The sequence below is a fragment of the Panthera leo genome, chromosome D1 (assembly GCF_018350215.1).
Source record: "Panthera leo isolate Ple1 chromosome D1, P.leo_Ple1_pat1.1, whole genome shotgun sequence".
NCBI classification, from domain to species: domain Eukaryota; kingdom Metazoa; phylum Chordata; class Mammalia; order Carnivora; family Felidae; genus Panthera; species Panthera leo.
In genome coordinates, this window is record NC_056688.1 from 91465686 (window position 1) to 91537774 (window position 72089).

The 72089-nt window shown below is 35.2% G+C and overlaps 1 pseudogene; it reads left to right on the forward strand.

Moving 5' to 3' along the window:
• The first annotated feature begins 23547 nt into the window (after window positions 1-23547).
• On the forward strand, window positions 23548-45222 carry LOC122201278 (annotated as a pseudogene).
• The last annotated feature ends 26867 nt before the right edge of the window (window positions 45223-72089 follow it).

A 72089-nucleotide genomic window follows, 5' to 3' on the forward strand; every position in this document is an offset into this window, starting at 1 on the left:
GAATTCTTCCAAACACTGTGGCCTGAGACTGAGCATCCTAACATGGGAGATGATCACCCATAATCCTGCAGCAAAGGAGAGAGAGAGAGAGAAAGAGAGAAGAACCATTGGCTCACTTGTGATCATGTGACATTCGGCATCACCTACTACTAGTATTGCAAGGCATCACTCATTTATCATGTTAAAATTTATTAGAAATGTTTGCTCCTCTTGTGGAACACTCTCAGAACAAGTTACTCTCAATCCAAGGTTTTACTGTATAATAAAGTCCAACTTATTTTTTTTTTTCTCTCATGGGTCATGGCTTTGATATTGTGCCTAAAAGTTAATTACCAAACCCAAGGTCACCTAAATTTCCTCTTACATTATATTCTGCAATTTTATAGTTTTACATTCAGAGTTAATTTTGTGAAGAGTGTAAGGTCAACGTCTAGCTTCTTTTTTTTGTTTTGTTTTGTTTTTCATATGAATGTCCAGTTGTTTCAGCAGCATTTATTGAGAAGATTACCCATGCTGTGTTGGATTGCTTTTGCTCCTTTGTCAAAGATCAGTTGACTATATTTGTGTGGGTTTACTTCTGGGTTCTATATTCTGACCCATTGACTTTCCTGTTTGGTCAACAACACCACATTGTTTTGATTACTGTAGATTTACAGTTAAGTCTTGAATTTGGGTAATACCAGTCCTCTGTTCTTTAATATCCTGTTGGCTATCCTGGGTCTTTTGCTTTTCCATATAAATTTTAGGATCAGTTTAGTAACTTGCTATTTCTTTTTTATTATTAGGAATGCATTGAATCTATAGACCAAGGTGGTAAAAACTGACATGTTCACGATATTGTTATTTCCTATCCATGAACATGGAATCCCTCCCCCATTTACATAGTTCTCCCTTTTTTCCTTCATCAAAGTTTTGATTTTCCTTAGATATATTTTTATGTATTTCATTTGATTTTTATGTAAGCTTTTCATTTTGGAGTGTTCATGTAAGTGGTATTGTGGGATTTTTTTTAAATTTCAAATTCCAATTGTTCATTGATGATAATCAGGAAGTAATTTTTTTATATGTTAACTGTATATCCTACAACCTTCCTTTATTACATATTAGTTTCCAAAGTGTGTTTTTGGGTTTGTTTTTTTTTTTTTTTTTTGGTTTTGTTTTGTTTTGTTTTCATTCCTTGGGATTTTCTAAATAGGCAGTCATATTATCTGCTGATAAGACATTTTATTTCTTCCCTTCTAGTCAGTGTAACTTTTATTTCCTTTCTTTTCACATTGACTTAGAATTCTCAGTACTAAGTTGAATAGGAGTGGTTAAAGGGATGGCTCCTGTTTTTCCAATCTTAGAAGAGCATCTAGTTTCTCACCATTAAATATCATGTTAGCATGGTTTTGTTTTTTGTTGTTACTGATGTCCTGTAATACATAGTTGAGGAAGTTTGCCACTCTTGCTAGTTTGTTGAGATTTTTGTCTTGAATGGATATTGGATTTTTTCAAATGCCTTTTCTGTATCTATTAATATTATTTTAAGATTTTTCTATAGAGCCTGTTGATGTGCTGGATTACATTCATTGATTTTCAAATGTTGAACCAGCTTTGCATACCTGGAATAAATCCTACATGGTCATATAATTATTTTTATACACTGTGGGGCTCAATTATGCTAATATTTTTTGACGATTTTTGCATCTATATCCATGAGAGATATTGGTCTGTAGTTTTAATTTATTATAACATTTTTCCTTCTTTGGGTATTAAAGTAACACAGGCTTTATAGAATGAGTTCCCTCTGCCTCTATTTTCTGGAAAAAAAATTGATATCACCTTCCTTTAATGATAAAATTCACCTTTGAAATCATATGGGTCCGGTGCTTTGTGTTTGGGCACGTCATTATGTACGGATTCCTATTGTTACAAATACATGTTTTTGAAATGTATCATGCTTTTGAAACCTTTTCAAATAGGAAAGAAATTATAATGGAATTTTAAAATGTGAAAAAAAAAATCATTATTCTTGAATTTGTTAGGAATAAACATATCCCCCGCGAAAAAACAAAAATACCTTTTGCATAAAACAAATACTATGACACATACAAATACATATATGCATATAAATCACCCCAAACTGGACACTCTGATTCAAACCTCTCAATACTTTCTCATTACTTATCGGATCAACACAGTGTGCTTTTCATGGCTTTTAAGTTCCCATATTATTTGCTTTCTGTCACCTTCTTAAATTCCACTATGGGTCGTCTATCTCTCTCTCAAACCCCATGCTAGCCATCTTCCTATCTCTCAAATGTATCACTTCTCTCCTACAGGACATTTAAAAATGTAAGTCGATAGGAGTTCTGCACATGGAATGCAGTCTCCCTGTCCTTCTGACTCACATATACTTCTGTTCGTTGATATTCTTTGTTTTCCTTCGGTAACATTTCTCATGCCCTTGTCAGGCTCCTTTGTTAAATCCTCCTACACAACTGACTGCCTTCCTTCACAGCATTTTCTACCATCTGTACTTCTATATATCTGTGGCTAGTAGATTAATATTTGTGTATCCTACCAAAGAATAGGACTTTAGGAGAATATGAAGAATATTTCTTTTATTACTTGTCTATGCTCAGGATCTTGTGCAGCACATAGAACAGAATAGGCATTTAATGAATAATTGTTAAATGGAAACTTGAGTGAAAAAATAAAGTTCTATCTCATGGAGGGCTTTATGCAGAGACACTGATGATATTAATCAGTAGAAGCTTTCATATTTGTATCATAGTAATGTTGCCTTCTTAATATCAAAATTTTCATAAATAGCGAAGCTTCCAAGTCCACAAATGTATCTGTAGAAAATTTAACACCTGATGATGTTGAAAAGTAGTGCTTATTAATAAAGCAAAAAATTGTATGTTGTGTGTGTATGAGGATGTGCCTAAATTTAGTTATTATTACCCTTTCCTTGAATTTCCTATTTCTTCCTCTGAAAGTTTTAGTTCTTTTGAGGAATATTTTGAATCACTTGCTAGTGGAGTAGAGGTAAAAATGCAGCTTCATCTGAAGGGGGCAACAATCAAAATCCCTTTTTGTTAAAGGCCAAAAAATGAAATAAAATTTATGAGGCATGCATCAGTAGAAAAGTGAATTGTAATAGACACAAAGAATTCAATATAGTCTCATTCAATATTAAGCTGCAGTGTTTCTCCCATTGTGTCGAGCTTTAAGATAATACCATAATGGATTAAACCTGCTGTATAGGTTTTCTTGGCAGAGGCTGATATAAAACAGACAGTAAAAGCATTTTCAGAATTGCAGTGATGTTTGTTAAGCACTCTTAGATTCATCGTAGAGTATTTTTCTTTTCTAAATCATACAGTGCAGTTGGCTGAATCAGTAAATTTAAAATGAGAAAGAAATAGATAGTGGTTTGCCACAGCTGTTCTCATCAACCTGATATATCCACTATGGATATGGTATCAGTGGACTAAATCAAGAAGAAAAAATAACAGGGGAATGCTGATTGCTTAATGAATACGCAAAAAAAAAACAAAAAAAACAAAAAAAACAAAAAAACAACGTATAGATACACTATAAAATCTGTCAAAATATGTATCTATTCTGAAGTTATAGAAAAAAAATACGTTCTTGAAAGACTGAATAACTTCCTAATCAATTGTGAGTTTTTGGTTTTTGTTTTTTTTTTTGTTTTGTTTTGTTTTGTTTTGTTTTGTTTTGTTTTGTTTTGTTTTACCATGTTAGTTGATTCAGCCTTATGTTACCTGTTGTTTTTAATGCTAAGGCTTCAAAAATCATGATCCTGTACTCAATAGGTATTTTGAATGAATTGTCTTTCATTCATCTGGAGAGGAAAATTCAGGGAAAGTTAAATCAGACTGGTTCTACAAAATTCTGTGGAGAGTCTAGCAAAGCTAAAATATACATATGTATCTATGTATTTTTCTTTTTTTGTAGGGCAGCAAGATACCAGCTGCTAAATGAGGTACAGTGCTGGTACTGTCCTTTTAACTTGTTAACACTTCCTATGTGTTAAATGACTAATTAGTTATGTTGTAAATCTAAGAATCCACAGAAAGTCTTTTCATAGTTAAAAAAAAATAATATTGGGAAGTTACAGTCCATTTGCTCTAAAGGGGAATTGTTGGTGGAAAATCATTATATCAGTTGTTGTACAGCCCATTTCAGTTTAGTAAGTATAATCATTCTCATTTAGCAGACTAAGAAACAATATCAGAATTAATAGATATGTTGTCCAAAAATGCATTGCTCATGATAGACCTAAGTGAATTTAGCCTCTCGACAACAACAATACAGGCTCTTTTCAAAGACCCAGTGGATCTTGCATGGAATGAAATCCTGCCAACAGGCTATGAGTCATGTTCAAACATTCAATAACATACCACACATTGTCAAGGTTGATAAAATGATCACTTTGAGTAACCGCAGAGATGAGAGCCAAATGCCATTTGTGTTATATCCAGGTTTCCATTATTGGGTGGTGCATTATTGGAGGGCAGGTTACAGTAATCACTCTTGAGAATGTGTAGTGTATTAATATCTTCTGCACAGTTTACCAAATAGACCTCACAAAACATTTTCTGGAGTTGATGTAACTATCTCCATTTATAGATGAGAAAACTAATATTTGGAATGTTTGAGTAACCAGTTCATTCATACTATTAAGTAATAGAGTAGGAATTAGTACTCATACGTATCTAACTTCAAAGCTTAAACTAATTACTATATGTCTTGCTATCATGCATCTCATTTATTATTCCTTTTCTTTTTTCTTTTTCTTTCAGTAGTGTGAAGATAGTCACTACCTCAATAGACCCTGATAGCATATTTAATGTGATTTATTTTCACCATTCCACTAAGAAAAATGTATCAGAATTGCAAAGACAAGACATAGTAAGTTCAGAGGATTGTAAAAAAGTTCAAGTGTAGAAATTTTGTAGTGTAGTAAGTTCAATTGCCCAGAACAAAAACAACAAAAAATCCAATATGCTATATTTAAACCAAACACAATAATTATGCAGATTTTAATCCTATGGTTTTGTCAGTTCAATGCGTAAGATTGGATACAGAGACCTAAAAGTGACATAGGTAAAAAAAATATGGATAGCTTCACCCTAGGCCAGTTCTACATGGTTTATCACAGTTAATTCTAAGCATAATGATATGAACACGTATGTTTTAATACATATATTTAAAATATTGCCTAGGTGTTTTTAAAATTACTTCTCCACTGAGAACTTCTGTTTTATATTCTTTATGTTTAAAAGTTTGAGCCCCTGTTGCTCAAACAGTTATTGTACCATATTTTAATATATAGTTAGTTGTTGGCAGTTTTATAACTCACTCATGCCCCCAGACTAATTTAGTTGGTTTAGAAATATGTTCCTTTCTCTGCAACACTACAGTCTTCAGGCTACCCTACCCTGTCTTTTCACTCCTCCATGTGTAATGTTGATAGACATGGTGGAAATGACTTCTCTAAACTATAGATGCCTTCAAAATAATTTTTTAATAAAATAAATTATATATAGATGGCTTAATATTTGAGACAGGTTTCATAATAGCAGATAAGTGACACAGATACCCCCTATCATGGCCACTGATGGGAATTCTAAGTGTTTGTCTTTTTTTTCCCACTAGTATCTGTCTTGTAAGCATTCTTCTAGCTCACATTTTTGATATTTATATTAAAATCAAAAAACAAGTAAAAAACAAAACAAGATGAATCTTTGAAGAAAGGAAAAACATGAATATTAAATATATTCTCTTTGGCTATCTCTTTGGAACCCACGTGGTCATTCTTTATATGTGTCTCTCCACTTCTGCTACCATTAGTCTCTAAATTCCTTGAAACAAGGAGCCATGACCAACTTTTCTCTTTCTCTTCCAGCTCCTCCTCCTTCTCTTTGTCCCAATACCCTGCATACTTTGTATCAATAATTGGTTTTAAGTAAATGTTTGTTTGTTAACTAAATTAAAAAAAAAAGCTTAGTACAGGGAAGCAAGTTTCCTAGAATTAGATGTATATTTTAAATTGGAAGTTTCCTTAGATCCTATCTCAGCTAGGAAATAAAATTAGTGTTGCTTAGATTGCCTATTTTAATTGATTTGTAGTGAATACTTGGCTCAGAACATTTGGAAACACTGTAAGACTATCTCTGTTCTCAGAGGGAAAATCTTTTGAAGTTGGCGGAACTGCAGTTTTTGCTCTGAAATTCCAAACTCTCATTTTACAAGGGAAGAAATGGAGATCCACTTGGGTTAAATGAGTTGTCCAAAGTCTCCCAGCCAGTTAGGAACAGTCCTTTTATGGAAACTCAGCTCCCCTAATTACTGATATAATATCTTTTTTTTTTTTTTTCTTATTTAGAGAGAGAGAGAACAGGGAGAAGGGTAGAGGGAAAAAGAGAGAGAATCTTAATCAGGCTCTACACTCAGTGCAGAGCTTGACATGGGGCTCTATCCAATGACCTTGGGATCATGACCTGAGCCACAATCAAGAGTTGGATGCTCAGCTGACTGAGCCACCCAGGAGGCCCTCTTATATAATATTTAAATTATAATATAACATTATTTTCCTATATTTATTAATCAAAATGGATTTATTTGAAATCTTTCTCTCTCTCTCTTTTTTTTTTTTTTTTAAATCTTCTCTTGATGACAGCTTCACACTTCCATTTTGAATTCTCATAATTTAGTCCCAAAGTTATATGGAGACCAAAATTAAAAGGGATTTAATTTACCAGAAAAAAACAGTATGTACCTACAATAACATTTCTACCCTGTAAGGATGGCTACTTTATTTGGAAAAGTAGTATTGATTAAATAATTAAATTCTGAATATGGGAAAAGATGGTAACATAATATCCAGTTTCATCCTTTTCAGTGTACAGAAAATATTGGACACAGTGTGTTATAAACTACAATTTTTAAAAATCTCTTTTAGAAAACACTCCTACACGGTTATATTCTTAACTACATGGGACTTCATTAAAATGGCATGAAGATGAAAGTTTTATACCCCTTGTTTTAAATGTTTCTTTCCTAGAACAATGGATTTTTAAAAAACATTCATTGTGAATAATCACCTAACAGATATTCCAAACTTCAAACACCAGAGACCTTCTAAACCATCCACATTGCTTTGGGAGATGGAATTCAAATATCCAAGTTGGAGGGGTGCCTGGGTGTTTCAGTTGGTTAAGCACTCAGTTCTTGATTTTGGCTCAAGTTATGATCTCATGGTTCCTGGACAGAGCCCCCGCTTTAAGCTCTTAGCACAGAGCTTGCCGGGGATTCTCTCTCCCTCTTTCTCTCTGCCCCTCCCCTACTCCCTTGCACATTCCTGCTTGCTCATGCTCTCCGCTCTCGCGCTCTAGCTCTCTGTCTCTCTGTCAGTCTCTCACAAATAAAAATAAACATTTAAAAGAGAAAAGTCCAAATTGGATTATGTTATCTCCTAAATTGAAATATTCTGAATGTAGATCATTATTCATTAGCACCAACAAGAAAATAAGTTTTAAAAACTTCAAATTATTTTTTCATTGCCTTCAGCATTTCTTCTTAGTCTTTTCTTTTATCTTTGTTTTTGTTGGTGTTGTTATTTTATTTTTTCTCGAGTAAAAATGAATCCAATCTTTCTATCCCCATAAGACTGACCCATGGCCATAGTTTTTGAATTTTTGGCTATTACATGTAATATATATTATATTTGTGTGTATATAACATACAGTTCGGCATTATCTACTGTATCTAACCCAATTTCATAAGTTATGAAAGCACACAAAATTTTCCACTTATCTGGGAGAAGAGTGTGATGATAAATGCATTAGCATGGCATGAAATTGCATTTCTATCCAGTCCTTCCTATCCTGACTTTTCTTCACATCCTTCAACTTCTCCATCTTAACCTCTCCTACTCACTATTTCCTAAAACTTTTTGATCCAGTCACACAGAATTTTGTTCTTATATTTTAAACCTCCATCTCTTATCCAAGTTGCCTTTAGTTCAGAAATATCCTTGTACCTCTTTGTGTATATGTGCGTGGTAAAACATGAAATCTACTCTGTTAGTATTTTTTTTTAATTTTACCATGACAAAAATACATAGTATGAAATATACCTCCGTAAATATTTTAAAATGTACAATACAGTATTGCTAACTATAGACATAACATTTTATAGGAGATCTTTATAAATATCCATTGTGTATGAATGGAACTTTAACGGCAACTGTCCTTTTCTCCTTTCCCCAGCCCATCGCAATAACTATTATACTAAATTCTTTGAATTTAACTATTTTAGATACTTCAGATAAGTGGAATCATGCAGAATTTTCCTTCTGTGACTGGCTTATTTCACTCAGCATAATGTCTTCCAGGTGCATCCATGTTGATGCATATTGTATAGTTTCATTCTTTTTTTTTTAAGTTTTTAATTCATTAGTTAACACACAGTGTTATATTAGTACCAAGTATACCATATGGTGATTAAACAGTTCCATATATCACCCAGTGCTCTTCATGATGAATGCACTCCTTAATCCCTATCACCTATTTAATCCTTCCACACCCTCCTAGTTTTCTTCTCTTTAAAGGCTGAATAATATTCCATTGTATGCATGTACTACATTTTATTTACCCATTCATCTGTTGATGGACATTAATGCAGTTTCCATGTCTTGGCTATTGCAAATAATTCTGTAATGAACATGGGAGTTCTTTTATCTCTTCAAATCCTAATTTCAATTCTTTTGGATAAATATCCAGAATTAAGGTTGCTAGATTACATGATAGTCCTATTTTTTTAAAATTTTTTGAAAAACCTCTATTCTGTTTTCCATAATAAATGCACCATTTTGCATTCCCATCAGTTACGTGCAAGAGTTACAATATCCCCACATCTTTAACATGTGTCATTTTTTGTTTTGATTTTTATAATACTATCCTAACAGGTATAAGATGATATCTCATTCTAATTTTGATTTACATTTCTCTGATGATTAGTGACATTAAGCACTTTTTTGGTACCTCTTGGCCATTTGTATGTCTTCTTTGGAGAAATTTCCATTTAAATTCTTAGCTCATTTTTCAATCAAGTTATTGTACACATTTTTTTTTTTTTGCTATTGAGTTGTATGAGTTTTTTTGTATATTTTAGAAACTCACTACTTACTAGATAGATGATTTGCAATATTTTCCCCCACCCTATAGGTTTCCTTTTCATTTGGTGATTTGTTTTTTTCTGTGCAGAAGCTTTTTAGTTTGAAGTACTCCTGCTTGTTTATTTTTGCTTTTGTTGCCTATGATTTTGGTGTCATACCAAAGAAATAATTGCTGAAGCCAACATTTTCTTCTAGGATTTGTGAAGTTTCAGTTCTTTAAATATTTAATGTGTTGTAAGTTGATTCTTATGTGTATAAGGATCCTATTTTATTCTTTTGCATGTGGATATCCAGTTTTCCCAGTACCATCTGTTGAAGAGACTAACCTTTCTCCATTGTGTATTCTTACCGTCCTTTTAGAGGTGAAATTTACCATATAGGTGTGGGTTTATTTCTTGGATCCCTTATTCTGTTCCATTGGTGTGTATATCTGTCTTTATGTCAGTATCATACTATTTTAATATTGTAGCTTTGTAATATATTTTGAGATCAGGAAGTGAGATGAATTCCACTCTGTTCTTAAGATTGTTTTGGATATTTGAGTTCTTCTGTGGTTTCCTATGAATTTTAGGATTGATTTTTCTATTTCTCTTAGAAATGCCATTGGGATTTTGATAATAATTGCATTTAAAAGAAGAATTACATTGAACCTAGATTGCTTTGGGTAGCATGGACATTTTAGCAATTTTTAAGTCTGCCAATTCAGGAACACAGGATGTCTTTCACTTTTTGGTGATTCTTTAATTTCTTTCATCAGTGTGTTATGACTTTCAGTGTACGTGTCTTTGTTACCCCCTTAATTTAAGTATATTTCTAAGTATTTTATTCTTTTTGATGCCATATTAAATGGGATTATTTTCTTAATTTCCCTTTTAGATAGTTTTTTGTTAGTGTATAGACATACAACCGGTTTTTGTATCCTGCAACTTTACTGAACGTATTAGTTTTAACGTGTGTGGTGTGTGTGTGTGTGTGTGTGTGTGTGTGTGGTTGTAGGGTTTTCAACAGAGAAGATCATGTCATTTGCAAAAACATAGATGACTTTATTTCTTCCTTCCTGATATAAATGTCTTTTATTTATTTTCTTGCCTAATTGCTCTGGCTTGAACTTCAGTGCTATGGTGATGACAAGTGGCAAAGTGGGCATCCTATTTTTTTTTTTTTGTCCTGATCTTATAGGATAAGCTTTCAGCTTTTCACTCTTGAGTATGTTGTTAAATATGGACTTCCTATATATAGTTCATATTATGTTGAAGTAATTTCCTTCTATCCCTGTTGAGAATTTTTAATCATGAAAGGATGTTGAATTTTGTTACTTTCTTTGCATCTGTTGAGATGATCATAGGATTTTTATCTTTTATTCTGTTAATGTGGTATATCACATTAAGTGATTTTCATGTGAAAACATCCTTTCATCCTCAGTATAAATCTCCCTTGGTGGTGGTATATGATCCTTTTACTCTGCTATTGAATTTGTCCTGCTGGTATTTTATTAAAGATTCTTGCATCTGTGCTCATCAAGAATAATGGACTGTAGTTGTCTTTTTTTATGGTGTATTCATCTGGCTTTGGTATCAGGGTAATGCGGGGCTCATAAAATGAGTTTGGAAGTGTTCCTCCCTCTTCTGTTTTAGAAGAGTTTAAAAAGGATTGGCATCAATTCTTCAATGTTTGGTAGATTTCACCAGTGAAGCCATCTGGTCCCGGGCTTTTCTTTGTTCGGAGGTTTCTGATTACAGCTTCAATCTCTTTGTTATTTACAGGCCTGTTCAAATTTTCTGTCGGTCATAATTCAGTCTTTGCAGGTTGTATCTTTCTAGAATGTATTCATTTCCTCTAGGCTGTCCAGTTTGTTGGAGTATGATTATCCATTGTAGTCTCACGGTCCTTTTTATTTTTGTGCTGTCATTTGTAGTGCCTCTTCTTTCACTTCTGATTTATTTATTTGAGTCTGCTTTCTCTTTACTTTGTCTAGTGAAGGTTTTGTCCATTTTGTTTATCTTTTCAGAAACCAACTTAGATTTCGTTGATTTTTCTCTCTGGTTTCACAATTCTCTATTCAGTTATTTCTGCCTTAATCTTTATTATTTCTTTCCTTCTGCTAAACTTGAACTTAGTTTGTACTCCTTTTTCTAGTTCCTTGATGTGTAAAATTGTGTTGTTTATTTGAGATATTCTTTTTTAAGGCAAGCATTTATAATAGCTATAATCATCCTTTTGCAGCTTGCCATTAGTTTTGTATTTTAATATTAATTTGTTTAATATTTATTTTCATATTCAAATTATATTTTCATCTTCATACTTCAATATATTTTTTTAAATTCCCTTTTTAGTCTCTCTGTGATCCAGTGTTTGTTTAAGAGTATGTTGTTTAATTTCTATACATTTGTGAATTTTTCAGTTTTCTACTGTTACTGACAATAGACGTGAGAAGAGTCTATTCTGCTGCTTTCGGGTAGAATGATCTGTGGAATGTTAGGTCCATTTGTCTATAGTTCTGTTTCCCTATTGATTTTCTGTGTACATGCTCTATCCATTGCTGAGAGTAGGTATTACTGTTATTATATGGCTGTCTATTTATTTCTTCAGGTCTGTCAGTGCTTGTTTTATATAATGAAGTGCTCTGATATTCAGTGCCTATATATTTATGATTTTATGTCTTTCTGGTGAATTGAACTTATTATCATTATATAGCATCCTTCTTTGTCTCCTGAGACTGTTTTTGACTTAATATCTATTTTGTATGATACAATCATAGCCACCCTTTAGGATTCCATTTGCATGGCATATCTTTTTCCATTCCTTCAGGTTTAGCCTGTGTATGCCTTTAAGTTTAAACTAAATTTCTTATAAATAGCATATAGTTGGCTCTTTTCCTTTTTTTTCCTTCAGCCACTCTATGTCTTATGATTAGAGAGCCTAATCCATTTATACTTAAAGTAGTTATTGGTAGGTAAGTATCTGTTATTGTCATTTTGTTAATCATTTTCTATCTTAAAGTTCTTTTCTTGTCTCACTGTTTTCCTTTCTAATTTGGTGATTCTTTTACCAACATGGTTTGGCCTTTTTCTTTTCTTTCCTTTTTTTTTTTAATTATCCTCTTTTATGATGATAAAAACTCAAATTCGATTGCATAAAAAGTTTTACATTTACTTCTCTATCATACTTTGTTATTGATTATATCTTTTTTGTACTCATTACAATTACAATGTATTAGAATTTGTTGTACAATACATATTAAATAGTAAAATTTACAAATTTTTATATTATGTATTCATTAAAATGTTTTTATAGTTATAGTTATTCTTAACACATTTGTCCTTTCACTTTTATGCTAAAATTAAAGGTGACTTACATACTACCAATACAGTATTAGAGTATTCTGTATTTGTCTATTATTTACTCTTCCCAGTAACTTCTATACTGTTTAGGATCTTTTCATTTCAACTTGAGGAATACTACTTTGAATGTGCTATCCCATGCCTGCAAGGTTTCTGCTGAAAAATTCACTGATAGTCTTATGATGGCTCCCTTGTACCTGATGATTAGTTTTCTCTTGCTGGTTTCAAAATTCTTTCTCTTTGACGTTTAATAATTTTATTATATTGTAGCTGAGTATAAATTCCTTTTGTTAATCTTTTTAAGGGATCCTCTGGAATTCATGAATCTGGATGTCCTTTTCCCTCCCCAGATTTGAGACATTTTGGTCATTATTTTTTAATTAAGGTTTCTGCCCTGCTCTCTCTTTTCTCTTTCTGGGACTCACATATGCACATATTAATTTGCTTGATGATGTCCTGTAATTCTGTTAGGCTTTTTTCATATTTGTTATTCATTTTGCTTCTCTAACTGGACAATTTCAAATGATTTATCTTCATATTGGCTGATTTTCCCTTTTGCTTGATCAAGTATGTTGTTAAAACCCTCTGAAGAATTTTTCAGTTATATTCTTCTGGTCCACAATTTGTTTTTATTTGTTTTTGGTTGTTTGTTTGTTACACTTTCTCTTTCTTTGTTAGTATTGTCATTTTGTTCATGTATAATTTTCTGGATTTTGTTTAGTTGTTTATCTGTGTTCTCTTCTAGTTCATTAAACTTCTTTGAGACAATTATTTTGAATTATTTATCAGGGAATTTATACATCTCCATTTCTTTAGGCTCAATTCTTAGAGATTTATTTTATTTCTTTTATCATGTCATCTTTTCCTCTTCTTCATGTTTCTTGAAGCATTGCATTCATGCCTAGACATTTGAAGAAACAGTCATGCTTCCCAATCTTTAAGGACTGGCTTTGGCAGGGTAAGATCTTTCCTAATTAGCCTGTCTGGAGATGCTGAGAGTCTTTCAGACATTTTCTATGAATTTGCCTTCTCTGGATTTTTGCATATAGATTTCTAATGAGCGGATTAACAGCTTGGGTCAGTTTGGACTGACAAGGGTAAAGTGAAGTTGCTCTTCCTATTCATTTTCTTGGTTTTGTGCTTATCTAGGATACTGCATTTTCTTAACTTGATTATGGACTTTTCATAAATGTATTTTGTTTTGTATATGGCTTTTAAATAGTTATTTCTGTGGGGGTGATGATAAATGGGACTTCCTGTTCCACCATCTTACATCTCACTAATGTCACTCCTCTCTCTCTCTCTAATTTAGCCTGTCATTTCCCTAAATTGTAACTATTTCTGTTTGAGTCTGCCTCCTGCTTTAAGAGTTTGAAATACTTATTCTTCACCTATCACAATTTCTAGCCTGGCACAGAACTAAAATTTCTTTTTGGAAGAATAAACTTCTTCTTTCCTGCTGGGCTTACTATATACCATTTTGCCAGTTTGCTTTTAAGTATGAAAAGGAATCCCATTGTGGACACTTATAATGAGCAGGCTCAAATTATCATAAGGCCAAGATAACAGATTTTTTACACAACCTCAGAAAGAAAACTAAATTTGTCAGAGCATCATCCTTCTCATAAGATAGATTCAGATATTGTCACTGTGTGAGTAGATATCACCACCTAGATCGGGGGCAGGGGATGCAGAGAAGCCTCCTATCTTTCGTAATAGAGTAGGAAGGAATAAGCAGGCCTTTGTAAAACAATCATGTAGAATAGACCTCTGGAAGAAGGCATCCACGCTCAGCTTCAAGCCTGACTGTTACAGAAAATGGTTGGCAATTTCAGTGCAAGGTTGTAGGTGACCAACCTCTGAGCCAAATTTCCCTTGTATCCTTGGAATAACAGGGCCATAATAGCAGAAAATACTTTGTTCCCAGACTGAAACAAAGATGTGCCATCAGAACACAATGTTTATATGCCAGTGTTCCTTAGGCATATAAATAATATCCCTGAGATGCAGAAAGTATTGTTACTTTTACTGATGGAAATTTAATCCTGTTTGATTGCCGATTCATCCCAGATTCAACCCTTCCCCCTTAGTTATCTTCATTCAGGCATAGTCAGTTGGGACATGAGCTTGAAAGTGCAATAGCAAATGGGGGAACATGAAGATAAAATCCACATGGGAAGAAGAAAACGCAGCACTTTCCCGTATCACTATCCAGACCATTGAACCATGGCATCAGCATTGTTATGCTTACTTTTGGACACTTCATTTCATAGGCAGAAGATACCATGTTGTCCACGTTCTGGTTTCCAAAGCTTCCAAACCAGATATGCTCTGATCAGTATTCTAGATTAAAATTTAGAAAATCATAACATACACTTTGGGCTCTACAAAATTTTGTTTTACTATAGACCCAAGCACTTTCCTTTTGATATGAAAATGTTGTGCTTCCATTCCTTGTAAGAGACTTCAGTGACCATGCATAATGGAAAAGGTGGGTCAGCTGGTTGCCTTTCATAAAGCAATAGCACCTCCAAGGCTTCAAAATGTTTGCTTTATAAACTACCCTCAACCTGTCACTTACAATTTCCGTTTTCATTATAAATAAGCAGCAAAATGTGCAGACTGCCTGTGTTGCAGTAAAACACAGCTGTTTCCATTTGCTTTCCCATCAGTTTCATTTTCACATCATTCTGCAGTAGAATTGAATTGAATCATTTCATCTCTGGTACAAGGAGTGTTCTGCAGTTTAGTAACCAGTCAGCCTGTAATCTTTAATTTCACTTCCTTTTGTTTCCCAATAGCCTAGAGTTTGGTTTCCTAGGACTTTGGTTTCCAACTGTGGCATTCTTAATATGGTATGTGCTGGGCTTGGATGCTAATAAACAACTGACCACACCTCGCTCCTCCACAAAATTAAAAGAACTTTGGCTAATTCTGAGTATCAAAATGTAGTAAGTCTTTCAATTTCAGGTAGTTGGGGAAGAGATTGTGATTTTTCATCACTGGGAAAAATGCAGTTTGCATGTGAATTATTCAGGTTATGAAAGACAAATATTACATGTGAATTGTATGTACCACAACAAAAGAAAACCTGGCTATTATTATTTAATAATAGCTATCATGTTCACGGTATGTATTTTTCAGAGGTTGACAACATATTGTATCACTTAATTTTTTCAACTGTACTGATTAAGGCAGGTAATATTATTAACTCCTTCTTCTAAACTATATTAGAAAGGTAATTAATATTATCTCAAAGTCACCTAATCAAGTGGGTAGAACATTGAACATACCTTCTTGATTGAGTGAATAGAGACATCAATTAATAAGTCTTAGAGCTGTAATTCCAATCCATATACAGTACTCCTTTCCCAAAGAGCACATTTTCTTACCCATGCTTATATCACCAGTTTTTGGAGTGAGCTTCTGCCCCGTACAAAGTTGGCTATGTTTTGTGAACTCTCATTTAGGTTCTGTGCTGTTTCTTCACCTGGTATCTGTATTCATACTGACAGTATGAAATTCTCTAGCATTCTCAGGTGAACTCCCAACAACAAATATGGACCCTGTCACTTACTATTCGTGGATGCCCTTGATCTTACACTTGCTAGGAGGACACTAGCAATCATTGGTTCTCAGGGGTTGACAGATAGTTAAAAAAATAAGGCCATAGGACATGAGTCATACTCCCAGGGAAACTGATAATTGGGTGAGAGCTCTGTGTATAATAAAATCCTCCGGTTTATGTATTAGACTGATGGCTTGTGAGGACTTCAATTTTACTACATCTTGGGAGTATTAAATATTGCTGTACATGGGAATATTGTAGTATTCTTACTCAGCCCAACTGTGCCAGAGTCCAGCTCCAGCAGGTCTAGGGGTTCCCGAAGGATGAACGGTGTCGGTGAAAAAGTGAAAATAAAACAAAAATAAAATAAAAATAAAAAATAAAAATGGACACAGACAACAGCAGTGTGTTGAACTGGCCAATTTATTGTAGCAAACGTGGCATTATATATGCTAGTGATTTCCTTGTAGCATACATCATCTATGTTTTTCTAACATCGCCTAGTTTTAAAAATGTTCCTACATGTTTAAGAAATAACATGGCGATTTTCTCATAAAGTTCCCACATACCCTTTGATTATTGATTAATTTCTTACCTTATTCCATTATACATCTGCGTTTATCTATAATCTACAAAGCATTTGCTTTGCTGTTCTCGTGAAAGGCCCTCCATTTCTCGATGCCTCAAGTGGAACAGTTACAGGGACATGACCTCCTAACCACATGAGGCCAGAAGAACAATGTGTTTGCCTCAGTCTGAGGTGCCGGGAAGGGGCCGATAGGACCTTAGAAACTCATGCCTCACACGTTCTCAGAGAGACAATGCACCTAGGAACTAATGAACCATTCTGTACCTTAACCGACTAGGTTCAGTCATCATCTGGAATGCCTCCAGGGGGCCAGGTGGGCCTAGGGGTTGAAGTCACCTGTGCCCAGAGATACACTCCTTAGTTGCTGGAGTGAGGCTTTCAGATCCATATGTGTCTCCCTTACAGGCCCTCTTTGCTGGCAAATGTATGAGGCTATCCTTCCTGTAAGTAGAGGAGTCTCCATAGGGGATAGCAAGGGCTAAACGTAAGGCCGCACAATTTCTTGCGGAACCTCGTTTTCTTCCCTAATGGTTTTTTTCCCAGGAGGCCTACCGAGGACAATTCCCTAACAGACAATACCCGAGGTACTTTAATAAAGCCAAATTACCTAAAAGCGGGAGTACAAGAAGCTTCACTGTCAGTAGGCCGCCTTGCAGTCACCAATCCATCCACAGCCCGGGCCTTGCCACTCAGGCTGGGATAGCTTGGCTTCCAGCACAACTGAGGCAAAGTCTTTTTTTGGGGGGACAATCTTCTTGCTTAGAAACCATTGCTCTTGGTTCCCTCCACTTTCTCCCTGTCCTTCCTTGGCTTCCCATTCGCAATATTCCTCATATCAAATATTTATTGCATTCTTCTACATTTTTTGTTACACTAACACTTAAAGGCATATCAGCAAAAGACCAATTGCCCATGCAAACCATACAAATAATACTGAACTGAAAATTCATAATGCCTTTTTGAGATTAGAGATTCAAAGCTTTCCTTTTTTTAAATTTTTTAACGTTTTATTTATTTTTGAGAGAGAGAGAGACAGAGACAGAGAGACAGAGTATGAGTGGGGGAGGGACAGAGAAAGAGGGAGACAGAATCCAAAGCAGGCTCCAGACTCCAAGCTGTCAACACAGAGCCCGATGCGGAGCTCAAGCTCACGAACCATGAGATCATGACCTGAGCCAAAGTCGGACGCTTAACCAACTGAGCCATCCAGGCGCCCCGAGACTGCAAACTTTCCTAAATTTGGAAAGATGATCCATGTCTATGGTCTCTCTCAAAGAAAATCATAATCTCTTCCTTCCTACAAATAAATGAGCCAAATGATATCTTCTAGTAGAAAGTTTCTATATCCACATAAGAAGAGAGTTTTCATATATTCCTTGTCCCCACATATACACAGCCTTACCCACTGTCGACATCCTGTACAAAGGTGGTACATTCATTACAATCAGTGAACCTGCATCAATTCATCATTATTACTCAAAGTCCACAGTTTACATTAAAGTTCATTTTTGGTACATTGTATGAGTTTTGACAAATGTATCTTGACATATATCCACAATTACAATGTCATATAGAATTGGCAACCACCCAGTCTTTTTACGGTCTCCATAGTTTTGCCTTTTCTAGAATATCATATAGTTGGAATCATAGAGCATATAGTCTTTTCAGATTGGCTTCTTTCACTTACTGAGATGCATGAATGTTTCCTCATGTCTTTTCATGGCTTGATAGCTCATTGTTTTTTAGCATTGAATGGTTTTCAAGTGTCTGGACATACCATGGTTTATTTATCCATTTACCTACTGAAGTATATATATCTTGGTGGATTCTGAGTTTGGGCAATTACAAATAAAGGTGCTATAAACATTTGTGTGTAGCTTTTTGTATGGACGTAGTTTTCAGCTCATTTAGGTACATACCGAGGAGCAGGATTGCTGGATTTTTTGATACGTGTATGTTTAGTTTTATAGGAAACTGCCGAGCTGTCTTCCAAAATGTGTGTACTAAACAAACAAACAAAGCCCAGTGTGTCTGCACCATGTCACTATATTCCGTATTCCAGCCATCAGTGAATGAAAGTTCTTATTGCTCCACATCTTAATCTGCATTTGGTATTGCCAGTGTTTTTTTTGTTTTTTGTTTGTTTGTTGTCTATTCTAATAGGTGTGTAATACAATCTCATTGTTGTTCTAATTTTCAAATCCTTAATAATGTATAGTGTAGAATATTTTTCATATGCTTGTTTGTCACCAGTATATCTTCCTTGGTGGGCTATTCAAATATTTTGCCCATTTTTTAAAACTGAGTTGTTTGTTTTCCTTTTGTTGAGACTTGTTTGTATATTCTGGATAGCAGTCCTTTGTTAGATATGTCTCTTGCAAATATTTTTTCCCAGGTTTGTGGCTTGTCTTCTTATTTTCGTGACAGTGTCTTGTACAGAGCAGATGTTCTTAATATTAATGATGTCCAGCTTAATCAATTACTTATTTCATAAATCGTGACCTCAGTGTGTATTTAAAAATTATTTGCCAAACCCAAGGTAACCTATATTTTCTCCTGTTATATCCTGCAAGTTTTATAGTTTTGCATTTTGCATTTAGGTCTATGGAATTTTGAGTCAATTTTATGAAAGGTGTAAAGTCCATGTCCAGATTTTTTTTTTTTTTTTTTTTTTGCAACAGTTGTCCAGTTGTTCCAAAACCATTTGTTGAAAAGTCTATCTTTTCTCCATTGCATGGCCTTCTTTTTAAAAAATCAGTTGGCTGTATTATGTGGTTCTATTTCTGGGCTCTTTATTCTATTCCATTAATCTCATTCCAGGAGTGTTAATGCTTATCTCATACAACGTTAATGGCAAATATATAAGATAGCCATTGTTACACTCATTTTGTAGATGAGAAAAAGTAGGTTTTTCAAGGCTAATGACTTTGCTCAGTGTCTGACCCATCTGCATTCAAATTCAGCTCCACATTGCTCTATTGTTTCTTCTCATTCCATGAAATCAAATATAATATTTATACATAAGAGTTTGGAGTTTGGGTAGAATACACACACGCACACAAAAATGATGAGTAGAGTAAGTTCAACATTATTTAATACTAGCACAGTTGTTCTTCCTTTCTCTCTTATTTTTTGGTGCTCCTTTAGGCTCTCTTATTTTAAATCTTTATTTGGGTCTGGATCAACACAAAAGGTTAAGAATTTTAATACATACCCTGAGTATTTAAATCATAAAACTATTCACACCTGAACTTGTTCTATATTTAGGGCGAAGATTGTGTGAATAACTTGACTTATTTGCACATTAGAATGTTTTTATACCCTGGTCTTAGGCATGAGCCTAAATAAAGATATTAATGCTCTTTTAAAAAATCGTGAAAAATATAAGACCAGTTATTTGCTTTTGTAAAGCTTTTTTAAAAGCCACAACATCAAGGAAGGAAGAAAAGTTAGTTAAAAGGAACCCAGTTTGCAAAAAAGGGATTGCATGTGATTTTCCTTCTGGTCTATTTTTAAGGTATTCAGTGTATATACCGTCACTGGGGATACTGCTTGACAGATGAATCTGTCACTAAGAAAAAAGATAATCATGTTTTTTAAAACTATCCTAAGAGAAATCAGAAAACTCTTTGCAAGTAATGGGAATTTATCTGAAATAAGATCTAGTAGAGACCCATTAATATTTTTTGAGATAAATTTCTTTATTTCCTTATCCTAAATTGCATAGCAATAGAGGTTTAAAGGACATGCTATTTATTTGCAAATAGTATTTTCCCCAGTGTGATGGGAGTAATCTCAACAGGAAGAATGGTGTTAATGGCTTAGAAAAAATGTCAAATGGTGAGATGGCTTTATTATTCACACTCTATCTTATATGAATTGGAGACTATAATGATCGCAGAGAAATTAAGACATTTAATAATCATTTAATTGACATTTAAAAAAATTTCTTACTTCAGCAGATACTAAATTACCTTCTCTTTTGTGTTATTTGCAGGTCTATTTCAGCTTATTTAGAAATATTACAAGTGAATCAAGGGCTAAATACATCAACATAGAAATTATTGTTGACTACTAAACTTGAATAGAATATTAATGATCTTAATTGAAGTCTTTTACTTTCTTTAAAATTCTCCTTAAGTGTGATTGTAGTTTGAAAAGTGATTGTAAAATAGTGTACTAGAATTTTGAAGTGATTTTCTCAAGTGTCTCTGACACTATATTTACTCTCCTTTGAAATAAATGGATACTTTTCCTTCCTTGCTAATGTTGAGAATTCCACTTGGAATTTAAAGCAGTTTTGATGGCCTTCTTAAAATAAATATGCATTCTTAATTTTTTTTTTTTCAACATTTTTTATTTATTTTTGGGACAGAGAGAGACAGAGCATGAACGGAGGAGGGGCAGAGAGAGAGGGAGACACAGAATCGGAAACAGACTCCAGGGTCCGAGCCATCAGCCCAGAGCCTGACGCGGGGCTCGAACTCACGGACCGTGAGATCGTGACCTGGCTGAAGTCGGACGCTTAACCGACTGCGCCACCCAGGCGCCCCAAATATGCATTCTTTTAGAAAAAATTGTTATTCTTTCTTACTTCCTTCTGGTCACTGTAAAGGAAAGAATTCTCTGAGTTTTCTCTGTCAAGATACAGAATATAGCAGCTTTATTTTCATTGAAATTATTCTTATTTAACAATATAATAGTAGTACTAGTAATAATTTATTACATGATTATTTTGTTTCAGACCTTTTACTAAGCCCCTTTGATATGGATTATTTTCTTCATTGCTTGGTTTTGCAATTTTTTTAAGTCATCCTACCAGAAAATATACTTATTTATAAGTGTGTGTAGGTTACTATATAAGAAAACAATAATAGCAAAATATTTTGTGAGAATTCACTTAAATGTACATTATTTTTTGAATACATTTTTTTAAACCTTAAAATATATGTATGAAGTTAAAAATTCAATAGTGCTAAAAAAAGCACATAGAACATTCATGGGCAAATAATGGACCTGAAGTAGGTTGTATCCACGCAACATGGAGCTATCGTGGATTATTCCAATACAGATTATGAGGACTGACTGGATTTTGAAATAATATACTTTTATGTGTTGGGATAGTTGATTTTATGTGTTCACTTGACTGAAATTAGTGATGTTCAGATAGCTAGTAAAGGATTATTTCTGGTATGTCTGTGAAGATGTTTCTGGAAGAGATTAGGATTTGAATTGGTAGACTAAGTAAAACAGAAAGGTGGAAGAAGACTCTATTTGCTCTCTGTGTAAACTGGAACATCCACCTTCCCCTCTTCTACAACTTCAGCCCTCTTGGTTTTTAGACCTTCACCTTGGATCTGGACTTATACCTTTGGGCTCCCCTGGTCCTCTGGCCTCTGGACTCAGAATGAATTATACCACTGGTTCTCCAGCTTCCAGACAACAGATCATGGAACTTTTTGCCCTCCGTAATGAACAGGCCTGAGTAGGCTCTAAAGGCATAAGTTAGTAACATGAAAAAGTGGCCCAAATGTCTGTGGTCACCGCTCCTGCTTTTCTCTCCCAGACTGCACCTGTTGTCTTATGGGAAATTCCCTGTGATCATTTGACAGAGGAAGAGAAGGCCTGTTTATTGGTGGTTCTGTAGAACATGTAGGCATCACCCAAAAGTGGACAGCTGTCCGTATCCCACTACAACCCTTCTCTGGGGCATTCCTGAAGGACAGTGATGAAAGAAATTCTCCCAGTGGGCAGAACTTTGAGACCTGAACCTGGTTGACTTTGCTTGGAAGGAGAAATGGCCAGATACGCGGTCACATACTGATTAAAATACTGTAGCCAATGGTTTGGCTGATGGCCAGGGGCTTGCAAGGAACATGTTTAGAAAATTGGTGATAAAGAAATGTGGGTAAGAGATATGCAGATAGATCTCTCTGAATGGGCAAAACACATGAAGATATTTCTGTCTTATGGCACTGTTCACCAGAGGATGACCTTAGTAGAAGAGGGCTTTCATAACCTAGTAGGTAGGATGACCTGTTTTATGGATACCAGTCCTTCTTCAACTATCCCTGTCATCACCCAATGTGTTCATGAACAAAGATGCCATAGAGACAGGGATGGAAGTTATACATGGACTCAGCAATCTGGACTTCTACTTGACAAGACTGAGATGGCTGCAACCACCACTGAATGTCCAATCTACTAGAAGCAGAGATAAATATTCAGCCCCCCAATATGGCATCATTCTCTTGGATGATCAGACAGCTATCTGCTGGCAAGTCGATTAGATTGGACAGCTTCCAACATAGAAGAGGCAACATTTGTCCTTACTAGAATAGACACTTACTCTGGATATGGTTTTGCCTTCCTTTCATGCAATACTTTTGTCAAAACTACGATCTGTGACTTACAGAATGTCTTATTCATTGTTATGGTTTTCTACATTGCATTCTTTGTAATAGAGAACTCACTTCATAGAAAAAAAATACAGCATGGATTTATGCTTTATGGATTCATTTGTAGCCTTGTTCTCCAATATCTTGAAGCAGCTGGCTTGACAGAATGGTGAAATGGCTTCCGAAAACTTGGTTACAGTATGAGTTAGGTGGTAATAGCTTGAAGGGCTGGAGCAGGGTTTTCCAGAAGGCTGTATATGCTCTAGATCAGCATCCAGCATGGTGCTGTTTCTCTGGTAGTTGAGATTTATGGTTTAAGAGATGAAGATGGAAGTGGTACCATTCACCGTTACCCTGGTGATCCACTGGCACAATTTGTGCTTCCTATTTTTGTGACTTTATGCTTTGCAACCAAGAGTCCTTAGCTGCAGTGGGAAGAATGCTTCTACACAACAATGATTTTATTGAACTGGAATTTAGGACTGTCATCCAGCTACTTCCTCCTGCCTCTTAATCAACAGGCAAATAAAGGGAGTTACAGTGTTTTGACTAAGGTGAGTGATCCTGAGCACCAAGGGGAAATTGAAAAACTACTCCATAATGAGGGTAAGGAAGGGTATGTCTGGAATTTGGGAGAGCCCTTCGGTAATCTCTTTGTGTTACATGCCCTGTGATTAAGGCTAATGAGAAACTATAATGATGCAATCCAGACCCTTCAGGGAGGAGAGTTTGGGTCATCCTACCAGTTAAAGGACAATGACCAGTTTAAATGCTTGCTGAAGGCAAAGGGATAACAGAATGAGTAGCAGAAATTAGTGATAAATACCATCTATGACCATGTGATCAATTGCCAGAAAAAAAAAGGACTATAATTGTCATGAGTATTTCTTCCTTATTTTCTTTATGAATACATTTGCATGTTTATATGTAAATATAATAAGCAAACTTATTTGTTCTCTTATTTCTCTTATTATCTTACCATGTAACATAAGAATACTTGACTTTATATCAGTATTAAGTATTGGTAATTTTTCATCATCATTTTTAAGTTAGGAGATATTAAGAGAAGAGTAAACATCAGTTAGGGACTTAACCTCCTCTTCTGGGGAAGTGTGTTGTCAGTTGTATGCAGCACAGTTGTATCATCTTAAGTGAAATTATGACCTTGTTATTGTATTTATTTGAAGATTAAATATAGTTTAAGGAGATACATAGGAAGACAAAGGGAGGACATGAGACAGAAAGGTTTTGTGTCAACTTGACTGAGCTAACATATGAACAGATAGCTGGCAAACATTATTTCTGGGTGTATCTGTGAGGTGTATCTGGAAGAGATTAGCATTTGAGTTTTGTAAGCTGAATAAAGGAGATCATCCTCACCAATGCAAGTTGACATCACCCCATCATTTGAGGCCCTACAGTGAACAAAAAAGTAAAGGAAAGGCAAGTCTGCTCTCTGCTTGAGCTGGAATATCTATCTTCTGCACTCAGACATCAATGTTTCCGGGTTTTGGGGTTTAAACACTTGGCCTAGGGGGGTCTGGGTGGCTCAGTCAGTTAGGCATCTGACTCTTGATTTTGGCTCATATCATGATCTCATGGTTCGTGAGTTCGAGCCCTGTGTCAGACTCTCTGCTGACAATGTGGAGTCTGTTTGAATTCTCTATCTTCCCCTCTCCCTGCCCCTATCCCCGTCAAAAATAAATAAGTAAACTTAAAAAAAAAAAAAAAAAGAAAAAAGATTTGGCCTAAAACTTACACTCTTGGACTCCTGATTCTTGGGCCTTTGGACTCCATCTGGAAGTTATATCATTGGCTCCTCTGGTTCTCAGGCCTTTGGACTTGTACTAAATTTCACCACTGGCTTTCCTCCTTCTCCAGCTTGCAGATCTTGGAACTTCTTGGAATTCCTATAATAAATTCCTATATATATTTTTTTCATCTGAAATATATATATATATATATATATATATATATATATATATATATATCTTTTCAAAAGCCTACACCCTTTGAAGAATGAAAAGCATCACAGAAGACAAGTAATATTAGAGAAGGCATTATGTGTATGATCAAATTGTCTGTATCGTACATTACCTATACCTTTACGCTAGAATATAGGTCATTTATTGGGAGTAAACTAGAAATGGAAATAGAGACTAACTGGAAGTGATGAATGTATATGAAAAATTTATCTATCTATAGGTATCTATATGTATAGATCTAGATATATATTTGGCTTTATTTCTTTGGAAAGCCCTAATAAATGTGTGTAGTAGGATTTGAAAGATGGTCAAGCCATCACTCAATATCTGAAATAAAAAGTCAAAGCTGACTTTATTGTTTGCCATAATAAGAGAGAGCTATGCTGGTCAGGCGTACAAGGTCATATATTAGGTCATCCTTATACAAGGATTCAGGGAAGCATGGTGCTTAGCGATTGGCTAACTTTACTTCTAGACGTGTAAGTAGGCAAACATAATTTGTAGAATTATGACGCTGTAGAAGGATGACACTGTTGTTAACTGGTTGAAATTCAGGGACATATTTTTAAGAGATAGTTCATTGTTGATTGGCTGACTTTCAAAAGCAAGCAGCCAAAATTAATTGGTTGGATTAATGTTTGTTGAAGTGGTTGTATTTGTCAGGGTTCAAAAAGAGAAGCATAATGGGAATGTGTATACATCAGTATATACAGATTTATACCCATATCTGTCTACTCTTTCGTCCTTCCTTCCTTCCTTCCCGATTCTGCTTTGTAAGTGGAAGTCTCTCTTTATCTCTAGGGAATGCCTAAGCCCTCTTTTGAGAAATTCTGATTCAGTCATTCCCACCCAAAATAATCTCTCAAGTTTATTGTCTATTGATTACAGATTTTTTCTTTTCTTAAATTTTTTATGTTAATTCCAGTATAGTTAACATAAAGTGTAATATTAAATGATTATGGATTTTAATTATATCTGCAAAATCTCTTCATGGCAACACCTGGATTAGTGTTTGATTGGATAAGGGGAAAAAGTTGTGTGTGTGGTATAAAATATCCATTTCTTCTCTTCCATCCTCCAACTTTTGTGAGATACTATCTCTTATAGCCCACCCTATCCAAAAACATACTAGGAAGGGAATTTGGGGGATCTATCCAAGATGAACCACCATAAAGTTATCACACAAATTTTCTGTGACCAGAGAGAAAATCTTTTCATTTGTGGGAACTTTTGTTATTCTTATCAATCTTTTCCACTATTTCCTTTCTCTAATTGTCCCCTTTCCTTATACCTCACAACTTTTTTATACTTCACTTACTGCATCCAGGAATGTATGTGGCATAGAATAAAGTCAAAGGAAAATCACTTTGTTCCTGGTCTTTCTTTTCAAAACCCTAGGCCCTTTGGAAAATGAAAGCATCACAGAAGACACAAGTAATATTAGAGAACATATCATATGTATGATTAGACTTCATTACTGTCTATTACCTCTACCTTCAGGCTAGAATGTAGATTATTTGTTGGGGGTAAACTAGAGATGGAAATAGAGACTAAGTGGAAGTGATGGATGTGTAAGCAAGGTAACTACAGGACAGAAGGCATGCTGGGTAATGCACTGAAGAGCTGGCCTGACCCTGTATGAGTTTAAGATGAAGGCGAAGTTCTACCTTCAGTTTAGGTAATGCTATACAGAAGAACTGACACATCTGGGATGGGAAAGCACTCTATTGTGTATGTCTTTAGGTAGATACGGTTGCTTAGAATCAAAGATATTTCCTATTCCTGGTTGAGACAAGTAGATGACCCACATGTACCTGAACAGCACAGAAGTAGCAGAGGATATTCTTGGACCTGAAGGAATATCTCAGGTGTGACCTTTGTGGACCTAGGTCTGAAGTCTGTATAGATTAAAGATATCCTACTGGAAGCTTTAGTTAATTGCTGACTTCAAGAACTGTACCCAACCTACAGCCCCAAATCAAATTAAAAAGTATAAACTTAGATACAATCTCCTGGAAAAGTGTGGGAATAACTCTCAAAATGATTAATACCAAATTTCTTCCACCCTGGTAGAGAGGTGGCTCAAAATAGAAATTAGTAGAATTTATAGAAAATAAACATATAAATTAAAATTCAAGTACATGAAATCCCTTTGGTTTTTATATTTAATAATGATCAAGTTCTGAATTGTAACTGTAATTACCATCCCAGTATTTTCAATACTTTCTATTTGGTGCTTGAACTGGGGCTCTTTCCCTCTTTGGCTCTAATACAGTCATTGGGCTTCAAAAAACTGCCTAAAAAAGCCCCCTTGCTCCCACCTTTTTTGAAGAATTTACTTCTTATGGATCATAAGAATAAGAATTTAAAACTTTAAGCCCTCCTACATTCTGCTGGTCAATGAATATGTACTACATTATGTAATAATACCTAAGTCATTCCTCCACTCTGAACCCGATCCAATTCTATTATTTGATTTTGGAAATGGATTTTGAACATGGGCCTGTTTGACTAATCAGATGATCATTTTCCTATTCTTTTCTATTTAAATGCTGAGTGGCAGAGCTGTATTTGGGAGGGCAATGATTTCATTACACCAACCAGGGGAACTGCCATTCCAGCAAAATAACAAAAGCCAAGTTGGCTAAGGGAAAATGTTCCCTATCACACTGAAGGAGCCACAAGAGAAATACCGACAAATGTCACCTCAGACACAATGACTACAGGATTACAGAAATCTAATTAGCTATTTCATTAACTGAGTCTTGTCTGTGGAGATGGCAAACAATGAGGACGCAGAAACATCCATTCATTGGAAGTATACGGAACTGTCAAGGAGATTGTTCAATAATTTGTTCTCTGTATTTCTTCAGGTAGTGGAGGTGGGGCTAGCAAGGTTGAGTGACTGATTTAAAAAGATGCATTTCAGAGGGTTTTTAAAAACAGACCACTTCCAGGGAGCTAAATCTGCTGTTGTGGATAATATTGACACTAATGCTTTAGAAATTTCATTTCTTTATTCCAAACAAGCTAATTAGGTAAATTTATAGACATGATATACCAAAGATCGCATCTGAAAAAAAAAAAACATGAAAAAGATGCTATTAGCACAATTGCATTTTCATACAGCCCTTATACTGTCTATGGATTATAGGTTAAAACTCTTGGAAGGCAAGTGCCTGATCTTATTAGTTCTTATATCCATAGGTTTTAGTGTCCCATACATTTTAAAAGTAACAAATAAGTGAATGAAACAGTTCTTAAAAGGAACAAAGGATTTTAACTTCAAAATAACAAAGCAGGAAAAAAAAAAAAAATAAAGCAGAATGAATCTAAGAGAAATGGAGAGAAAGTGATGTTCCTGTTACAATTTGGTTGAAACAAATTACCTGGTCTTCAATTTAATTTCCTAGTAAAATGTTAAGAATTGACATTGGATTTTGATGAGGTTGTTATTGTAGATAAAACCACTGAAACAGATAGCGGTCCAGCTTCTGTCAATTGTATCTTTATATACTTTAGGGCTGGCCAATGTATCCTTAATGGATACTGCACATTAGCAAAGCACACAGTGCATGATTATCCAGTTACCACTTCCCTGGTGTCATTGGCAACTGTTGCTTTGTGACTTGGCCTCTCTCACTTAATAGTTCAAAAATTTACATTGGTTAATGGTAAGATCTTAAGGCTTTACCCAAGCTGCCTTCCAGGCATGGCTTCCAATACTTCAGAGAAGCAGATAGATGTATTGTTCCTACAGAGAGATGCATAAAGAAAAGTGAGTGAACATTCTTTTTATTAACAAACAAAGCAAAGCAAAGCAAAACAAAACAAAACAAAATCTGGTAGGCAAAAGGCTATGGGAAGAAAAGGAAGACCCAGACAGAACGTGAAGGATGTTGGGACTGGCCCTTTAAGATAACTGAATAGTCAGCAGAAGGGAGTCTTAAGTAGTCTAATGTTATTTATATAATTGGAAACATACCACTCTCAGTACATTAAAGAGCAATTTGTTCCATAAAGTTGTGAGGACATTCTGAATTTTAGAACAACTTGATGTTCACGTGGATGCCAGGGTTCTGATTACACTTTATTTCAAGGCTGAATCTACATATAAAAGTATGTGAGCTGTTTCAGTTCTGCCAAGACAGCAATTATGAAATGAGATGTTCAGACAAGCACGTTGGCTACTTTATTCATAGGATGTTGTATAGCCCAGCTGATTGACTTTGGGGGGCAGTAGTTCAAGCATCATGAACATAATGCAAAGTTTCTTCTCTTTAAGAACTAAACTTTTAGTTTCCCATCCTGTGTTTGCGTTTCAGAATATAACATAGGAAAGAACAAAAGGCCAAAATTCTAACCAATGAATAAGCACTTACATCTCTATGAACTATCACTTTCCAGTTGAAGAGGTTGTGATACAACCCCCCAAATTCAAGACAGTGATACTTAAAAAGATCATCTTCAGAAAAATAAAATTCAGCAAGAATCACCAATGGTAATTCATGACATTTAATTTTTTTTCCAGATATATTGAATTTGTTCAAAAACTAATTTTCTACCCAAAGTAGGCACCAGAGCAAGCAAACCTAATAATAGAATATTGGTTTAGAATACTAAACAATGAGATTAATGAAGTAATGCATTGTATTGGAGAAAACTACATTAAAAAAACCCTAAATAACAAAATTGGTTACATTAAGTATAAAAACTAAAGAAAAATATTTCTTTAAAGAAATATTTAAGAAAAAGAAACCTTTAAGGCTTCTTCTTTGCTCTTTATAGATTGTCAGGCAAAAATGTCATTTCAAAGGCTGAATTTGAGTTGGTTTCTTTAAAAAGGGCTAATGCCGCTTCATTGACTAGGATTAACGCTAACCTCCCTTAGTTAAGTGGAGTTGGGTGTTTGTTTGAACTGAGGTCTCCTGGATATTTTACTGACATCAGTGTTGATCAGTAAGAGATAATGAGCTCATAAATGTAAATATTATGTTTCTTAGTGAAAATAGAGCTAAGACAATATATTCCCTCAATTTCAATTCCTATGTGAAACTAAAACACTTTTAAAAAATCCTAGTCATATGAACTGAAGCCTATTATGTCTCCAGCATATACAGTTTCAATTTCTTAATCTGTAAAGTGAGGCTAATAATAATACTCATTCTTTAAAATATTATACAAATGCTGGCGAGAATTAATAATGAATTTGGAGATAATCATCCCTAAGAAAATGATATGCTTTTCTATATTACTCATATAAGTAGGAGAGACTCTCTTAACCCAAGTCTAGTTGAAAAATAAGAGCTCTTCTAGAAAACCAACTGATGCTCATAGCACACTGCACACTGGAACTTATGGCAAGTTACATGCTGATTACCCTTTAGAGCGATGGTTCTCAAATCGTGGTCTGGGAAGCTTCAGAGATCCTTAACATACGTCCAGGGTTTCTGTGAGGTCAAACTATTTTCATAATAATACTAAGACATTAATGACATTTTTTCGTGGTGTCAGCATTTACACTGAGGTTACAAAAGCGAACTTGGTGAAAAGTGCCACAGAAAGAATCAAGGCCATGACGCCAGGGTGCACTAGTGATCACTGTGCCCTTCACCATCACACACGAACCATAAAAACCATGCCAGGACAAGGGCAAGAATGTCCTTGATGAAATAATGAATAATAACTTTATTAAATTTCCATCCTTTAGTACACGTTTATTTTGTATTCTGTGTTACCAAACGGGAAGCACTTCTGCTTAAAACCGGAGTAAATTGTCTCTAGGGACAACGCTTTTATAGTTGGTCGAGTTGTGCTCATTAGCTGCTCTTTTTCATGCAACATCATTTTTACTTGACGGTGTCTGACAGATGAACTACGATATCAAGATGGGCCTTTTTGGATTTTCCCCCCAAAAGGCACAAAGTAAGGTTATCACTGTATGGAAAGGTAGACAATTTGTTACCAATCATAGAATATTATAATTTCAAGTGAGAATTAGGATTTGGGAAGACTTATATCTGTTATGTGAGATTGACAGCTCAGTTAAAAATGTATCTGCTGATAACTGTGGGCTTTTAAACAATGCAACTTTTGGTTTAATGAATTGGATCAACATTTGAAAGTTTTGCATAATTCAGTGAACCAGTGTTTTTCAATTGATGAATTCATGTTGGTACAAATCTATTCAAGAGTAAGAGATCTATTCAATAGATTTGAATGTGATATAGTAAGAAAAGTTCATGGATGTGAGCTGAAACTCCACATTGCAACTGACATTAAGAAACTGTCTCTTGGGGCGCCTGGGTGGCTCAGTGGTTAAGTTTCTGACTCCTGGTTTCAGCTCAGGTCATGATCTCATGGTTTGTGAGTTCAAGCCCCATGTCAGGCTCTGCACTGACAGGGTTGAGCCTGCTTGGGTTCTCACTCCCTCTCTCTCTGCCCCTCCTCTGCTCACTCTCTCTCAAAATAAATTTTAAAAAACATTAAAAAAAAAAATGTCCCTTGGTGTGTTTTCCTATAACATGAAAAATATATACAAAATTATTTTAACAGGTTTTCAAGTACTTTCTAACTGTATATCTATATATGAAGCTGGATTTTTTTTTAAACAAATTTCAGCCAAAGTAGCACAGCACAATACATTGCATGCATAGGCAAATATGAAAATCTAGCTATCTTCTGTTAAGTAAGTCCTTAAAGAAATTTAAAAAAAAAGAAAGAAATTAAAGAATACCCCTCTTTTCACTAATTATTTTTGTTTTAAAAATGCAACTATTTTTCATAATGTCGGTTATTTATGTTAATCATGAATGGGTATATTATTTTAGGTAAATCAATTAGTGCTTCAGAAATTCTCAGTTTTGATTTCATATCAGATAATATTGCTAGATATAACCACATAAAACAAGTTCTTTGGGATCCTTAGTCAATTTTAAGACTGTAATGGGTCTTGAGGCCAAAAGGTATGAAAACTGAAAACTGCAATTCTAGTACATGTATGTACTTTTGTTCCCCCCCCCAAAAAAAAACAAAAAACTTCACTAATTTATTTTTGTTTTAAAGTTTATTTACTTATTTAGAGAGAGAGAGGGCAGGAGGGGGACAGAGAGAGAGAGAGAGAGAGAGAGGATCCCAAGTAGGGTCCATGCTATCACCACAGAGCCCAATGTGGGGCTCGAACTCACAAACCATGAGATCATGACTGGAGCCAAAATCAAGAGTTGGACACTTAGCTGACTGAGCACCCTAAATTTTATTAATTTCTAAACAAGTTAATGTCTGTTGTACTTTTCACTGTAATCCAATAATTGATAAAACATTATTCACAATGTTGAATTATATGTATCAAAAGTTTTAATTTCTTTTGTTTCTATGAAGACCAAGTTAAAAGTAAAGACCTTTTTTAAAGAGCTTATAAATTAGATGTGGGTGAAGTAAATGTAAAATAAAATACTGAGGGAAATATTGTAAAGATTTGGAAGGATTCTGTCCATAGTTTGTAACATCCTTAAATCCTTGCTACCTTTTGAAAAAAAATAAAATTAATAATCTTAAGAAAAATTACAAATATATACCAGGTAAGAAAGTGAAGTAAAACTCAAGTCAGAAGTACCATGTGCGTTGGAAAGGTCTTGTTCCCACAATGAAAACTACTGTCTAGGGCTCCCAGGTGGCTCAGTCAGTTAAGCGTCCAACTTTGGCTCAGGTCATGACTTCACAGTTTGTGGGTAAGAGCTCCACGCTGGGCTCTGTGCTGATGCTCAGAGCTTGGAGCCTGCTTTATATTCTGTGTCTCCCTCTGTCTCTCCCCCTCACCCGTCTCTCAAAAATGAATAAAAACGTTAAAAATTTTTAAAAATACCGTCTAATCAAAAACTCTCTGTATTGTAACTAATAAGATATTTGAAGTATATATGCATTGCTTTTAGTGGTATATTTTGACCACTCTTGAAATTAATTGACCAAGGGGCGCCTGGGTGGCTCAGTCGGTTGGGCAGCCGACTTCGGCTCAGGTCAGGATCTCACGATCCGTGAGTTCGAGCCCCGCTCCGGCTCTGTGCTGACCGCTCGGAGCCTGGGGCCTGTTTCAGATTCAGTGTCTCCCTCTCTCTGACCCTCCCCCGTTCATGCTCTGTCTCTCTCTGTCTCAAAAATAAATAAACATTAAAAAAAATTAAAAAAAAAAAAAGAAATTAATTGACCAAATACTAGTTGTGCTAATACTAGTATTGAGCTTTTAGTTTTGTTATGGTTTACAGAATTCATTACTTTTCTATAAATCTAGTTTCTTCCATCAATTTATACCAACCTCATTGACAGATGGTTTACATAAAATAAATTCAATTCATTTTTAGTATATATTTGTTAAGTTTTTGATAGTTATTCCCTGGTGTAACTATCCGCCCATCTTGAAATAGAACATATCTATTACCTAAGAATAATCCTTTACGTATAAATCCCTTTTAATCCCACCACATAGGTGGGATTACGTATAAATCCCTTTTAATCCCACCACATAGCATCTGATTTCTGATTCTAATCTGACATTAGGTTAATTTTACCTTATAGTGAATTCAGTACAAATAGAATTATGCAATATGTACTATTTTATGTCTCACTACTTTCGTTCAGCAAATCCTTTTGTATAATTAGTAGTTTATCCTTTTTAATGCTGGATAGTATACATTGTATGAATACCTGTTGATTCATTTACTCGTTTACCTTTTGGTAAACAGTTGAGTACCTTCAGTTTCGATCTACTAAGAATAAAGCTGCTACAAACATTCATGAACACATATTTTTATGCACATTTTTTTTCCTTTTCTCTTGGGCATACCTGGGAGTGAAATTGTTGGATCTCTGATAAATGTATAATTAACATAAAGAAAACTGGTGAACTTTGAAACAAAATGATTGTACAATTGTATACTCCCACAGGCAGTGAGTAAGAGTTCTAGTTACTCAATATTCTTGCCTAAATTTAATGCTAACAACTTTTTTTTTTTGTATATTTTCTTTTATGTAAGTACTCTTATCTTTTTGGGGTTTTAATCACCATCTCCCTGATAATTAATGATGTTGAGCGTCCTTTCACGACTTCTTAGGCATTCTTCTATTTTAAAATCCTGTAACCATTATTATTATTTTCTTATTATTATTAAGTTTTAAAACTTCTTCACTTATATATTATGGATGTGTCTTTGTTATGTATCTATCATATATGCATTTGTATTTTTGTGGTTTTCCTTTTAATTTTATTAATAGCATTTTATTAATGACATTTTATTCACCACATCCTGTAAAGACCAGAGTTTTACTTTGATGAAGTCCAAGTTATTATTGCTTTCATTATTTTTATGCTTGTTTTATTATATTCTTTAAGAAATCTTTGCCTATCCCACACTTATAGAACTCTTTTCTTATATTTTCTTGTAAAAGTCATATTGCTTTACTTTTTTGCATTTAGGTTCGTGATCTATTTTGTGTTAAGTTCTTGATATACTATGCTATATCATAGTATAATAATTAAAATAGCTTGATATAATATATAATATAATGTAATATAATATAATATAATATAATATAATATAATATAATATAATATAATTAATATAATACAATTTGATTTGAGTTACCTTGGCACCATTATTCATTGGCCATCTCTGTGAAGAATTCTCTCTGGGTGCTCCATTCTTTTCTATTATTCAGTATATCTATCTTTATATCAAATAACTTGGAGGCAGAGACCAAAAATACATTTCTTATTATGTAACAAGCATTAATGTGGATTACGTTAAGTCTATAGATCAAGTTAGGAATAATAGACATCTTACTACTGAGTCATCATTTTGTCAAAAACTTTTTTTCTTTTTTTCTTTTTTTAATGTTTATTTTGAGAGAGAGAGAGAGAGAGAGCAAATTAGGGAGGGGCAGAGAGAGACAGGGAGAGAGAGAATAACAAGTAGGCTTTGTGCTATCAGCACAGAACCCAAACAGGGCTCCATCTCATGAACCGTGAGATCATGACCTGAGCTGAAATCAAGAGTCCGACATTTAACCAACTGAGCCACCCAGGCACCCCATCAATTTGTCAAAAACATTTCTACATCTTTTGAAATATCATGTACTGTTTCTCCTTTATATTTTTGATATGGTAAACAACATGGATTGATCTATGAATTTAAAATCAATTTTGCATATCAGGAATACACCCCATTAGTCATGGCACATTCATTTTTATGTATAGATGATTACATTTTTACAAAAGAATTTTGTATCTATTTTCTTGAAGAATATTGGTTTTTGGCTTTCATATATATTTTGTGGTTTTGTTGTCAAGCTTGTAGCTGTAGAATATGCTTTGTGTATTTCAAGCATTTCAGTTTTTTGAAACTTGTTTTATGGCTCACAATATGACCTTCCCTGTTGAATGTTCATATGCACTTGTAAAGATTAGTTATTAGGCCCTTTTTAGGTATAAGTTATCTCAAGTTACTTGATAGGGTTTTTCAAGTGTTGTATATTCTTACAGACATTTGGTGTGCTTGCTATTCGCTCTGTCAACCAATGGAAGCAAATGTTAAAATTGCCGGCTGTGGTTCTTTTTTTTTTTTTTTTCCTCAATTTTGCTCTGTGCACTTTGAAGCTTTGTTACTAGATGCTTACACATTTAAAATTGTTAAATATTCTTGCAAATTGATCCTTTATCATTATAAAATATTTCTCTTTATCATTATGATCCCTCCTTATCTTTATCTTATGGTACATATATTTTTTTATTCTTTTCCTCATATTCTTTTATTATTTTTCTTTGACATCACAGATATCTGCATAAAGCATCAGTGCAGGACTTTTAATCAAAGCAGGTGGTGATTCATTAATTCAGCTGAAGGTCTTTGTGGATATCTGATGACCAAGAAAGTATACCTCTCTGATTGAAGTTATCATTACGTTTCCTGATGTACACAGCTGTCCAGAAGCAGTTAAAATTCTTGTATCCTATGTTAAAGGTGTTCTTTGGTGGTGTCTAAGAGCATTGTTCTGTCCATAACTGCATGGTGACATTTAAGGTTTTTCATCTTTAGTTAGTTGTTTGAACAATTGTTTTGGTAAACGCTTTTGTCACTACTGCTAGTTAGCTTTGAGCCAAAGCTTAATTTTCGTTTCCTATTTTATCCATTGTTAATTTACCCTTTCTTGATTTATTTTAAATATCATAGTAATTACCTTACGTTTAAAACAAGGCAATATCCTGTGTTTTCTGTGTTTTCCAATTCCCTAAGCTTCAGTAACAGTTTTAGTAACCTTTGCTCAGTCACACTTTCCAAAGTATTTTTAAGTCTTTAACTCACTCTATGAAAGCATTTGCTTTAATTTACAGTTGTTTCTGTTTTCCTGACTGATTAAAGACTGATATTATATTTGCTACTAGAAATAGTTTTAGAAAATATATCCCTAATAATGGCAATCTAAGATTAGTTTTGTAATTAATGAGAACATATCATACTAGTAGTCAGTTCTATGCAATGGAAACAAAGGAACTTATTACACACAATTGCTTAGAATGGCATACCTATTGAGATGATGTTTGGGAGACCAAGGTGCTGATCCAACAGAATATTAGTCTAGAAATGAGACCAAATGCCAACAGACTGAATGGTTGCTGTAACTTCACTAAAGATATTGCAGATACAAAATAACAATTTTAGAGCTTAAAAATCTTGGCTCCATACCCGTTAGAGACCCAGCAAACTTATAGAACTACTCTAAAATAACTGCTTATCATATAGAAACAGTGTTCATTATCTGTAAGCCGTGAGCAAATAGTTCTGTTGCTTAAATTAGAAAATAAGTTAAATTAACAATTTCACTAAGTATGATATGTGAAAGTAAGACTATGCAATGAGAAAGAGTGGAATTCAGTACATTGTAATGGGGATATTTGAGTGAATGAAGATGAATGAAAAATCATAAACTCACAAATACATTGAGACTCCCTTGCTAGCTGGGCAGCCTTTCATTATACCTTTGAGCCTCTATGTGTGTAGAGACTATAATGTTTTCATCTGAGGAAAAGGCTTTTTAAGAGGATACTGTTCTCCACAAGGTCCACAACAAAACCCAGACACATAACTAGAGTCAGACAGCAGCAGTCAGAATACCCCATGCAGATAAGAACAAAGTCTGGATTCCATGAATATAGCATGAACACTGAAAGAACTGAAAGATTGTGTGTGTGTGTGTGTGTGTGTGTGTGTGTGTGCATGCACATACATACATATATACATACATACAGAGGTAGAGAGTGAGAGAGAAAGAGAGACCTGGGGAATGTTTTTAGGGATTGATTGAATAAATTTTAAGGTTTTAAATCAAAGAATAAGAGACATCACATTGAATTGAACCAAATTAATCAATGTGGGTACAACTTATCAGATAGTCTGGATTCACTGTGTTAGCTTGAGCAACTGTCAATGGCTTTAGTAATTTATTTGTTGGTTGACTATAAAGTGGACTCAGTGGCAGCCTATAATAAATTCTGCTCTGTCTCACCCATCGGATAAATGTCTGAGTTCAAATGTTGTACTTTTCAATTTCTTGCATTCCTGTTTAATTTAATTCTATAGATTTCAGTCCTCTTGTGAGATTCTTCAATTAGCGTCTTTCTCCCTGTTTTTCTCCATTTCTTGAATACAACAATCATAAATGTCTAAAGTCCTTGTCAGTTCATTCAATATATGTACCATTTATAGGGCACTTTCTATTTTCCCTTATATTTTGATTTTTTTTCTTGACTTTTGGTCAAGGTGTTTCTAGTTTTGTTTTGTTTTTTAAACATTATTATTTTTAAAGGAATCCCAGATACTGAGTATGAAAAGTATAACAGTGTTGCCAGGATTTTTTACCACAAAACCTGAGATTTGTTGTCTTGCCACGTCGAAAAATGAAGAGGTGGGCACAAAATGAGCAGAAGACAAAAGTTTATTAGAATATAAGATTAGAAAGGAAGACTAGTAGGGAAGCTCTCTTTACAGAGAGGGGACATTGGAAAGTAAATGCCTGAGGACTATAGGCAAGGGTCCTTGTTGTATAAGGTTCTGGTCAGCCCTCCCCCTAACTTCCCCCTTATTCCTTCTCAGGTTCTACTCTTAATGGCTTGAAAGCTCTAGGTGCTGGGTTGTCCATTCCTGACTGGTTTACATTGTATGAGGGGTGGTCTATGGCCATACTTAGTTCTCTTCAAATTCCTGAGGGGAGTAGGTGGGGTCTGTTAACATTCTTGAGAGGAATCTTACGCCTGAGGGGCTTGCTGTAGTCAGACACTCCCAGCATCATTCAAAAATCAGTGTTTTTCCCCACCCAGGGACTTGAGGCCCTAATCTTTCCCTCTCAGCCTACTGAATCCTATCTTCTCCTATCATAACAAATGATTTAACTTCCTCTAAAAAGAATTTACGTTACTGGTCATTAGCAAAATGTAGTAGTGGACAATTCAAGCAAGAGCTATGCTACATCAGGCTCAGTTTACTCAGTTTACCCTTGTAATACTCTGGCACTGCAGGGTTTCCAACCAACAGTCTGATGTCTCTGGCAGGGTTCTTCTTCCTAATAGATCCTAAACTCTAATTCAGTATTGTATTTACATTTGATAAATGTCCAAAGCTGAAAACCTATCATGTACTTGTGGTTTCTCTGTCCTCATAATTCCCTGGGAAGTTTCTTCAGGTTTTACGATTCTCAGAATTACCAGCAAGTGTCCTTAAGGGTAGAAGATTCTGTGGTCTATTCACCCCCTGTGAGATTCTGAGTTTCTGAGATTCTCCACATTCTAGTGCCTTAAGCCCTTTAGTTGCCTCTGAAGCTTTCCACTGCCCTCAAGTAGATAATTTGTATAATTTTTATGTAAATTTTCTGGTTGTTCCATGAAGATGCACTGGTCTGCTATCTAAAACTTCCTAACCGAAAATGGAGTTTGAAAATATTTATTTAATTTCAATATATCTAAAGGGAATATTAAGTGAATTAAAATAAATATGTATCAAAAAGATGAATATAGTGACTAGTCCACTTTATGCTTCTTTTGCAGGGAGAAAGTGAGCATGTTTAAGTGTAAGAGACAGCTACATCATGTTTGATGAAAGCACAATATTGTTCTTGTATTGTTCAAGAGTTAATTGGAGTTAGACCCAGTACAGATGACCATAGGAGACGACACCTCTACTTACTTTGTTCTCCATAGTAATTAATTTCCTTTTGTTTGTTGAACTTCCTTTTTTTTTTTTTTTTTTTTTTTGCACGCATCAGTATCTTAGGTGCTAGAAACTATATTACTCAGACTTTGTTAGCAGTAGATTCAAACTTCGGTTATACTAGTAAAAGGTGCTCACAGAATAAGAGAAAAATAGAAGAGAAGCAAATATGGTTATTTGCTGGTGTATGCACTTCAGGACATGATAAACATTATGTTTTGATGGAAGCATTTGGGTATCTTCTTCTTTTTTTTTTCCCTTCTTGAAAATTACACAATTGTTCTGAGAGGACCAGAGATCATTGGCTGTAGTTTTTTGAATGTCTTGTATTAATTTGCTAGGGTTGCCATAACAAAGTACTCGAGACAGGATGTCTTAAACAAAAGAAATTTATTTTCTCACAGTTCTGATGGCTTGGAAGTCCAAGATCAAGGTTTGGTCAGGTTCCTATCCCCCAAGGCCTCTCTCCTTGACTTGCAAATGCCCACCTCACTGGGTTCTCACAGGGCCTTTCTTCTGGGATGCACATCCCTGGTATCTCTCTCTCTTTGTGCCCAGATTTCTTCCAATAAGGACAGCTGTCAGATCATTGTAGAACCCACCCTAAAGGCCTAATTTCAATTTAAACAAATCCATAGGCCCTTCCTCCAATGCAGCCACATTTTAAGGTACTGGTTCAGTGTATGAATTTGGGTGGGATACTACTCAGCCCATAACTGGGTTTCTGATAATCAGAATGCTACCAGAAGCTTTACTGACCTGGAAATCCAAATCCTTCTCACACTTTTGTAAAGTTTTATTCCTTCTTTTAGCTGTCTTCCAATTGAAAACACTTAGGTGTTTTGTTTTGTTTTGTTTTGTTTTACTTAACCTTGTCTGACAGTGAATCAAATATATCTTTATTTGAGGTAAAGAACTCTTAATCAAGAAAACAATTTAGGAATTATCTAGATTAGTGTTAGCAAACATTTTGTCCAAGTTAGTCTTAAGTTTTATGGGCCAAGAAGCAAAATCAAGGATATCATTTAAATGTTTACATATTTACATAGCCATTTAAAATAAACAATTTAAGAATGTAAAAAACATTCTTAGTTTGTGGGCAAGATTGGGTTCCTAGACCATATAGTTTCCTAGTCCTTGATCTAAATTATTTATTTTTTTCTAGATACAAAATTCTGAAGCCCAAAGAGGGGTAAAAAACAAAGTGTTCAAATCACATGTGAACTATTGGGAAAACACATTAATAACCAAACATTGATCAGTTTGCACACTGCTTCTTGGTTGAATCCTTTGTCTTCTCAAAGAAAGAGTATTAGATAATAGCCACTATTTCCACATTAATTTCCTTATTAAGCTGTGTAGTCTCTGGCTTCCGGTTCTGTATTTTAGCTAAGACTGAATCCAATAATAGGATATTTATAATTCTCTATATGCACACTCATACAAGATTATGACAGGAGTGGAGAAGCTAAGGTAAAATGTTGAAATAAATGTTTTCATTATGTGAATTAAGAACTTATTTTTAAAGAAAAGTATTTGTTGGAAAGATGATAGTTTTCATCACTTGTGGTGTTTGTTTTCCTCAATAAATTACATCAACATGAAAATCTAAAAAAATTTGACAACTTAGATTTAAAAGACCTTTTGCATATACAGGCCATTGTGTCAATGTTTCCATCTTCAAAAGGTAGACATAATTAACAGGATTTTTTTGTTTTGTTTTATTCTTAAAAATTCTAAAGGTTCAGATTTGATTCTTTGTGTCTTGGGGGGAAAGTCATATTCTTTTACACATAAAAATAAATATTAGATAAAATTTTCTACTATATTTTAAACATCTGTAAACATGCAATGCATATATAAGCTGAGAAAGACTAGATAACTCGCTAAATCATGTTTTCTATGTGAAATACATTATTTACTAGTGGGTTTCCAAGGTTACATTCCTTAAATTCCCAAAGATTTAGTTTTATTTATTTTTAAAATTGGAGTATGATGGCAACTACACTGATTTTTTAAAAAAGGTCATCCTGTGAGATTGCATATGTATTATACATATTATATATATAAACATTTTGGGGATGATCATATTTTCTACTATGTAGAAAGTGCTTCCTGAAGGTTGACTATTTCCTATGTTTATTTTTGATTCTACCATTTACACAATGCATGGTTGATAGGTAGAAGAGAGACAGACAATGAGAAGATAGAAGGTTATATACCTAATATCTCAGTACAGAAAACCTATTAAGTGAACACCATTAGAGAAAAGGTAATAGACCTATTTTATAATATAAATTTGTGGGTTTTTTAATTGAGTAAGGAAAAAGAAAAAATTTTAGGTGCTTCTCTTTGATATCAAGTTAGATTAGCTGTTTGAGCTGTTTTTGTAAAAGAGAAACTCATAATCATTACATCTGCTTTTAATAGAATAATAAACAATCCCTCCTTTCAATAATCCATGATCCAAGAAAAAAGAAATATGTTAAAATAATAAGGAAAAAATAGGTGTACAGATTATATGACTGAACATGAAGAATATGTAGAAAATCTTCAATAGAATATGCATAAACATATTTATAAATAAGTTAGGCAAGGTAGAACAACATGAAGTTAGTGAAAAAAACCTAGTATTTCCATATAATAATAAATAAGAAGCAGATAAAAATCATATTATATAAAACCAGTTATAAAAGCACCAAAATATATCACATAGGTAGGAATTAATTTAACAAACATTGCACAAGACTTCTGGTTGGGGAAAAATATTGAGAATAATTCAATAAGATAGATGGGTAGATACCAAATAATACATGATCATGGGTTGCGAGTTTGACTTGTATAAACATTTCACTTCTTTCTGAATTTGTTGATAAACAAAATGCAATCTTAATAATTCCCAACACGTTAGTTTTTCATTTGTAAAAGTTGATGAGCTGATTCATAAAATACACATTGAAATGTATGAAGGTTCAGGAATAGATAAGATACCTTTTAAGAAGAACACCTTTGGAATATCTGGTCTAATAGTTAGCAGGAATTATTTTAAAAGGTTTAACAATTATGATAATGTGATATGGCTACTAGGTTAGATAAATACACAGACCAGAATAGAAAGTTCAGAAATAGACTCACTCATTTTTAGAAATTTGATATACAGTAATGTGGCAATCCAGAGCACTGTATTAAGAAGAAAAAAATCAAGATGCTGTGTAGGTAGCAATACATGAAAAAATAAACAAACTTGACCCCTACAATACATGAAAGTAGAGCCCAGATTGATTTTAAATTTAAATATGAAGGGAAAAAACTATAAGATTTTTAAACAATTTTATAAGAAATTGTTAACTCCTTAGAGTATGGAAATAATTAAACAAGAGTAAGAAAGCACTGTTCATATGGGAAAAATTAATAAAGCAGACAGTATAAAAAATCTTGTACTTCTCTTGATACCTTTTCTCTTTTTTTAATTTTTTTTTTAATGTTTATTTTTGAGAGAGAGAGACAGAGCTCAAGCGGTGGGGGGTGGGGGTGGTGGCAGAGAGAGGGAGACACAGAACCTGATGCAGGCTCTAGACTCTGAGCTGTCAGCGCAGAGCCTGACATGGGGCTGGAGCACATGGACCATGAGATCATGACCTGAGCTGAAGTCAGATGCTCAACCGACTAAGCCACTCAGGTGCCTCAGATACCTTTTTATCTAATAAGGATGTTTTAGTTACATTTTGGAAGTTAGTTCTGATCTTTTAGAGATGGAAGCTTATATTTTTACCAGTAAAAAAAAAAAAAAAAAAAAGGATATATATATATATATATATATATATATATAGATAGATAGATAGATAGATACACACGCACACATATATATACACATATATATACACACACATATATATATATTTTATCTATATATATAACTATATCTAATATATATATCTTGGAAAAATTCAATTGTGTGTGAAAGTGGATGGGATAGAGATGAAACTAGATTGTCCATAGAGTAATAATTCTTGAAATTGGATAATGATAGACATACGTTCATTATGTTCACTTTGCCAATTTTCTCTTAAGTGCTTGAAAATTTTCACAATAAAATACTTAAATCAACAAAGTAGGAAAAATCATTTGCCATGCATATAGTTGCCAATGAGCTATGTCCTGAATTGGTAAAGAACCCCTAGAAATCAATAGGACAAAAAGGTAACAGAACAGTGGCTAAGAGATTTGAGCAGACACTGGACAAAAGACATTCAGATTTCCAATGACATAGGAAAGGGGATCAGCATCAGTAGTCATAAAGGAAATTTAAATTAAAATTGTAGTGATATACCACTGCACACCCACCAAATGGCTAAAATTAAAGCAAACAAATAAACAAAAGATTGACAATACAAACTGCTGTGGTTTCTATTTCTCTACTGAGACAGCACAAACACAAAAGATGTGGCACAAAAAGAACTCTTAGATATTAAAGTATAAATTATTACCAACAATCCTAGAGGTCCCAATCAGGCTTCATAGGCCCACAGACGGGAAAGGTGCCATGAGGCAAATTACAGAAGATCTTCACTAGACAGAAAGCCAGAATTCCAAATGCAGTGACTGTGTAATTTTCCCCTGTGGAGGAACTCTCCTTGCATCAAGAAATAGAGATCATCTTGACCAGTGGTGCCATGTTTTAAAAATTATCTACCTTCAAAATAATCCCTTTGGAAAACTCAAGAAACTTGAATATTTCAATTTAACTTTTAACAACCCTGAAAAAATTAAGAATTTGGAAAGACTGAAGGGTCTACAAAATTTACCTTGAATGTGAATTTCACTGGAGAGCTGATCAACAGAAAAACCCTGCAGCACAGCATCTATCTGAAGGAGCTCTTTTGCATGTATAACCCAAGTGCTGACTTTGAAGGATACAGGAAGATGTTGGTGGCAATTCTTCAGCAATTAAAATGTGGGTTGATAAATAAAGGAAGTTCAGAAAAGATTCAGGAATTGCAGAAGTATTCAGTAATTGGGCAGGAAAGGCATATTGTCTCAAATGTGCCCAAGATAGAAACATGTGGCTCAGAAGAGACTTCAAAAATAGCATAAAAATAGACAAGAAGAAAAGTTACCCGGTTTTGCCAGATATTGATACACAGATATCACTACTGTCCTATCATCTTTAAAGAACAAAGACCACCAGATGCTAGAAATAGAAGAAATGGAACTCAATCAAAAGAAGTCAGATGAAAGCAAAGAAGACCTAGCATTCTGGTGTAACCTCTGAGTTTCCTTCTTAGTCTACATTGGAAACTCTTAGACAGATGGAAAAATAATGGAAAGACCAAGAAAAATTATGTGCTACAAGCAAGAAAGGGCAACCACCAGAACTTTGATCAATGAAGATGGAAAATCCCTGAAAATAAATGAACCCCACACTTAACTTCTCTGTGAAAGATGATGAAAGACATAACCAGATCATCCTGAATCTTGCTGTCTATAGGTAAATGTGATTGATGTCGATGTTCAATCACCCTATGTGTGAATAATGGCTAAAGGAAAGTCATTTCAGCTTGCACTTCCTACAGAAGTCAAACTTTAAAGCAGCTCTGCTAGAAAATCTCAGACAACAGGGTGTTTGGGAATCATGCCCAAACAGAAGTAATTACAGGTGGCAGAAAAGCACCCAGGTCTGTGAAAAATACCTTGAACATCAGCAGAGAGCAAACAAAAGAAGCAAACAAACAGAAATTAGAAGTAGATTCTAACAAACACACAGTCCCTATATGGCTAATATAGTTCAAAAAGAAAAACATTCACCCAGAAGTGTTGGATCTGAACAAAAATTATATCGGTTGATGAAGATCCACATTTGGCAGATAACCCTGGAATGCCTCCATTGATTTGAAACATCAGGCTGCATTGTCATAGACTATGACCCATAACACTTAGTTTTACTTAGTTTAAAGAGTGTGTGTGTAACACATATTTATGGAGTAAAGAGAGTTATTTATCAGTATTACTACTCTAAAGTTTTCACTCTCCTATACTTTGTGTATTATTACTTAAACAGTTTAAAGTTAAAAGGAGACCTAAGTATCTTATAGCTGATTATTTGTTTATATAAAGCCTTGGCTAGGGAAAATACTCAAAAAATTACTGTTAGGGCACCTGGTGGCTCAATCAGTCAGACTTCAGTTCGGGTCATGATCTCATGGTTCATGAGTTTGAGTCCCACATGGGGCTCTCTGCTGCCAGCACAGAGCCCACTTCGGATCCTCTGTCCCCTTCTCTCTCTGCCCCTCCCCTGCTTGCACGCACTCACGCACACTCTCTCTTTCTGTCTCTCTCAACATAAATAGATAAACTTAAAAAAAATTACTACCAATACTTTTCAGGACACTTTGGAATCATCTACTGTATTTGAACTTATACATTTCCCATGATCCAGCAATTCTACTTTTTGTGTGTACCTGAGAGAAAAGCATAACAGAAAAGTTATAGAAGAACTGTACAACAATATGCTATTTCCATAGGATAAATAAGGAAAAATTACAACATAAATATTATATAAAAATAAATCTACATAATGTAAAATCTGTTTGTCATGTATCTATCTATCCATATATCTAAGAGTCCTTCTATATATAAAAGTTCATTTACAACTGTTAAGTTTATCTACACTGTTAAAATTTAGGACATTAAGTACCTATAGGAAGAAGAAGGGCTAGTGAATGAAGTAAGACCAGGGCACCGGTTGCATCTGTGATGCTGGCAATGTTTTATTCATTGCCCTTTTTTGAGATCTCACAAATATCCATGTTTTGATAACTTATGGGTGTTTACATTTAAGGTTTGTGGGTTTTTGGATGTGTGTGGTATACTTGCATATATGCTTGGAAAAAGGAAATTAGCTTAAAGTGAAATATTTGGTAATGCATTTGGTGAGTGTTCAGTGTATGTGAAATGTCAAGAAATAAAAATAAGCAGTGATCGGTCTTTAAGTTGTCACTGTTACCTGGAGAATGACAGCAGAAATCTTTAGATGCCAATTTGCCTGGATTCCAATGGACTCTTGGAGTTCTTTCAGTTTGGGGCTTTAATAATTCATTCATAAGACCTAGAGCTTTGCTTAATATCTAAGAGAGTTATTGTACATAAATCATAAAGCAGCTTTGTAATGTTTTCCTTAGCAATTTATGCTAAGACAATGCAGACCGACTCTTTATAGACAAATTGTTCCAATGTTTATCCCATGTGTATCTCAAAACATTCTTTGATTTTATTAATGTCTCTTCTTAAGATCCAAAATCCCTCATCTAAACCAACTGATTATTTTACTTCAATGAATATTCGTCTTTAAAATTTATTGGTAGCACTTACCACTTGATACTCTTTTGAAATCTAATCATTGACTCTAATTTTTGAGCCCCTACTTGTCATTAGGTAAGCCTGATTTGTCTGTGGCAATCTAGTGCCCAATATTCATGAGGAAAAAAAAAAAAGCACCTATTTTTTTTTTTAATTCAATGTTGAATGGTGTCTAATTGGATTGGAATCAGGTTGATAATATTCTTAAAACCTAAAGTTACAGTCTTTAATAATAAAGATTTTAAAATCCCAACCACTGACTTAACAACCAATGCAAAAAATGTCTCAGTTTTGCTGGGAAAAAACAGTTTTCCTTTAATATTCGTAAAGCAAAAGGATGCCGTTTTTGTTTGTTTGTTTGTTTTTCAATACACTTTTTAAAGAATTTGAGGAGAGGACTTATTACTAACATGCTGGTGTCACTGGTGCTGCAGCTCACACCTAGAAAAGAATGGAACTATCATCTCCTTCTTCCTTAAAAAAACAAAACAAAACAAACCCCCCCCATCCTAGATGTGCCATTTTTAAAGAAGAAAAGTAGCTTACTACGTGTAAGTTCAATGTTCAATGTCTACTTAGGGAAAATAATGTAAAACGTGAAGGATTAATTATATTACTGCTAAACACTTTCAGAGTCTTCTGTAAACTGAAAACTATAAAGGGCTTTAATAAAAGGCTGTCACATGGATTATACATATATATAGGACAAATGGCTGTGAGTGTGTATATATATATACATTATGCATCATCAAGAATTCCATATAGATTATGGCAAGTACTTCTGATTTTAGCTTAGCAAAGTGTGCATTGCTACCTTTCTGAAGATAAAAAATTTGAGACCCAGGGGCGCCTGGGTGGCTCAGCTGGTTAAGTGTCTGACTTTGGCTCAGGTCACGATCTCAGGGTTTATGTGTTCAAGCCCCATTGGGCTCTGTCCTGACAGCTCAGAGCGTGGAGCCTGCTTTGGGTTCTGTGTCTCCCTCTCTCTCTCTGTCCCTCCTCTACTCACACTCTAGCTCTCTCTCACAAAAATAAATAAATATTAAAAAAAAAAAATTGAGACCCGGATGGGTAGTGTGTGTCCAAGATTCTCCAGCTAGATGCCAGTTGGGTCTGGTACCTAGTATATGCTTGAAACTGCACTGTGGGGTTACATGCAGTCTTTATCTAATTACATATTCTTTAACCTCACACACACACATACACATACAAGTCCATTAATATTCCGGTTTTATTGACGAGAAAACAAAGACTTTCAAAAGATACATCACTTTAGAAACTTAGAGTGAATTTCTGAGGCTGTAGATTTGTGATAAGACAGATCTGAGTTTGCATTTCTATTTCCATCACCAGGTACTTAAACTCATATAAGTTTATTACTTGAAAAGTATGACAGTAAATTTTAATCACTAGGACATTTTGTGATTATAAAATTAAAATAAAATAAAATAAAATAAAATAAAATAAAATAAAATAAAATATAAATAATGAGGTAGCAGAATACATGACAGAGTGTTTAATAAATGCTGTTTATTAAAGAATAATAATCCTTCATGCTTCCAATCAGAATAAAACACTACCACGTAGGAGCATTTGGGATATGGGTATTTTAAGTACTTGTTAATATATTATTTATTTTCTGTAAAAATGTTTTCTTCTTTCCTTATTGCTTTAGCCAAAGTACACATACAACTGTGGAGTTACATTTAAAAATTTTTATTCAGAAGACAAGGGAATGGGGCATCTGGGTGGCTCAGTTAAGCCTTTCGCTCAGGTCATGACCTCATGGTTCGTGAGTTCAAGCCCTGTGTTGGGCTCTGTGCTAACAGCTCATAGCCTGGAGCTTGCTTCAGGTTCTGTGTCTCTCTTTCTCTCTGCCCCTCTCCTGCTCTCTCTCATTTCTCTCTCTTTCTCTTTCAAAAATAAATCCAAAAACCTTAACAAAATTAAAAAGAAGACAAGGGAACATATTCTGTAATTGAGTGATACTTTAAACTCTATTAACTATTTAAACTCTGTTAAGAAGAAAGCAATAATGGTTAAACAGTTTTAATTCATTCATATTTCAATAATCACTGTCATAATTTTGAAAACAAATCGATTTTACCAGAAAAGATCATAACATTTTAAGAAATATTTGAGAATAATAATAAAAAGTAAAGTAATATCTGAATGAGAGACTCATAGATTTTCTTAAATATGTGCACTCTATGCACATATACTTGCAGAGATACAGTAAATGCTTATTTATTTCAAAGGTTATTTCTTTTTTTCTTTTTATTTATGGATTTTAATGTTTTTTTATTTTTGAGAGAGAGAGAGAGAGAGAGAGAGAGAGAGAGAGAGAAGTGGGGGAGGGGCAGAGGAAGAGGGAGACAGAATCTGAAGCAGGCTCCAGGCTCTAAGCCATTAGCGCAGAGCCCAAAACAGGGCTCGATCAAGCAAACCTTGAGATCGTGACTTAAGCTGAAATCAAGACTCAGCTGCTTAACCACCTGAGCCACGTGGGCAACCCCTCAAAATTTTTTTTTAAGAAAAACTGGGGTACCTTGATGGCTCTGCACTGAGTGTGGGGCCTGCTTAACATTCTGTCTCCCTCCTTCTCTGCCCTTCCCCACCGTCTCTCAAGAAATAAATAAATAAAATAAAGTGGGGTTTTTTTTGATACTTATGAGTTGTCATAGTTTTTCATGTCCTGCAGTTGTTCATTATGCACTCTTCTCATTTCTTCTCCTTGAGAAGTACCTCTTTTACAACTTCTAATATTTTTAAAGCTACATGTTGTTTTTTGTTTGTTTGTTTAATGCTTCTTTTTTTTTTCCAAGTTTTTATTTAAATTCCAGTTAGCTAACATACAATGTAATCTTAGTTTCAGGTATAGAATTCAGTGATTCATTACCTGCATATAACACCCAGTGCTCATCCCAATAATTGCCGTCCTAAATGCCCATCACTCCACCCCACCTCCCCTCCAGCAACCCTCAGTTTGTTCTCTGTGTTTAAGAGTCTCTTTTGGTTTGCCTCCATCTCTTTTTTTGCCTCCATCTGTTTTTATCTAAGAAAACAAACAGATGAACATAGGGGAAGGGAAGGAAAAATAAGATAAAAACGTAAGTTCTTATTGGGTCTTTAGCCTGACTGCTTTTGGATTGGAACTTGATACCATTAGCTCTCTTGGTTCTCAGGCTTTTGAACTCAGACTGGGAAATACATGATTGGTTTTCCTGGGTGTCCAGCTGGCTCACTATAGATCTTGGGATTTCTCACCCTCCATAATCCTTTGAGATAATTATATATATATATATACACACACATATATATACACATATATATATACACATATATGTATATATATATATATACACACACACACAAATATATATGCAACCACACATGTATGTACATACACATACATATATATAAATACATACACATGCATACATATTTATATATACATACACATATGTGTATATGTGTGTATATATACATATATACATATATATAATACACAAAATATGTATATTTATAAATACATAAATTGTATATATAAAACATATATGTATATCTTACTGATACTATTTCTCTGGGGAAGCCTGACCAATACTGTGATTGTGTCAAAATTTATCTTATTATCTTATTCTTCCAATTATATATACACTGGCTTAGTTAGAAAACTCTTCTGGTACTTTATTAAATATATTCTCTACATATATATTCTCTGTATATATGAAAATATTCTTCATATAAATGTGCATATTCTTTAGATAAATTATATTGTATTTTGATGTATATAAACATATATAAATATGTATTTATATACATGAAACAGCCTGGCATAAAGTAGGTAGTCAATAAGCATTTTTGAATATTTTAAGTAACTCATGCACATAAGCTTTTCCATGATACTAAAATTGTCCTTGTTTGTATCTTTTATATTAAAAAAATGAATAAAGAAAGAATATTTGGCTTATTTTGGAAGAGATCTCAGCCAGTTCTCAGAGAATAGCTAGAAGCATTCAACTTCATTTTAGAGATAAGGAAAAAGATGATGCTGGGTACCTTGCCCAAGGTCACAAGTCTATTGTGGAGTAGAGTAGAGATCAGTATCCAGATGGTCTAAGGTAGCTCCATGCTCCCTTTGATTACACCATGCTGCCTCTCAATTTTACAAGTTCAAGATCTCAGAGGGTTTCTATTTGCTCATTTGTTTTGTTTCTTTTTCAGTCACTATCATAGGATTTGGGGCCATGGCAACAGCTGCTACACTGATGCTCCTTGCTTGCCAGTTCTCTGGGATGGCTGGCCATGTAAATGATGGTTGATTATCCTGTTGGCACGGTTTTGTGCTTCTAACATCTCTGCCATATGGTCGTGTTTTCCCATTGGAAAATCTGACTAGTTTGTAAACTTTTTCCTCAAGAGCAAAGACCATGACTCCTACTTCTTTGAAAATTTATTTTGGTCTGGGTATAGTACACATGAGAGCAAGAGCTTGATAAACAAAATGGGGATTCAGGCCCTTCCTCTTATTTTCCTGTGTAGTTAGGACATATGATTTCTCTATTAGTTTTCTATTACTGCTGTACCACAAACTTAGTAGCTTAATGCAATGCAAATATATTATCTGACGGTTCGCAGGTCAGAAGACTTAAATGGATCACACCAGGCTAAAATGAAGGGATCAGCATGGCCGAATTCCTCTCTGGAAACTCTAGGGGAGAATCCATGTTTTTGTCTTTACAGCTTCTAGCTGCCATATTCCTTTGCTCTTCTCTCTTCAAGCCAGCAATGGTAGATTGAGTCTTTCTCATATCACATCACTGTGACACTCTGTTCCATCACCTGTCTCCTACTCTCACTCGGACTCTTCTCCCTCTGTCATTTACAGAGGACCCTGGTAATGATATTGGGTCCACCTGGATAAACCATGATACTCTTCTTATTTTAAGTTGATCTGATTAGCAACCTTAACTCCATCTGTAACCTTAACTCACCTTATCCATGTAGCATAACATACCAAAAGTTCTGGGGATTAGCGTATGGATGTCTCTAGAGGTCTGTTCTGTCTACCACATTTCCTTTTTTGTTACTTGGCTATTATTTCCTTACATGTGTCTTCATTATCCAAATGTGCACCTTTTGAGTATAATGTTCTACCCTACCCATTTTTTTACACATTGATCCTAATATAAATCCTACAATGTAGACGAGGTTAAATACATATCGGATGAAAAAGTGGAAGCGTGAAAAAATATGATGCTTAAAAATGTCCTACTTAGAAACAGAAATATATATTCTATATGTGAATACTGCTTTATTAATTCAACAGACATTTTGAGTTGTTACCATATACCAAGAGCTATTCTAGGCACTCTGAGAAATCAGCAGCAGAGATCCTTGAATTTAGATTCTAGCTGTTGGTGAAAGTCAACAAATAATTAACAGAAAAAATAGAAAATTCATGGTATGTAAGCAGGTAATGGATGCTGTTAAACTGGAGTATGGAAAAATGAGTCTATATGTCCACACAAAAACTTGCACATAAATGTTGACAGCATCATTTCTCATAATAGCCAATATAGTGGAAACAACCCAAATTCCATCAAGTGGTGAATGGATGAAAAGAAATGTAGTCTATAAGGCTGGGTTTGGAAATAGAAAATGACTGTAAGTGGACACAAGGTTTCTTTTTGGGTTATAAAAATTTTTTTTAATTAAATTGTGGTTATGGTTGCACACATGTGTAAATATGCTAAAAATTACTGAATTATAAACTTATAGCACAGACATTTTATGGTTTTTAATTACATCTCAATAAACCTGTTAATTAAAACAATAAAAGGAAATGAACAAAGGTAATAGTGATCTGGAGGGTTGCCTGGGTCCAGCTGTAATTTTCATTAAGGTGTTCAACACAGTTGGGCCTCGTGATGAAAGAGACATTTGATCAAAGACTATATGGAAGTGATCAAAGTGCAGATGTATGGGGGACATGGGCCCTAGCCCAAGACAAAAACCTGGGAAATGTCTCTGACACAGGAGGGTAAGTGGTATGTTGTATGGATAGCAAGAAAGCAAGTATGACAGAAGCAGAATAACTTGAGCAGGTGAAACTAAGTTAGATAAACGGTGGGTTCTCTAGGCCACTGTAAGGTTTTTGACTTCACCTTGAGTGAAATGAGAGAAAATGGAAGATTTTGAGCATAAGAGTGAGATGTTTTCACTTAGATTTTAAAATGATCCTCATGGCCACTTTGTAGATAATTATTGCAGAAGGACAAATGTGGACACAAGAATAGCAGAAATGTCAGGGAGGAGGCTCCTATGGTGATCTTATTAAGAGAAGTTTAATGACTAGAACTGGAGAAGTAGAAGTAATGTGGTTACACGTGATCTAAATTTGTGTGTGTGTGGTGGGGGGCGGGTAATGCTAAAGAAGAGTTTTCCTTAACTTTGTAAAAATAATATGATACCTTTCTTAAAGAAATCTAAGAAGCTGGATGTAATTTTGCCAGTCTACTATAGACTTTGAGATATCCTAGTTGTCTGTCATTGGGAAATTCCCTTACCTTGACTTGTTCTTGGTGTATAAAGCAGTAAAGGTGCACACTTACAGAATCATTGTAATGATAAGGAAATAAAACAGATATGAAAACAAAATTTTATCAACCTTGGTAAAATGTAATTTAGTTATGCTAGAGATCAAACAATGAATGAGGTTTTAAGGACTATATGAAGAAAAAAACAAAATAAAACAAAGACTTTTAGATCTAAAATAGTAATTATATAAGATCTAGTGTAAGAAAAATAAACTAATGTCTGGTTTTCACTTAAAAGGATGGTCCAAATTTACATATTAAAATTACTTTAAATTTTCAAAGAGTCATTTATTTCATTATTTTCTTTGGAGAAAAACTAGAGAAAGATTAGTAGGTCCCTATATCAGAAAAATGTGAATTACTTGTTAAAATTTTTTGAAAAAAATGATTTCAAACTTTAAATGTAAATATTATTTTTAATGAACAATGCACTATAGGAAGCATATGAAAAAATTCCCCTTCGAATCACCCTGATAATATTCTGGAAAAGAAAAGGAGTTTTTCTCATTACATGTGAGTTTTATGTGTATGTATATGCATGTTAATACCTCAAAATGGGTGTATTCAATCTTTTAAATTGTTTTGTACAAGTTATTAGTTCATACATCATTATCCATTTTATATTTGACAATAGAGAACAAAAAAAAGATGGAAAGAACCAGGGAGATATCTAGTATATTAGTATCACCTTTTGTCCCAATTATTAACCTTACCTCAATAATAAAATATTTTCTATGATCTATAGGTAGCAAATATTCAATGAACATTTGTCCAAATAAACTATTGAAAATATCATAGTGTTGGGATGAGCACTGGGTGTTGTATATAACCAATGAATCATGGGAATCTACTCCCCAAGCCAAGAGCACACTGTATGCACTGTATGTTAGCTAACTGGACAATAAATTGTATTTTAAAAAAAGAAGAAGAAAAAAGAAAATATAGTCTTTCAAAAAATATTTTTGAAAAAGATTCATGGTCAAAAAATCTTGCTTACCTTGATCACATTTATAAATTTATTTTCAGACCCTACAGTGTTGTTTTGATTCAAGTATAGCCATTTTGTGATGATGTTTTAAAATTTAAAGTTAAACTTAAGCCAACAGGCTAGAATGATACTATATACTTGATAGTTTGCACTCAGGATGTAAATATGAAAAATAGCTCAGGATCATTTTCTAATTACACTGGTGTTTTGTAACATTGCATTTGGATTTAATAACCATAGTTACCTTACATGGAAGTGACAGCTTTGGGGACGAATTTGTTTATAATGCATACTAGTCTATATTAAGTTGCCTCATAAAAAGAGTTACTGAGTTCATCAATAAGAAAGGATATTTTTCCTGATTTCTCTTTCCTCCTGTAATGTGACTGGACATGCAGTATTGATGATGTAACCAGCTAGGTGAACAATAGATAAGGACATAATTCACTGTGTGAATATAAACTCGTAAAACTATTTAAAAAGAAAAACCCATTGTTCTTTCCCAAGCTGTAGAAGAACCTTGGTTTATGGTAACAGATGGTTTTAGTTCTCTGTTAAGTTGCAAGTATACATTTAGGCAAAGTTATGGAAAAGTCTGATGGCAGTATTCCCCAAATAAGTCTTCAAACAGATATAATCAGGGGCAGAAGGCAGGTCAACTGTCTAGTGTCACACACACAAAACAACAAACAACAACAACAACAACAACAACAACAGGAATCTAGATTACTGTCAAAGAAAGCCAGTTCATATGAAAGTGTTCCATTATAGGGCAGTAAGACACTGTGTACCCAGAACAGAGTAAAATACTGCTTAACTTCAAATTGTTTTTATTAATCAAGTATGTGGAGAGCTGCAGTAAATGTGCCAAAATTCCAGTGTTTCAACACAAGAGAAAAGTGTTTTTTTACTCACAGAATCAAATAATATGGTGGTGTGGTATGCCCATTCTACTGGATCTCCTGGGCATCTCCATTTAGTGGTGATTCCAGGGCCCTGCATTTTCCTGTCTCCTGGCCCCCTCGTCCCCTTGGGTTTTGGAGTGCTGTGATGGATTTTCTGCATTCAGACAGCAGAAGGGAAAAAGAAAGCATAAAGGAGCTGAGGAATTTGTTTAGATGCCTGATCTGGAAGGAAAATACATCACTTCTGCTCACATTCTATTGATGAGAGCTCAGTCACAGGACCCTTGTAACTGCAAGGAAGGCCAGGAAATTAGGTCTAGATCTGGGTCCAGTGTCAAAGACAGTGATTTTCTTGGTGCCTCTGCTACATGATTTAAATCTCTAAGGTGAAAAGAAGAGGCAGCAAACAAAATGTGAGTTCAGGAATACAGGTCTTCCTGGATTTGCAATGGGGTTACCTCCCCAATAAACCAGGAATACAGATCTTTCTGGATTTACAATGGGGTTACCTCCTCAATAAACCCCTCATAAATTGAAAATATACGCCTAACCTACAGAACATCATAGCTTAGTCTTGCCTCCCCTTAACTATGAAGAGAACTCATACCTTAACTTCTAGTTGGGCAAAATCACCTAACACAAAGTCTACTTTATGATAAAGTATTGAATATCTCAAGTCATTTACTGAACATTGTACTGAAAAAACAAACAAAGAAACAAAACAGAATGGTTGTCTGGGTCCAAAATGGCTGTACATGTATTGGTTGTTTACTCTTGTGATCTCATGGATGACTGGAAGTTAAAGCTCACTGCCACTGCCCAGGACCATGAGAGAGGATCATCCTGCATATCACTAGCCTGGGAAAATATCAAAATTCAAAGTTAAAGGTATGATTTCTACAGCATGCCTATCCCTTTTGCACCATCACAAAGTCAAAAAATCATAAATTGAACTATCATAAGTCAGGGGGAAATTCTGTAAAAAAAAGATCAGAATGTTTATGAAAATTGCTATCCTCATAAATCATGCCCAAGTCCACGGTGTTGTCAATAGAGAGAATATGTATATATTTATACAGGATAATATTAGAATCTATGTTTTAACAAAGTTCCCTGCTGATTCATAGGCAAATTAAAGTTTGAGCAGTACTGCTCTGTATAATGTCTCACTTGAAAAATTTATAAGGTACCTTAACATTAAAAAAAAAGTTTGACAATTTGTGCTGCAAATAACCTTTCTAACTTTCATTATAATTGTTGATAATCTGAATATCCCCATCGAACTTGACCATAATCACTACTTAACAAAACATCCATCAGCATCCCACAGGAGGCTAATTTTCTGTGAAACTTAGATAGGAAGATGGATTTAAATGCACAAAATGGGGAAGACCTAAGTCAGAAATTTCAATGTTAGCTTTTTTAAAATTGTTTATTTATTTATTTTGAGAGAGAGTAAGAAAGATCACAAGTCGGGTAGAAGCAGAGAGAGAGAGAGAGAGTCCCAAGCTCTGGGATGCTTAACTGACTAAGTCACCCAGGTGCCCCTAAGTGTTAGCTTTTAGTCAGTGTCTCCTCTATAAACCACCTCTGAAACAGAAGATTCATTCCTGTATTCCCAGTTAGGTAGCCTGATTCTGACATGAAGCATTTTAGTTGTCTATTCATTCATTAATTCCATATACTATTTTTCAGACTCTTATTGAGGGTCAGCAAAAGCAAGAGCTATCAAGGATTTCAGCAGAGGAAGAGGACAAATAAACTAAAATACAATGTGAATATAAAATATTTATAATGAGTAGCATGTATCCATTTAGATAGATTGTAAGTGAATTTGCCTTAAAAGGGATCTCGTTTGTTGTAAACTCTGCAAACTCTATCAAAACATTGTGATATTAGAATTAGCCCATTGAAAACTGAGGTCCTCGTTGATATACTGCATTAGCTCTGAATTGTATTCTATCTTAAAGAAAAAAAATAGATTTAGAGTCAGGATACCTAAGTTTGAGTCTTGGTTTTTATTATTTTTTAAAGTTTATGTATTTATATTGAGAGAGCGAGAGAGAGTGGGGGATAGGGCAGAGAGAGAGGGAGAAAGAGAGAATCCTAGGCAGTTTCCACAGTGTCGGCACGGAGTCCAAAGTGGGGTTTGAACTCACGAACAATGGGATCATGACCTGATGAAATCAAGAGTTGGACCCTTACTGATTCACTGATCGACCTATGTGCCCCAAGTCTTAGTTCTTTAATTCTATAATCCTATGGGGATTTTAAACATAGCTTTCCATTGAGAGGTGGAGTTTCCTTGAATCCTCGTGGGCTTGTTACTACTTTCTTCAAAAGAAAATGGTAGAGATGAGGCTATATGTCATCCATGGCTTAATCAGAAAAGGTCATGCAACTTCACTTGATTCAATTGGGAGGGTTGCACTGAAAAAAGCCAGTCAGTACCTAAGTCTGAGTACTCAGAGACTATCATGTCAGAGAGACCATTATCAAAGCACCAGTCAACAGCCACAGCTGAGCTCCAAGCCAAAAATTAGCATTAACTGCCAGCTCTGCCAGTGGGCCATTCTGGAAGTCCAGTCTAGTTGTATCTTCAGAGGACTACAGCCCACCTGGGATTTGACTATAATCACATGAGAGATTCTGAACAAAAACTGCCCAGCTCAGCTCTTCCCAAATTCCTGACCCATAAAACTGTAGGCAAAATAAAGTGGTTGCTGGCTTCAGCCACAAAATAATTCATTTATTATGCAGCCATAAGAACTATAACAGTGCTCTTGGGTGAGTCACTTTTTCTCTTTAACTCTTAAGCCTTACATCTCTAATGGGAATATCATGTATTTTTAGTACTGTTGCAAAGCTCGAAAGATGTTATAAATCTTGGAATACTGAGCAAATACTTGTAGTTTGACTTTGTTCATTTATTTATATGTTTACTCAACACATTTATTGAATGCCTACTATATATCAAGTCTGTGCGGGAGGCTAGGGGTGTAACTGTTAATAAGATACAGTTCCTACAGTCAAGGAACTCAGTTTCAGATGGAGGAAGTGGTCAAGGAACCAGGCAATGAACTGTGATAAAGCCACTGCATAGATAAATGCACGACACCTAGTCCTATGAGGACTATGAGGACATCTAGTAGGGGCTTGTTCCTACTATCCTGGAGGCAGTACAGACAGTGGTCAGCATTTGAGATTAAATGTGTGGAAGTCAGGGAAAACATGAGAGGGAAGATCATCACATAAGAGAAGCAGAGCATCTGGCTTAGCTCTGCAGTGAGTGGTAGACGCTAAAAGAAGAATGTGATCTCTGTATAGAGGGAAAGGGTTTCTTGTGACCTATCTAAATCATGGTGGAGGGGTGCCTGGGTGGCTCAGTTGGTTAAGTGTCTGACTTCAGCTCAGGTCATGATCTCATATTTTGTGAGTTCAACCCCCGCATCAGGCTCTGTACTGATAGCTCAGAGCCTGGAGCCTGTTTCGATTCTGTGTCTCCCTCTTGCTCTCTGCTCCTTCCCCGCTCATGCTGTCTCTCTGTCTCTGTCTCTCTCTCTCTCTCTCTTTGTATCTCTCTGTCTCTCTCACAAAAATAATAAAATAAACATTAAAAAGTTTAAAATAAAATAAAATAAAATTTAAATCATGGTGGAAATAGACACTTTTGAGGCACGAGGGAGGCACTATAGGGTCTGTCTGCCATGCATCTTCTGGCCACACAAGAATAAAAAGAAACAAATAATCAGAGCAACATACTCAAATTACTGCTACCTTGGACAATCTTTTGTTACTTTGGATGAGCAAAGCAGGAGACAAGGCTAAGATACAAGATTTCATCAGAAACTTGTCATTCTGCTCAATGTGGGATAGAAAATGGTGATAACAAGAGGCAACAGTGAAAGATAGGCTCCAAAATCTTTGCTAAGCCCTTCTTTCCATGTCAGGCTTACACAGGGATTTGCCTGCATCCCATGGCCTGATGGTTGTCCTGTGGCCAGTGGTTATTCCTTGATTGTCAGATGACCATAATTATTCTTACGAAGTGTATGTGTGCCTCTGTCTCTGTATGATGTGTGTGTTTGCAGATGAGAAGGAATCTTGGCATCAGAAGAGGCACTTTGCCATTCATTATTTAAGTAGACCCACTTAACAACTTCATGATGTAAGCAGAATAAGCAGAGTGTCATATAACCAATGTGTAAGGTCACATATCCGGGATGACACAATCAGATCTTGGTTCTCTATGCTGAGTGCGCTTCCCCTATACCTTTGAAACAATATGATGACAACACTTACAGTGGTGACTGGTGGTGGTTTAACAGTGAGGTTTTCAGAGCAATCAAGGCTTCAGGCATATGAAGAGAGGGAAGAGGGTTTTGTTTGGAATACCTCACTTTCCCCTTCATTATAAAAAGTCCATTAAAAAAAGAATTAGCCTATAATGATACCATTTTTTTCTTATATTTCTTCCACCAAAATTTTAATTATTATTTTCCTTCACACCCTTTTGCCTATATATTAACTTCCCATTTCTTTGATTTTAAGAAAATAAACTCTTTAAATGTAACAAAGCAGAAATGAGTTAAACATGAAGCTATAGATACATTTAAAGAGGGAGAGAGGCAGTATGTCTCAAACTGAAGTGAAAACTAACCAAAACTATAATGTGAGAGTTTGATGACTATACCTTACATATTTCAGAGGCGTGAAGTATATGTATAGTTATGAGGGGAATAATCTTGGCTGAAAAACCATAAGCTGAGTGTATCATCCAGCTTTTATTTCTGTTGATCCTGTTCTGGGGCACTATAATGTTTTTTTTTTAAATATGAAATTAATTGTCAAATTGATTTCCATATAACACCCAGTGCTCATCCCAACAGGTGCCCTCAATGCCCATCACCCACTTCCCCCCCCCTCCCCCCCCAACAACCCTCAGTTTATTCTCAGTATTTGAGAGTCTCTTATGGTTTGCCTCCTTCCTTCTCTGTAACTTTTTCCCCCCTTCTCCTCCCCCCTGGTCTTCTGTTGAGTTTCTTAGGATCCACGTATGAGTGAAAACATATGGTATCTGTCTTTCTCTGCCTGACTTATTTCACTTAACATAACACTCTCCAGTTCCATCCACGTTGCTACAAAAGGCCAGATTTCATTCTTTCTCATTGCCACATGGTATTCCATTGTATATATAAACCACAACTTCTTTATCCATTCATCAGGTGATGAACATTTAGGCTCTTTCCATAATCTGGCTATTGTTGAAAGTGCTGCTATAAACATTGGAGTACAAGTGCCCCTATGCATCAGTACTCCTGTATCCCGTGGGTAAATTCCTAGCAGTGCTATTGCGGGGTCACAGGCTAGATCTATCTTTAATTTTTTAAGGAACCTCCACACTGTTTTTCAGAGCAGCTGCACCAGTTTGCATGCCCACCAACAGTGCAAGAGGGTTCCCATTTTTCCACATCCTCTCCAGGATGTATAGTCTCTTGATTTGTTCATTTTAGCCATTCTGACCGGCGTGAGGTGACATCTCAGTGTGGTTTGATTTGTAATTCCCTGATGAAGTGTGACCTTGAGCATGTTTTCTTGTGCCTGTTGGCCATCTGGATGTCTTCTTTAGAAAAGTGTGTATTCATGTCTGCTGCCCATTTCTTCACTGGATTATTTGTTTTTTGGTTGTGGAGTTTGATGAGTTCTTTATAGATTTTGGATACTAGCCCTTTGTCCGATATGTCATTTGAAGATATCTTTTCCCATTCTGTGGGTTTCCTTTTAATTTTGCTGATTGTTTCCTTTGCAGTGCAGAAGCTTTTTATCTTGATGAGGTCCCAATAATTCATTTTGATTTTAATTCCCTGGCCTTTGGAGATGTGTGAAGTAAGAAATTGCTGTGGCTGAGGTCAGAGAGGTTTTTTTCCTGGTTTCTCCTCTAGGGTTTTGATGGTTTCCTGTCTCACATTCAGGTCCTTCCTCCATTTTGAGTTTATTTTTGTGAATGGTGTGAGAAAGTGGTCTAGTTTCATTCTTCTGCATGTTTCTGTCCAGTTCTCCCAGCACCATTTGTTAAAGAGACTTTTTTCCATTGGATGTTCTTTCCTGCTTTGTCAAAGATTAATTGGCCATACATTTGTGGGTGCAATTCTGGAGTATTTATTCTATTCCATTGGTCTGTGTGTCTTTTTTTGTGCCAATACCATGCTGTCTTGATGATTACAGCTTTGTAGTAGAGGGTAAAGTCTGGGATTGTGATGCCTCCCACTTCTGTTTTCTTCTTCGATATTGCTTTGGCTATTTGGGGTCTTTTGTGATTCCATACAAATTTTAGGATTGCTTGTTCTAGTTTCGAGAAGAATACTCGTGCAATTTTGATTGAGATTGCATTGAATGTATAGATTGCTTTGGGTAGTATTGACATTTTAACAATATTTATTCTTCTAATCCATGAGCATGGAATGCTTTTCCATTTCTTTGTATCTTTTTCAATTTCCTTTATAAGCTTTCTATAGTTTTCAGCATACAGATCTTTTACATCTTTGGTTAGGTTTATTCCTAGGTATTTTATGCTTCTTGGTGCAATTGTGTATGGGATCAGTTTCTTTGTCTTTCTGTTGCTTACTTATCAGTGTATAAGAATGCAACCAATTTCTGTATATTGATTTTGTATACTGTGACTTTGCTGAATTCATGTATCAGTTCTAGCAGACTTTTGGTTGAGTCTTTCGGGTTTTCCATGTATAGTATCATGTCATCTGAAAAAAGTGAAAGCTTGACTTCATCTTTGCCAGTTTTGATGCCTTTAATTTCCTTTTGTTGTCTCATTGCTGATGCTAGAACTTCCAACACTGTTAAACAACAGCGGTGGGAATGGACATCCCTGTCGTGTTCCTGATATCAGGGGGAAAGCTCTCAGTTTTTCCCCATTGAGTATGATGTTAGCTGTGGGTTTTTCATAAATGGCTTTTATTCTGTTTAAGTATGTTCCTTCTATCCAGACTTTCTCGAGGGTTTTTATTACAATTTTGTCAAATGCTTTTTCTGCATTGATTGACAGGATCATATGGTTCTTATCTATTCTATTAATGTAATGTATCACGTTGATTTGTGAATATTGAACCAGCCCTGCATCCCAGGAATGAATCCCACTTGATCATGGTGAATAATTCTTTTTATATGCTGTTGAATTCAATTTCCTAGGATCTTGTTGAGAATTTTTGCATCCATATTCATCAGGGATGTTATCCTGTAGTTCTCTTTTTTTGCTGGGTTTCTGTCTGGTTTGGGAATCAAAGTAATGCTGGCTTCATAAAATGAGTCTGGAAATTTTCCTTCGCTTTCTATTTTTTGGGACAGCTTGAGAAGAATAGGTATTATCTATGCTTTAAATTTCTGGTAGAATTCCCCAGGGAAGCCATCTGGTCCTGGACTCTTATTTGTTGGGAGATTTTTGATAACTGATTCAACTTCTTCACTGGTTATGGGTCTGTTCAAATTTGCTATTTCTTCCTGTTTGAGTTTTGGAAGTGTGTGGGTGCTTAGGAATTTGTCCATTTCTTCCAGGTTGTCCAGTTTGTTGGCATATAGTATTTCATAGTATTCCCTGATAATTGCTTGTATTTCTGAGGGACTGATTCTAATAATTCTGTTTTCATTCGTGAATTTATCTGTTTGGGTCTTCTCCCTTTTCTTTTTGAGAAGCCTGGCTATAGGTTTATCAATTTTGCTTATTTTTTTCAAAAAACCAACTCATGGTTTCATTGATCTGCTCTACTGTTTTTTTTATAGATTCTGTATTGTTTATTTCTGCTCTGATCTTTATTACTTCTCTTCTTCTGCTGGGTTTGCGTGTCTTTACTGTTCTGCTTCTTTTTCCTTTAGGTGTGCTGTTAGATTTTGTATTTGGGATTTTTCTTGAGATAGGCCTATTTTCCTCTCAGGACTGCCTTCGCTACATCCCAAAGCTTTTGGATTGTTGTATTTTCATTTTCATTTGTTTCCATATAGTTTTTAATTTTTTCTCTAATTGTCTGGTTGACCCATTCATTCTTTAGTAGGGCGTTCTTTAACCTCCATGCTTTTGGAGGTTTTCCAGACTTTTTCCTGTGGTTGATTTCAAGTTTCATAGCATTCTGGTCTGAAAGTGTGCCTGGTATGATCTAAATTCTTTTATACTTATTAAGGGCTGTTTTGTGACCTAGTATGTGATCTATCTTGGAGAATGTTTCATGTGCATTTAAGAAGAAAGTATATTCTGTTGCTTTGGGATGCAGAATTCTAAATATATCTGTCAAATCCATCTGATCCAATATATTATTCAGGGCCCTTGTTTCTTTATTTATTCTCTGTCTAGATGTTCTATCCATTGCTATAAGTGGAGTATTAAAGTCTCCTGCAGTTACCACATTCTTATCAATAAGGTTGCTTATGTTTGTGATTAATTGTTTTATATATTTGGCGCTTCTGTATTCGATGCATAGACACTTACAATTGTTAGCTCTTCCTGATGGATAGACCCTGTAATTATTATATAATGCCCTTCTTCATCTGTTGTTACAGCCTTTAATTTACAGTCTAATTTGTCTGATATAAGTATGGCTGCTCCAGCTTTCTTTTGACTTCCAGTAGCATGATAGATAGTTCTCTATCCCCTCACTTTCAATGTGAAGGTGTCCTCAGATCTAAAATGAGTCTCTTGTAGACAGTAAATATTTTTTTTTATCCTTATTATTTTTTTTTATCCATTCTGATACCTGTGTCTTTTGGTTGGAGCATTTAGTCCATTTACATTCAGTGTTACTATTGAAAGATGTGGGTTTAGAGTCATTGTGATATCTGTAGGTTTCATGCTTGTAGTGATGTCTCTGGTACTTTGTGGTCCTTGCAACATTTCGCTCATAGAGTCCCCCTTAAGATCTCTTGTATGGCTGGCTTAGTGGTGATGAATTCCTTCAGTTTTTGTTTGTTTGGGAAAACCTTTATCTCTCCTTCTATTCTGAATGACAGACTTGCTGGATAAAAGATTCTTGGCTGCATATTTTTTCTGTTCATCACATTGAAGATTTCCTGCCATTCCTTCCTGGCCTCCCAAGTTTCAGTAGATAGGTCTGCTACTGCCGTTATGTGTCTACCTTTGTATGTTAGGGCCTGCTTATCCATAGCTGCTTTCAGAATGCTCTCTTTATCGTTGTATTTTGCCAGTCTCACTATGATATGTCATGCAGAAGATTGATTCAAGTTACGTCTGAAGGGAGTTCTCTGTGCCTCTTGGATTTCAATGCCTGTTTCCTTCCTCAGATCAGGGAAGTTCTCAGCTATAATTTGTTCAAGTACAACTTCAGCCCCTTTCTATTCTTCTTCTTTTGGAATTCCTATGATATGGATATTGTTCTGTTTGATTGCATCACTTAGTTCTCTAATTCTTCCCTCATACTCCTGGATTTTTTTTTTTTTATCTTTTTCTCAGCTTCCTCTTTTTCCATAATTTTATCTTCTATTTCACCTATTCTTTCCTCTGCCTCTTCAATCCACACCGTGGCCCCGTCCATTTTATTTTGCACCTCATTTATAGCATTTTTTAGTTCATCATGACTATTTTTTAGCCCCTTGATCTCTGTAGCAATAGATTCTCTGCTGTCCTCTATGCTTTTTTCAAGCCCAGTGATTAATTTTATGACCACTATTCTAAATTCTTGTTCCATTATGTTGCTTAATCGTTTTGATCAATTTGTTAGCTGTTGTTACTTCCTGAAATTTCTTTTGAGTAGAATTCTTCTGTTTCGTCATTTTGGTTAGTTTTCTGTCCCTTATGTGTTTTAAAAGCTTGTGTGCTGTGCACCTGAAAGCACTGCTATATTAAAGGAGGGTCATACAGTGTCCAGGGCCTGGCCCTTCAGGAGGTGTTTTTTTCGGGGATTGTTACTTGTTCTCTGTTGTTGTGACTTTGGTTATTTTATTACCCTACTCATAGTAATATTTTGGACCCACTACCATGTGTGCTTTGATTTGTTCCTTGGAGTAGCCCTGTAAAGGAAAACAGATAGACAAACAGAAGACAAAACCACGCAAACACACAAACAAATAAACAAAAGCCAAACCTTAAGTCTAAAAACAACCCCAAAACTCTGACTACAAGGAAAGAAGAGGGTGGAGGCGGTGCTGATGGAAGGGCACATACAAAGAGAGAAATGGCAGGAGCGGGGGTGGGGGTGGGGAGAAAAAATAAACACTGATTAGGCAGTGAGACTAAAAGGCTTAATCCAGAGAGAGAGAAAGGAAAATAAAGAAGGAGGCGGGGAAAACGAAAGGAAGATAAAATTACCGAGACAGAGAAACTATATGGCTAGATTCTTCCAGAGAGAGAGAAAGGAGTGTAAAGAAGGAGGTGTAGAACATGTATCAAGACAATGGATTAAATATGTCTGTTTAGACAGACCAACAACCAGAGTAATCAGCCTAGAGGTGGGAAGAGATAAGGAGACGAAATGGGGGTGGGGGAGGGAAGAGAATATATCTGTTTATCCAGAATTGACCTAGAGTTAATCCAGGCAATGCTGCATCCCTTGTCAGGAGGAGCTGTCCAGAGAGTCTGTGCTGGTCTGGTGCATACACAGTTACCCAGTGCAAAGGGGTGTGGTTTGATGTTTTCTGAACCCACCTCCACTATGGGCCCGGGAGTGAGCCCTGAGGCCCCACCTTGGTGGTGGTGGTGGTCGGGGCAAATCGTGATCCCCCAGTGTCTTCTCCACAGAGCCGAACCCAGTGGATTCAGTTTGAGTTGTCCTCACTGTGCCACAGGTGCAGATTGGGGGGGTGGGGGGGCTTCTCTCTCTGCCAACTCCCCTGACCCTGCCCTTGGCTAGGATTCAAAATCCCACTCCATGTGCTCTGGACCTGGGGATGTGCCTCTCAGTGCCGCAATTTGTGGTCCCGGCTGGCTTTGTCTGTGCCATAGCACTTCAGGGAGGACCGCCTTCTACTGTGGACTGAGAGTAGCCGCCCTCGCCCCCGCAAACCCCAGGGTGGCGGATGCAGGCAGTCTTTGTCTTTTTCCATAGCACTCCAGGGAGACAGCTGCCTTTTCTTCCTGCAGGCTGTGCCCTCAAGGCCCAGCCACTGCTCCCGGGGGTGGCGGATGCAGGCAGGTTCCGTGTATTGCACAGCCCTCCAGGGAGGGAACCACTTTCTCTGGCTGCGGACTGAGATTCTGACCAGATTCTAACCCAGGCCTGGCTCCTCTGCTCCCCAGCTGCACGAATAGGGAGTTGGCTCCAGTCCGAAGAAAGCCCTGCAGTTAGAGATCAGATCCCACTCAGTCTCAGTCCGAGGTCTTTCTCCTGTCCAGATAAGGTCCTGCACTTCCCTAGCCGCTCTTTCTCTTCCCTTTGTCTCTCCACAGAAGGGGGTCCCTCCCCTCTGTGCCCATGCAGCCTTTTTTTAATCTCCCCCATTTCACAGTTACCCACGTATCTTTTTTCCAGCTTTCCCATTTTCTTCCTAATAGATTCAATCTCTTTTCCTCCCAGGCTCTGGTGTTCAAAGTCCTTTGGCTTCTACACTTCTTTATTGAGAGACAGGGGACGTATGTATTCCCCCTACTTCTCTGCCCTGTTGACTCTCATCCCTATAATTTTCTTGAAGAACTGTTTTGATAAACAAGTTAATCCTGTTCTTAAAGATTAATAAGGACATTTAATTCATTTTAAATTTGCTCTATTGTCTTTAATAGCCATATAAAATGGGGGGTGGGAAAGGTTGTGGCTTAATTTTCCATCTGCACAATGTGGCTTAACTAACTACAACTTAATGAGTAAAATGGGTGTGATATCCCAAATGACACTGTCTTCAGAGAAAGCAAGTGCAATGAGGTGAGGCCTCAAACACAGGTGTTTTTTTCTCATACACTAAGGGAACTAAAACATTTCTTATAATCAACTGTTAAATACCTAAGTTTAGATCCTGCATTATTAATATTTTATTTTTAATCAACTTTATTCAGGTACAGTTGAAAAAAAGTAAAACACATCTTTTTTTTTTTTAAAGCATTTTTTTTTAAGTTTATTTATTTTTGAGATAGAGAGCGAGACAGAGCATGAACGGGAGAGGGGCAGAGAGAGACGGAGACACAGAACCGGAAGCAGGCTCCAGGCTCTGAGCCATCAGCAAAGAGCCCAACGCGGGGCTCGAACTCACGGACCGTGAAGTCGCACGCTTAACAGACTGAGCCACCCAGGCACCCCTAAAATACATCTGTTTTTAAGAATGTTGACAAATTTATACACTTGGATAACAACTGCCACACATGAAGATATAGAACATTTCTCCCACATTAAAAGTTTTTCCATGGGGCGCCTGGGCAGCTCAGTCAGTTAAGCATCGGACTCTTGATTTGGGCTCAGGTCATGATTTCACCATCATAAGATGGAGCTCCAAGTTCGCTCCATACTGGCAGTGGACCCTGTGTAAGAGTCTCCTCCCTCTGCCCCTCCTCTGCTCACGTCAAGTGTGTACTCTCTCTCTCTCTCTCAAAAAGAAAAGTTTATCTGTGAATTTCCCACTCAGGGTCCATCCCCTTCCCTGCAAATCATGCCCTGTCCTGGCAACCGTCTATTTTATGTCCTTATGAATTTGATTTGTATCTGGTTTCTTTTGGTCATCCTAATGATATTGGGATCCGTCCATATAGTTGCACATATTATAGTCCATTCCTTTTTGGATGGACATAATATTCATATATGCATATACCACAATTTGTTTAGCCTTTCTCTTGTTAGTGCACATAGATTTTCTATGTTTCTAGATTTTGGTTATCATGAAAAAAGGTGTTGTACATTTGTATATAGGTCTTCATGGGGACACGTTTTGTTTCTCTTGGGTAAACACTTAGGAATAGAATTCCTGATAATTATGTGTCTAATTTTATAAGAAACTGTCAAACTGTTTTAAAAAGTGATGGAACTATTTTTCATTCCCACAAGCGGTATATAAGAATCTGGTTGTACCACAACGCCTCTCAGTTTGGCCATGCTTTTTCCATTTCATCAATTCTAGTGCATGCTTGCTGGTATTATTCCGTGGTTTTAATTTGTGTTTATTTGATGACTACTGGGGTTGAACATCTTTTCAAGTACTTATTTTCTCATTCTTTGGTTTAGTCTTTGTTCGAATAATTTTCCTATTTTTGTCTAGTTGTTTGTCTTATTATTGAGTTGTAAGGATACGCTATATATTCAGGATATTGTCCTTCATCAGATTTATGTGCTGCGAAAGTCCCCCACCTCCATTTTGTGGTTTAAATTGTTGGGTTTCTTTGCAGTGTTTCACAAAGTGTACAAGTTATCAATTTGGGTGAAATTGTAACTCCAATTTCACCCAAATTGGTGTAAAGTATTTGTTCTTTTGGTGCTCTAAGTAGTTTGGGCTAACCCAAGGTCACTTGTATATCCCGGTAGGTTTTTTTCTAGACTTTGCTAGTTTTAACTTTCACATTTAGGTTTATGATTTAATAAATTGAAGTTTATTGAAACAATTTTGTGATTGGTGTGAGTTGGATAACACATTGTTCAAGTGTCATTGTTTGAAAAGACTATTGTTCCCCCATTAAATTACCTTAAACTATTTGTCACAAATAAATTGACTTTCTAGATAGAAAGAGACAGAGAGAGAGAGAGAGAAGGAAGGAAGGAAGGAAGGAAGGAAGGAAGGAAGGAAGGAAGGAAAAGGAAAGGGAAGAAGGGAAGGGAAGGAAAGGAAGGGAAAGGGAGGAAAGGAACGAAGGAAGGAAGGAAAGAAAAGAAAGAAGGTACATAATGTTGAATTTATAAATCACCTTGGGGAGAATTGATATCTTATAATATTTTGGTATTGTAATATATAAACTCAGCACATTCCTCCATATATTTAGGCTTTCTTTAAATTCTCCCAGATATCATGTGCAGTTTTCAATGTGTAGTTTTCCAGGTATTCTCTTAAACTTACCTATATTTCATTTTTTATATCATTGCATACAGTATTTGTGCTGTTGTAAATGACATCATCTTTTCTTTTTCTGCTTCAGCTTCCTCATGATTATTGATTACTGTATATAAATAATACTGATTCTCAAAATTTTGACCTTGTATTCTGAAGTGTTAAGTACATGTTTTCGTTCTGATAGGATTTTTGTAGTTTCCTTAATATTTTCTGCATAAAAAATCCTATCACTTACAAATAAAAAAGGTTTTATTTTTCCCCAGTTTTTATACATTTTGTCTATTTTTGCAATCCAGGACCTACCATAAATTTTGAAGAGAAGTGGTTGATAGTGACATGCAAACATTCATATTGTCTGTTTGTTGTATCAGTTAAGGAAGACAGTTTTGAAATCTCAAATCATTACATAGTTTTTTTTTTCCTTCTTTCTCCTTCAGTTTCATATTTTTTATTGCATGTATATTGACTCTCTGTTATTAGATACATCCACATTTAGAATTGTAATATTCTTTGTTGAATTGACTCTTTATCATTATGACGTGTCTCTTTACCACTTACTTACAATGGTCCTTATTCCTGAAGTCTACTTCAATATTAATATACACAATCCAGTTTTTCTTAATTAGTTTTTCTTAATTAGCATGGCATGTGTTTTCCAACTTTATTTTCATCCTATATATGTATTTTATAAAATGTTTCTTGTAGACAGCATATAAATAGATTGTGCTTTGTTACCAATACACTTTGGTTCAAGTTTACCACTTAAATTAAAATTTGTTCATTTATTTATACTATCTGCTCTATTTCTCTTTTTCTTCTTTCCTGCTTTATTTGCTTAATTTTTTGCCCTTAATTAATATATACTTTCTCTTACTTCTGGGACTGCAATGACATTTATTTTAGTCCCATTAATATTGGCTCACAGGTCATTGATATGCAGTTTAATTTTTTACACTCTTTGCATTTCATTTCAAATAATTTCCCTTGCTCTATATTCAAGTTCACTAATTTTTACTTTTGCTATTTCTACTCAGTTGTTAAATCTCACTTGGCATATATTTTTGTTTGTTTTAAATATGTATTTTATATCTCTAGATATTCTGTTTGGGTCTGTTTTAATAAATTCCATTTAACTCTTCACTGTGTTCACATTTTCATTGAACATTTGAAATATGCTTGTGTATGCACAATTTTAATGTTCATATTTGATAGTTCTGTAATTGCTACAGGGAATTGAATGATTCCCAGACCTGTGGAAGTTCAGAAATTTATTCAACTTACAGCTCTTCTCTAACTATTATTTTCTTCACATTTTTTTCTTATCCAACTTGTGTCCTTTCTGACATACATGTATATTGACTTTCGGTTCAAGACTCCTCTCTGAAATAGTTCACCTGTCTTTTCCTTGCTGACCTATCTATGTACCCTTGTCTTAATGAGTCTTCTGGTCTCTGCTTAGCTTCCCCATGTTTTGCTGAAGCTGGAAAGTGCTTTCAGGAAATAAGCTAGAGAAATTGTAGGGTTTACCTCATTTGTGGGTTTTCCCTTTGAGATTGTTTTCTTGCAATGGCTGTTATCCAATGTCCCCAAATAGCCGTTTCATATATTTTGTTCAGTTGTTTATTTGTTAGAGCAGGAGGGTACTTATCATTACAGATTATCTTTCATGAATATAAATGGAAATCTCCCCACTTTATGTTAAATGCAACAAATTGGTAGGATGAAATTAATGTGCACTTTACTAATGTTTCTAATTCATATGACACGTATTAAATGCATCTAATAAAACCAAATAACATATAACAATATACTTGAAATATTGAGATAGACATGTAGTGAGGCAAAACACTCTGAATTACCCAAATTAATTGTCAAATGTTTTTTGATTCTAACCCTAATAACCCTATTTTTTACTACTAGCTGTTGGCCAGATTTAATTTTTGAACATCACATGCTTTGGTTCTTTTCTGAAGTGCTCTTGTCTGAGATAAGACTATAAGGTTTGACCTTGGATAGCTCAGAATCAGCCATGAGATTGATATAGCAAGGGGAATGTGGGCAGAAGTGCCCTGTACTATTTCTGGGGAGGAGCTATGTTGCTTTCTTTTCTTTCTCCTTATTTACCAGCTCATTCCATGTAGGAGTTGTTCTGTCAGAGATCCCAACTGAAGATGATGTGGAGTAGTCTCTAGCTAACCCAAGATGAGTATGCAATTCAAAGAAGAAATAAATTTCAGTTGTTTTCAGCCACTCATATTTTGTGATCCTTAGTTACGTCAACATAATTTAGCCTATTTTAGCTGATGCATCATGCAGATTTAATCAACCTAACAAGTTCGTTACTCTCAAGTTCATCAGTTATAAATTATAAATACTATCTATAGTATACAAGGTAAAATATTATTGTAATAATCTACTTCATGTGTAGATTCGAGAACAATTGCTAATTAAAGACATTACATAAATATGAAGAAACCTCTTAAGCCATATTTAGTTCCAACATATTGAATTTTAATCTATGCTTTTAACTTTGTGAGAATATAAATTTAATTATAAAAGACCTTGCTATTTAATGGACTATAATTTCTTCCTAGTAAGTTCCTTAAATTTTTAAAGCAATGTTTTCTTTCAGACTTTTAGCTCCAAATACCTATCATCTGTCAACCATAAGATACACCGAATAATTATTCCTTTTATACTTTTTGTCTAGTGTATTTACTGAAGTTTTCTGTGCCTTTTCAAAAACTATAAACCCTATTTTAAAAAAAAAGATTGTTCAGTTCTTTGATGTTTTATTCTCTAGCCATCTTATACTGCAAAATAAATTCAAATTTAATTATTCCCTTAAAAGATGTAAAGTTTAATTCACTTTAACCCTCTAGTACATTTTGTAGCCCTTAACAAACCATTTGCTTCTCTTTTTGAAAAGTTGTGTTTT